The sequence below is a fragment of the Schistocerca cancellata genome, chromosome 2, assembly GCF_023864275.1.
Source record: "Schistocerca cancellata isolate TAMUIC-IGC-003103 chromosome 2, iqSchCanc2.1, whole genome shotgun sequence".
In the NCBI taxonomy this organism is placed as follows: domain Eukaryota; kingdom Metazoa; phylum Arthropoda; class Insecta; order Orthoptera; family Acrididae; genus Schistocerca; species Schistocerca cancellata.
In genome coordinates this window covers 248483229-248555317 of record NC_064627.1, presented here as the reverse complement: position 1 = coordinate 248555317, position 72089 = coordinate 248483229, and the positions used below count along the sequence as shown (strand labels likewise).

The 72089-nt window shown below is 41.8% G+C and overlaps 1 protein-coding gene across 1 annotated transcript; it reads right to left on the bottom strand.

The window, feature by feature from the left end:
- Positions 1-37767: 37767 nt before the first annotated feature.
- LOC126152828 (glutathione S-transferase 2-like) lies at positions 37768-61453 on the bottom strand. Its single transcript, XM_049916031.1, has 3 exons — positions 61310-61453; positions 40413-40559; positions 37768-37917 (listed from the first exon to the last, which is right to left on the bottom strand). The coding sequence occupies exons 1-3, from the start codon at positions 61451-61453 to the stop codon at positions 37768-37770; spliced, it is 441 nt and encodes a 146-aa protein (XP_049771988.1).
- Between the last annotated feature and the right edge of the window lie 10636 nt (positions 61454-72089).

Below are 72089 nucleotides of genomic sequence, written 5' to 3'. Positions count from 1 at the left end.
CATCTCTCAGTATATATGTCTGTCGAAATTTATTTCCAAGTATTGGACATGTGTGTTTCTTGCACGCAAGTGGTCAGGTTACAGGCACAAAGGAGAAAACCTCCTGGAGTGATTGCTTCTCAAAGTAAGAGGTCATTCGTGACTCACAGGCGGTGCTTGACGTCCTGTCATCCGCATCAAGAAAATGGAGACTACTGAGGAGGCACGTCACTCTCCTTGAAGCGCTAAGATTTACGCATGCGCTGTGTAGCGTTCGAGACATCTCAGTTTCACAGTTGAAAGCAGAGAGAACGAGGGAGATTACGAATGGTAGACATAAACCACGACGTGAGTGTAAGAAATTATCGTTGCTCAGCCTGTAATCGAAATTATGTTAGAAAATGTGGCAGACCGGAGATGTAAAAGAAAAACATTCGGCATTCGTTATAAATATAATAATGACACATGCAGATTTGAATACTTACTTTACGTGATTCCACATTTTCGACAAAATAAAATGGTACTCAATGAGCATTCTAGATGTGTTTCTAAAGAATGAATTTCCTTTTTCAATGCAAAATAACTGCATTAAAGAATAGAATAAGGTGTTGACACTATCGAGTGCAATATTTTCTTCGCACCAATACCAAGAGAGGGTACATGAGACGGCTAAAGACGGTATCATTAGTTACCAAAGTGGTATTTTCTTTCTCTAAGTGAAGGAAGGAATTGCATTCGTGACTGAAACTGCAACGTGGATCCACAAGGTAACAATAGTTCGTTTCATACGCAGCAGTGTACTTTCTCGTCGAAACGGAAAGATAGAAATGAATAAGTACACTATACACATTAGTTTTCGTGATAAATCGGCGAGTAAGCTGTGAGTATGGAGAAAAAATAGTTCGTTGACATCGCAGATTGTAGGTAAAGTAGCGGTTGAAAGAGTTACGCTGGCGGCTGGGAGTGGTGGCGTGCTCCTGTAATCCAGCGACCTGGAGGCCGGGTGTAGTGGATGGTCTGAGGATGGGAGTACTGTTTCGCAGCATCCTGTGTTGATCTGGCGTCCGCACTGAGATCGTCATCAATATGGTCGCTTAAGAGGAGTCTTGGGCGACCAGGTTAGCTAAGGAGGGGTGCACCGGGCCAGGCAGGAAACTGAGCAGCCAAAAGTCCCCGTGGCGGTTAGCAGAAGGATAGCGTCAGAGAGTGGGAACTGTGTAGCAGCCTGTCCGATACGCCCAGACCTACACCCAACTCTTTTTAGTCTTACTTTCGGTATTCGCCCATATTCCTACGATTTCTTCCTAGATCAAACAATTACGCACACATTATTTGCTAGAAAGTGACACCCTTTCGTCGAATTCCGCATTCAGCCATTACAAAATTCAGGCACAGATCTCAAGACTTGACTACATATTTTTCCATGAGTTGTATTTTCAATTGCAAACTGAGATGAGCTGCTTCACTAGTGACTTCAAAATATAAGAGAGGCTACATTTGACACACTTCTAAAACTATCATCTCTCAGTATATATGTCTGTCGAAATTTATTTCCAAGTATTGGACATGTGTGTTTCTTGCACGCAAGTGGTCAGGTTACAGGCACAAAGGAGAAAACCTCCTGGAGTGATTGCTTCTCAAAGTAAGAGGTCATTCGTGACTCACAGGCGGTGCTTGACGTCCTGTCATCCGCATCAAGAAAATGGAGACTACTGAGGAGGCACGTCACTCTCCTTGAAGCGCTAAGATTTACGCATGCGCTGTGTAGCGTTCGAGACATCTCAGTTTCACAGTTGAAAGCAGAGAGAACGAGGGAGATTACGAATGGTAGACATAAACCACGACGTGAGTGTAAGAAATTATCGTTGCTCAGCCTGTAATCGAAATTATGTTAGAAAATGTGGCAGACCGGAGATGTAAAAGAAAAACATTCGGCATTCGTTATAAATATAATAATGACACATGCAGATTTGAATACTTACTTTACGTGATTCCACATTTTCGACAAAATAAAATGGTACTCAATGAGCATTCTAGATGTGTTTCTAAAGAATGAATTTCCTTTTTCAATGCAAAATAACTGCATTAAAGAATAGAATAAGGTGTTGACACTATCGAGTGCAATATTTTCTTCGCACCAATACCAAGAGAGGGTACATGAGACGGCTAAAGACGGTATCATTAGTTACCAAAGTGGTATTTTCTTTCTCTAAGTGAAGGAAGGAATTGCATTCGTGACTGAAACTGCAACGTGGATCCACAAGGTAACAATAGTTCGTTTCATACGCAGCAGTGTACTTTCTCGTCGAAACGGAAAGATAGAAATGAATAAGTACACTATACACATTAGTTTTCGTGATAAATCGGCGAGTAAGCTGTGAGTATGGAGAAAAAATAGTTCGTTGACATCGCAGATTGTAGGTAAAGTAGCGGTTGAAAGAGTTACGCTGGCGGCTGGGAGTGGTGGCGTGCTCCTGTAATCCAGCGACCTGGAGGCCGGGTGTAGTGGATGGTCTGAGGATGGGAGTACTGTTTCGCAGCATCCTGTGTTGATCTGGCGTCCGCACTGAGATCGTCATCAATATGGTCGCTTAAGAGGAGTCTTGGGCGACCAGGTTAGCTAAGGAGGGGTGCACCGGGCCAGGCAGGAAACTGAGCAGCCAAAAGTCCCCGTGGCGGTTAGCAGAAGGATAGCGTCAGAGAGTGGGAACTGTGTAGCAGCCTGTCCGATACGCCCAGACCTACACCCAACTCTTTTTAGTCTTACTTTCGGTATTCGCCCATATTCCTACGATTTCTTCCTAGATCAAACAATTACGCACACATTATTTGCTAGAAAGTGTAACCCTTTCGTCGAATTCCGCATTCAGCCATTACAAAATTCAGGCACAGATCTCAAGACTTGACTACATATTTTTCCATGAGTTGTATTTTCAATTGCAAACTGAGATGAGCTGCTTCACTAGTGACTTCAAAATATAAGAGAGGCTACATTTGACACACTTCTAAAACTATCATCTCTCAGTATATATGTCTGTCGAAATTTATTTCCAAGTATTGGACATGTGTGTTTCTTGCACGCAAGTGGTCAGGTTACAGGCACAAAGGAGAAAACCTCCTGGAGTGATTGCTTCTCAAAGTAAGAGGTGATTCGTGACTCACAGGCGGTGCTTGACGTCCTGTCATCCGCATCAAGAACATGGAGACTACTGAGGAGGCACGTCACTCTCCTTGAAGCGCTAAGATTTACGCATGCGCTGTGTAGCGTTCGAGACATCTCAGTTTCACAGTTGAAAGCAGAGAGAACGAGGGAGATTACGAATGGTAGACATAAACCACGACGTGAGTGTAAGAAATTATCGTTGCTCAGCCTGTAATCGAAATTATGTTAGAAAATGTGGCAGACCGGAGATGTAAAAGAAAAACATTCGGCATTCGTTATAAATATAATAATGACACATGCAGATTTGAATACTTACTTTACGTGATTCCACATTTTCGACAAAATAAAATGGTACTCAATGAGCATTCTAGATGTGTTTCTAAAGAATGAATTTCCTTTTTCAATGCAAAATAACTGCATTAAAGAATAGAATAAGGTGTTGACACTATCGAGTGCAATATTTTCTTCGCACCAATACCAAGAGAGGGTACATGAGACGGCTAAAGACGGTATCATTAGTTACCAAAGTGGTATTTTCTTTCTCTAAGTGAAGGAAGGAATTGCATTCGTGACTGAAACTGCAACGTGGATCCACAAGGTAACAACAGTTCGTTTCATACGCAGCAGTGTACTTTCTCGTCGAAACGGAAAGATAGAAATGAATAAGTACACTATACACATTAGTTTTCGTGATAAATCGGCGAGTAAGCTGTGAGTATGGAGAAAAAATAGTTCGTTGACATCGCAGATTGTAGGTAAAGTAGCGGTTGAAAGAGTTACGCTGGCGGCTGGGAGTGGTGGCGTGCTCCTGTAATCCAGCGACCTGGAGGCCGGGTGTAGTGGATGGTCTGAGGATGGGAGTACTGTTTCGCAGCATCCTGTGTTGATCTGGCGTCCGCACTGAGATCGTCATCAATATGGTCGCTTAAGAGGAGTCTTGGGCGACCAGGTTAGCTAAGGAGGGGTGCACCGGGCCAGGCAGGAAACTGAGCAGCCAAAAGTCCCCGTGGCGGTTAGCAGAAGGATAGCGTCAGAGAGTGGGAACTGTGTAGCAGCCTGTCCGATACGCCCAGACCTACACCCAACTCTTTTTAGTCTTACTTTCGGTATTCGCCCATATTCCTACGATTTCTTCCTAGATCAAACAATTACGCACACATTATTTGCTAGAAAGTGTAACCCTTTCGTCGAATTCCGCATTCAGCCATTACAAAATTCAGGCACAGATCTCATGACTTGACTACATATTTTTCCATGAGTTGTATTTTCAATTGCAAACTGAGATGAGCTGCTTCACTAGTGACTTCAAAATATAAGAGAGGCTACATTTGACACACTTCTAAAACTATCATCTCTCAGTATATATGTCTGTCGAAATTTATTTCCAAGTATTGGACATGTGTGTTTCTTGCACGCAAGTGGTCAGGTTACAGGCACAAAGGAGAAAACCTCCTGGAGTGATTGCTTCTCAAAGTAAGAGGTCATTCGTGACTCACAGGCGGTGCTTGACGTCCTGTCATCCGCATCAAGAAAATGGAGACTACTGAGGAGGCACGTCACTCTCCTTGAAGCGCTAAGATTTACGCATGCGCTGTGTAGCGTTCGAGACATCTCAGTTTCACAGTTGAAAGCAGAGAGAACGAGGGAGATTACGAATGGTAGACATAAACCACGACGTGAGTGTAAGAAATTATCGTTGCTCAGCCTGTAATCGAAATTATGTTAGAAAATGTGGCAGACCGGAGATGTAAAAGAAAAACATTCGGCATTCGTTATAAATATAATAACGACACATGCAGATTTGAATACTTACTTTACGTGATTCCACATTTTCGACAAAATAAAATGGTACTCAATGAGCATTCTAGATGTGTTTCTAAAGAATGAATTTCCTTTTTCAATGCAAAATAACTGCATTAAAGAATAGAATAAGGTGTTGACACTATCGAGTGCAATATTTTCTTCGCACCAATACCAAGAGAGGGTACATGAGACGGCTAAAGACGGTATCATTAGTTACCAAAGTGGTATTTTCTTTCTCTAAGTGAAGGAAGGAATTGCATTCGTGACTGAAACTGCAACGTGGATCCACAAGGTAACAACAGTTCGTTTCATACGCAGCAGTGTACTTTCTCGTCGAAACGGAAAGATAGAAATGAATAAGTACACTATACACATTAGTTTTCGTGATAAATCGGCGAGTAAGCTGTGAGTATGGAGAAAAAATAGTTCGTTGACATCGCAGATTGTAGGTAAAGTAGCGGTTGAAAGAGTTACGCTGGCGGCTGGGAGTGGTGGCGTGCTCCTGTAATCCAGCGACCTGGAGGCCGGGTGTAGTGGATGGTCTGAGGATGGGAGTACTGTTTCGCAGCATCCTGTGTTGATCTGGCGTCCGCACTGAGATCGTCATCAATATGGTCGCTTAAGAGGAGTCTTGGGCGACCAGGTTAGCTAAGGAGGGGTGCACCGGGCCAGGCAGGAAACTGAGCAGCCAAAAGTCCCCGTGGCGGTTAGCAGAAGGATAGCGTCAGAGAGTGGGAACTGTGTAGCAGCCTGTCCGATACGCCCAGACCTACACCCAACTCTTTTTAGTCTTACTTTCGGTATTCGCCCATATTCCTACGATTTCTTCCTAGATCAAACAATTACGCACACATTATTTGCTAGAAAGTGTAACCCTTTCGTCGAATTCCGCATTCAGCCATTACAAAATTCAGGCACAGATCTCAAGACTTGACTACATATTTTTCCATGAGTTGTATTTTCAATTGCAAACTGAGATGAGCTGCTTCACTAGTGACTTCAAAATATAAGAGAGGCTACATTTGACACACTTCTAAAACTATCATCTCTCAGTATATATGTCTGTCGAAATTTATTTCCAAGTATTGGACATGTGTGTTTCTTGCACGCAACTGGTCAGGTTACAGGCACAAAGGAGAAAACCTCCTGGAGTGATTGCTTCTCAAAGTAAGAGGTCATTCGTGACTCACAGGCGGTGCTTGACGTCCTGTCATCCGCATCAAGAAAATGGAGACTACTGAGGAGGCACGTCACTCTCCTTGAAGCGCTAAGATTTACGCATGCGCTGTGTAGCGTTCGAGACATCTCAGTTTCACAGTTGAAAGCAGAGAGAACGAGGGAGATTACGAATGGTAGACATAAACCACGACGTGAGTGTAAGAAATTATCGTTGCTCAGCCTGTAATCGAAATTATGTTAGAAAATGTGGCAGACCGGAGATGTAAAAGAAAAACATTCGGCATTCGTTATAAATATAATAACGACACATGCAGATTTGGATACTTACTTTACGTGATTCCACATTTTCGACAAAATAAAATGGTACTCAATGAGCATTCTAGATGTGTTTCTAAAGAATGAATTTCCTTTTTCAATGCAAAATAACTGCATTAAAGAATAGAATAAGGTGTTGACACTATCGAGTGCAATATTTTCTTCGCACCAATACCAAGAGAGGGTACATGAGACGGCTAAAGACGGTATCATTAGTTACCAAAGTGGTATTTTCTTTCTCTAAGTGAAGGAAGGAATTGCATTCGTGACTGAAACTGCAACGTGGATCCACAAGGTAACAACAGTTCGTTTCATACGCAGCAGTGTACTTTCTCGTCGAAACGGAAAGATAGAAATGAATAAGTACACTATACACATTAGTTTTCGTGATAAATCGGCGAGTAAGCTGTGAGTATGGAGAAAAAATAGTTCGTTGACATCGCAGATTGTAGGTAAAGTAGCGGTTGAAAGAGTTACGCTGGCGGCTGGGAGTGGTGGCGTGCTCCTGTAATCCAGCGACCTGGAGGCCGGGTGTAGTGGATGGTCTGAGGATGGGAGTACTGTTTCGCAGCATCCTGTGTTGATCTGGCGTCCGCACTGAGATCGTCATCAATATGGTCGCTTAAGAGGAGTCTTGGGCGACCAGGTTAGCTAAGGAGGGGTGCACCGGGCCAGGCAGGAAACTGAGCAGCCAAAAGTCCCCGTGGCGGTTAGCAGAAGGATAGCGTCAGAGAGTGGGAACTGTGTAGCAGCCTGTCCGATACGCCCAGACCTACACCCAACTCTTTTTAGTCTTACTTTCGGTATTCGCCCATATTCCTACGATTTCTTCCTAGATCAAACAATTACGCACACATTATTTGCTATAAAGTGTAACCCTTTCGTCGAATTCCGCATTCAGCCATTACAAAATTCAGGCACAGATCTCAAGACTTGACTACATATTTTTCCATGAGTTGTATTTTCAATTGCAAACTGAGATGAGCTGCTTCACTAGTGACTTCAAAATATAAGAGAGGCTACATTTGACACACTTCTAAAACTATCATCTCTCAGTATATATGTCTGTCGAAATTTATTTCCAAGTATTGGACATGTGTGTTTCTTGCACGCAAGTGGTCACGTTACAGGCACAAAGGAGAAAACCTCCTGGAGTGATTGCTTCTCAAAGTAAGAGGTCATTCGTGACTCACAGGCGGTGCTTGACGTCCTGTCATCCGCATCAAGAAAATGGAGACTACTGAGGAGGCACGTCACTCTCCTTGAAGCGCTAAGATTTACGCATGCGCTGTGTAGCGTTCGAGACATCTCAGTTTCACAGTTGAAAGCAGAGAGAACGAGGGAGATTACGAATGGTAGACATAAACCACGACGTGAGTGTAAGAAATTATCGTTGCTCAGCCTGTAATCGAAATTATGTTAGAAAATGTGGCAGACCGGAGATGTAAAAGAAAAACATTCGGCATTCGTTATAAATATAATAATGACACATGCAGATTTGAATACTTACTTTACGTGATTCCACATTTTCGACAAAATAAAATGGTACTCAATGAGCATTCTAGATGTGTTTCTAAAGAATGAATTTCCTTTTTCAATGCAAAATAACTGCATTAAAGAATAGAATAAGGTGTTGACACTATCGAGTGCAATATTTTCTTCGCACCAATACCAAGAGAGGGTACATGAGACGGCTAAAGACGGTATCATTAGTTACCAAAGTGGTATTTTCTTTCTCTAAGTGAAGGAAGGAATTGCATTCGTGACTGAAACTGCAACGTGGATCCACAAGGTAACAACAGTTCGTTTCATACGCAGCAGTGTACTTTCTCGTCGAAACGGAAAGATAGAAATGAATAAGTACACTATACACATTAGTTTTCGTGATAAATCGGCGAGTAAGCTGTGAGTATGGAGAAAAAATAGTTCGTTGACATCGCAGATTGTAGGTAAAGTAGCGGTTGAAAGAGTTACGCTGGCGGCTGGGAGTGGTGGCGTGCTCCTGTAATCCAGCGACCTGGAGGCCGGGTGTAGTGGATGGTCTGAGGATGGGAGTACTGTTTCGCAGCATCCTGTGTTGATCTGGCGTCCGCACTGAGATCGTCATCAATATGGTCGCTTAAGAGGAGTCTTGGGCGACCAGGTTAGCTAAGGAGGGGTGCACCGGGCCAGGCAGGAAACTGAGCAGCCAAAAGTCCCCGTGGCGGTTAGCAGAAGGATAGCGTCAGAGAGTGGGAACTGTGTAGCAGCCTGTCCGATACGCCCAGACCTACACCCAACTCTTTTTAGTCTTACTTTCGGTATTCGCCCATATTCCTACGATTTCTTCCTAGATCAAACAATTACGCACACATTATTTGCTAGAAAGTGTAACCCTTTCGTCGAATTCCGCATTCAGCCATTACAAAATTCAGGCACAGATCTCAAGACTTGACTACATATTTTTCCATGAGTTGTATTTTCAATTGCAAACTGAGATGAGCTGCTTCACTAGTGACTTCAAAATATAAGAGAGGCTACATTTGACACACTTCTAAAACTATCATCTCTCAGTATATATGTCTGTCGAAATTTATTTCCAAGTATTGGACATGTGTGTTTCTTGCACGCAAGTGGTCAGGTTACAGGCACAAAGGAGAAAACCTCCTGGAGTGATTGCTTCTCAAAGTGAGAGGTCATTCGTGACTCACAGGCGGTGCTTGACGTCCTGTCATCCGCATCAAGAAAATGGAGACTACTGAGGAGGCACGTCACTCTCCTTGAAGCGCTAAGATTTACGCATGCGCTGTGTAGCGTTCGAGACATCTCAGTTTCACAGTTGAAAGCAGAGAGAACGAGGGAGATTACGAATGGTAGACATAAACCACGACGTGAGTGTAAGAAATTATCGTTGCTCAGCCTGTAATCGAAATTATGTTAGAAAATGTGGCAGACCGGAGATGTAAAAGAAAAACATTCGGCATTCGTTATAAATATAATAATGACACATGCAGATTTGAATACTTACTTTACGTGATTCCACATTTTCGACAAAATAAAATGGTACTCAATGAGCATTCTAGATGTGTTTCTAAAGAATGAATTTCCTTTTTCAATGCAAAATAACTGCATTAAAGAATAGAATAAGGTGTTGACACTATCGAGTGCAATATTTTCTTCGCACCAATACCAAGAGAGGGTACATGAGACGGCTAAAGACGGTATCATTAGTTACCAAAGTGGTATTTTCTTTCTCTAAGTGAAGGAAGGAATTGCATTCGTGACTGAAACTGCAACGTGGATCCACAAGGTAACAACAGTTCGTTTCATACGCAGCAGTGTACTTTCTCGTCGAAACGGAAAGATAGAAATGAATAAGTACACTATACACATTAGTTTTCGTGATAAATCGGCGAGTAAGCTGTGAGTATGGAGAAAAAATAGTTCGTTGACATCGCAGATTGTAGGTAAAGTAGCGGTTGAAAGAGTTACGCTGGCGGCTGGGAGTGGTGGCCTGCTCCTGTAATCCAGCGACCTGGAGGCCGGGTGTAGTGGATGGTCTGAGGATGGGAGTACTGTTTCGCAGCATCCTGTGTTGATCTGGCGTCCGCACTGAGATCGTCATCAATATGGTCGCTTAAGAGGAGTCTTGGGCGACCAGGTTAGCTAAGGAGGGGTGCACCGGGCCAGGCAGGAAACTGAGCAGCCAAAAGTCCCCGTGGCGGTTAGCAGAAGGATAGCGTCAGAGAGTGGGAACTGTGTAGCAGCCTGTCCGATACGCCCAGACCTACACCCAACTCTTTTTAGTCTTACTTTCGGTATTCGCCCATATTCCTACGATTTCTTCCTAGATCAAACAATTACGCACACATTATTTGCTAGAAAGTGTAACCCTTTCGTCGAATTCCGCATTCAGCCATTACAAAATTCAGGCACAGATCTCAAGACTTGACTACATATTTTTCCATGAGTTGTATTTTCAATTGCAAACTGAGATGAGCTGCTTCACTAGTGACTTCAAAATATAAGAGAGGCTACATTTGACACACTTCTAAAACTATCATCTCTCAGTATATATGTCTGTCGAAATTTATTTCCAAGTATTGGACATGTGTGTTTCTTGCACGCAAGTGGTCAGGTTACAGGCACAAAGGAGAAAACCTCCTGGAGTGATTGCTTCTCAAAGTAAGAGGTGATTCGTGACTCACAGGCGGTGCTTGACGTCCTGTCATCCGCATCAAGAACATGGAGACTACTGAGGAGGCACGTCACTCTCCTTGAAGCGCTAAGATTTACGCATGCGCTGTGTAGCGTTCGAGACATCTCAGTTTCACAGTTGAAAGCAGAGAGAACGAGGGAGATTACGAATGGTAGACATAAACCACGACGTGAGTGTAAGAAATTATCGTTGCTCAGCCTGTAATCGAAATTATGTTAGAAAATGTGGCAGACCGGAGATGTAAAAGAAAAACATTCGGCATTCGTTATAAATATAATAATGACACATGCAGATTTGAATACTTACTTTACGTGATTCCACATTTTCGACAAAATAAAATGGTACTCAATGAGCATTCTAGATGTGTTTCTAAAGAATGAATTTCCTTTTTCAATGCAAAATAACTGCATTAAAGAATAGAATAAGGTGTTGACACTATCGAGTGCAATATTTTCTTCGCACCAATACCAAGAGAGGGTACATGAGACGGCTAAAGACGGTATCATTAGTTACCAAAGTGGTATTTTCTTTCTCTAAGTGAAGGAAGGAATTGCATTCGTGACTGAAACTGCAACGTGGATCCACAAGGTAACAACAGTTCGTTTCATACGCAGCAGTGTACTTTCTCGTCGAAACGGAAAGATAGAAATGAATAAGTACACTATACACATTAGTTTTCGTGATAAATCGGCGAGTAAGCTGTGAGTATGGAGAAAAAATAGTTCGTTGACATCGCAGATTGTAGGTAAAGTAGCGGTTGAAAGAGTTACGCTGGCGGCTGGGAGTGGTGGCGTGCTCCTGTAATCCAGCGACCTGGAGGCCGGGTGTAGTGGATGGTCTGAGGATGGGAGTACTGTTTCGCAGCATCCTGTGTTGATCTGGCGTCCGCACTGAGATCGTCATCAATATGGTCGCTTAAGAGGAGTCTTGGGCGACCAGGTTAGCTAAGGAGGGGTGCACCGGGCCAGGCAGGAAACTGAGCAGCCAAAAGTCCCCGTGGCGGTTAGCAGAAGGATAGCGTCAGAGAGTGGGAACTGTGTAGCAGCCTGTCCGATACGCCCAGACCTACACCCAACTCTTTTTAGTCTTACTTTCGGTATTCGCCCATATTCCTACGATTTCTTCCTAGATCAAACAATTACGCACACATTATTTGCTAGAAAGTGTAACCCTTTCGTCGAATTCCGCATTCAGCCATTACAAAATTCAGGCACAGATCTCAAGACTTGACTACATATTTTTCCATGAGTTGTATTTTCAATTGCAAACTGAGATGAGCTGCTTCACTAGTGACTTCAAAATATAAGAGAGGCTACATTTGACACACTTCTAAAACTATCATCTCTCAGTATATATGTCTGTCGAAATTTATTTCCAAGTATTGGACATGTGTGTTTCTTGCACGCAAGTGGTCAGGTTACAGGCACAAAGGAGAAAACCTCCTGGAGTGATTGCTTCTCAAAGTGAGAGGTCATTCGTGACTCACAGGCGGTGCTTGACGTCCTGTCATCCGCATCAAGAAAATGGAGACTACTGAGGAGGCACGTCACTCTCCTTGAAGCGCTAAGATTTACGCATGCGCTGTGTAGCGTTCGAGACATCTCAGTTTCACAGTTGAAAGCAGAGAGAACGAGGGAGATTACGAATGGTAGACATAAACCACGACGTGAGTGTAAGAAATTATCGTTGCTCAGCCTGTAATCGAAATTATGTTAGAAAATGTGGCAGACCGGAGATGTAAAAGAAAAACATTCGGCATTCGTTATAAATATAATAACGACACATGCAGATTTGAATACTTACTTTACGTGATTCCACATTTTCGACAAAATAAAATGGTACTCAATGAGCATTCTAGATGTGTTTCTAAAGAATGAATTTCCTTTTTCAATGCAAAATAACTGCATTAAAGAATAGAATAAGGTGTTGACACTATCGAGTGCAATATTATCTTCGCACCAATACCAAGAGAGGGTACATGAGACGGCTAAAGACGGTATCATTAGTTACCAAAGTGGTATTTTCTTTCTCTAAGTGAAGGAAGGAATTGCATTCGTGACTGAAACTGCAACGTGGATCCACAAGGTAACAACAGTTCGTTTCATACGCAGCAGTGTACTTTCTCGTCGAAACGGAAAGATAGAAATGAATAAGTACACTATACACATTAGTTTTCGTGATAAATCGGCGAGTAAGCTGTGAGTATGGAGAAAAAATAGTTCGTTGACATCGCAGATTGTAGGTAAAGTAGCGGTTGAAAGAGTTACGCTGGCGGCTGGGAGTGGTGGCGTGCTCCTGTAATCCAGCGACCTGGAGGCCGGGTGTAGTGGATGGTCTGAGGATGGGAGTACTGTTTCGCAGCATCCTGTGTTGATCTGGCGTCCGCACTGAGATCGTCATCAATATGGTCGCTTAAGAGGAGTCTTGGGCGACCAGGTTAGCTAAGGAGGGGTGCACCGGGCCAGGCAGGAAACTGAGCAGCCAAAAGTCCCCGTGGCGGTTAGCAGAAGGATAGCGTCAGAGAGTGGGAACTGTGTAGCAGCCTGTCCGATACGCCCAGACCTACACCCAACTCTTTTTAGTCTTACTTTCGGTATTCGCCCATATTCCTACGATTTCTTCCTAGATCAAACAATTACGCACACATTATTTGCTAGAAAGTGTAACCCTTTCGTCGAATTCCGCATTCAGCCATTACAAAATTCAGGCACAGATCTCAAGACTTGACTACATATTTTTCCATGAGTTGTATTTTCAATTGCAAACTGAGATGAGCTGCTTCACTAGTGACTTCAAAATATAAGAGAGGCTACATTTGACACACTTCTAAAACTATCATCTCTCAGTATATATGTCTGTCGAAATTTATTTCCAAGTATTGGACATGTGTGTTTCTTGCACGCAAGTGGTCAGGTTACAGGCACAAAGGAGAAAACCTCCTGGAGTGATTGCTTCTCAAAGTGAGAGGTCATTCGTGACTCACAGGCGGTGCTTGACGTCCTGTCATCCGCATCAAGAAAATGGAGACTACTGAGGAGGCACGTCACTCTCCTTGAAGCGCTAAGATTTACGCATGCGCTGTGTAGCGTTCGAGACATCTCAGTTTCACAGTTGAAAGCAGAGAGAACGAGGGAGATTACGAATGGTAGACATAAACCACGACGTGAGTGTAAGAAATTATCGTTGCTCAGCCTGTAATCGAAATTATGTTAGAAAATGTGGCAGACCGGAGATGTAAAAGAAAAACATTCGGCATTCGTTATAAATATAATGATGACACATGCAGATTTGAATACTTACTTTACGTGATTCCACATTTTCGACAAAATAAAATGGTACTCAATGAGCATTCTAGATGTGTTTCTAAAGAATGAATTTCCTTTTTCAATGCAAAATAACTGCATTAAAGAATAGAATAACGTGTTGACACTATAGAGTGCAATATTTTCTTCGCACCAATACCAAGAGAGGGTACATGTGACGGCTAGAGACGGTACCATTAGTTACCAAAGTGGTTTTTTCTTTCTCTAAGTGAAGGAAGGAATTGCATTCGTGACTGAAACTGCAACGTGGATCCACAAGGTAACAACAGTTCGTTTCATACGCAGCAGTGTACTTTCTCGTCGAAACGGAAAGATAGAAATGAATAAGTACACTATACACATTAGTTTTCGTGATAAATCGGCGAGTAAGCTGTGAGTATGGAGAAAAAATAGTTCGTTGACATCGCAGATTGTAGGTAAAGTAGCGGTTGAAAGAGTTACGCTGGCGGCTGGGAGTGGTGGCGTGCTCCTGTAATCCAGCGACCTGGAGGCCGGGTGTAGTGGATGGTCTGAGGATGGGAGTACTGTTTCGCAGCATCCTGTGTTGATCTGGCGTCCGCACTGAGATCGTCATCAATATGGTCGCTTAAGAGGAGTCTTGGGCGACCAGGTTAGCTAAGGAGGGGTGCACCGGGCCAGGCAGGAAACTGAGCAGCCAAAAGTCCCCGTGGCGGTTAGCAGAAGGATAGCGTCAGAGAGTGGGAACTGTGTAGCAGCCTGTCCGATACGCCCAGACCTACACCCAACTCTTTTTAGTCTTACTTTCGGTATTCGCCCATATTCCTACGATTTCTTCCTAGATCAAACAATTACGCACACATTATTTGCTAGAAAGTGTAACCCTTTCGTCGAATTCCGCATTCAGCCATTACAAAATTCAGGCACAGATCTCAAGACTTGACTACATATTTTTCCATGAGTTGTATTTTCAATTGCAAACTGAGATGAGCTGCTTCACTAGTGACTTCAAAATATAAGAGAGGCTACATTTGACACACTTCTAAAACTATCATCTCTCAGTATATATGTCTGTCGAAATTTATTTCCAAGTATTGGACATGTGTGTTTCTTGCACGCAAGTGGTCAGGTTACAGGCACAAAGGAGAAAACCTCCTGGAGTGATTGCTTCTCAAAGTGAGAGGTCATTCGTGACTCACAGGCGGTGCTTGACGTCCTGTCATCCGCATCAAGAAAATGGAGACTACTGAGGAGGCACGTCACTCTCCTTGAAGCGCTAAGATTTACGCATGCGCTGTGTAGCGTTCGAGACATCTCAGTTTCACAGTTGAAAGCAGAGAGAACGAGGGAGATTACGAATGGTAGACATAAACCACGACGTGAGTGTAAGAAATTATCGTTGCTCAGCCTGTAATCGAAATTATGTTAGAAAATGTGGCAGACCGGAGATGTAAAAGAAAAACATTCGGCATTCGTTATAAATATAATGATGACACATGCAGATTTGAATACTTACTTTACGTGATTCCACATTTTCGACAAAATAAAATGGTACTCAATGAGCATTCTAGATGTGTTTCTAAAGAATGAATTTCCTTTTTCAATGCAAAATAACTGCATTAAAGAATAGAATAACGTGTTGACACTATAGAGTGCAATATTTTCTTCGCACCAATACCAAGAGAGGGTACATGTGACGGCTAGAGACGGTACCATTAGTTACCAAAGTGGTTTTTTCTTTCTCTAAGTGAAGGAAGGAATTGCATTCGTGACTGAAACTGCAACGTGGATCCACAAGGTAACAACAGTTCGTTTCATACGCAGCAGTGTACTTTCTCGTCGAAACGGAAAGATAGAAATGAATAAGTACACTATACACATTAGTTTTCGTGATAAATCGGCGAGTAAGCTGTGAGTATGGAGAAAAAATAGTTCGTTGACATCGCAGATTGTAGGTAAAGTAGCGGTTGAAAGAGTTACGCTGGCGGCTGGGAGTGGTGGCGTGCTCCTGTAATCCAGCGACCTGGAGGCCGGGTGTAGTGGATGGTCTGAGGATGGGAGTACTGTTTCGCAGCATCCTGTGTTGATCTGGCGTCCGCACTGAGATCGTCATCAATATGGTCGCTTAAGAGGAGTCTTGGGCGACCAGGTTAGCTAAGGAGGGGTGCACCGGGCCAGGCAGGAAACTGAGCAGCCAAAAGTCCCCGTGGCGGTTAGCAGAAGGATAGCGTCAGAGAGTGGGAACTGTGTAGCAGCCTGTCCGATACGCCCAGACCTACACCCAACTCTTTTTAGTCTTACTTTCGGTATTCGCCCATATTCCTACGATTTCTTCCTAGATCAAACAATTACGCACACATTATTTGCTAGAAAGTGTAACCCTTTCGTCGAATTCCGCATTCAGCCATTACAAAATTCAGGCACAGATCTCAAGACTTGACTACATATTTTTCCATGAGTTGTATTTTCAATTGCAAACTGAGATGAGCTGCTTCACTAGTGACTTCAAAATATAAGAGAGGCTACATTTGACACACTTCTAAAACTATCATCTCTCAGTATATATGTCTGTCGAAATTTATTTCCAAGTATTGGACATGTGTGTTTCTTGCACGCAAGTGGTCAGGTTACAGGCACAAAGGAGAAAACCTCCTGGAGTGATTGCTTCTCAAAGTAAGAGGTGATTCGTGACTCACAGGCGGTGCTTGACGTCCTGTCATCCGCATCAAGAACATGGAGACTACTGAGGAGGCACGTCACTCTCCTTGAAGCGCTAAGATTTACGCATGCGCTGTGTAGCGTTCGAGACATCTCAGTTTCACAGTTGAAAGCAGAGAGAACGAGGGAGATTACGAATGGTAGACATAAACCACGACGTGAGTGTAAGAAATTATCGTTGCTCAGCCTGTAATCGAAATTATGTTAGAAAATGTGGCAGACCGGAGATGTAAAAGAAAAACATTCGGCATTCGTTATAAATATAATAATGACACATGCAGATTTGAATACTTACTTTACGTGATTCCACATTTTCGACAAAATAAAATGGTACTCAATGAGCATTCTAGATGTGTTTCTAAAGAATGAATTTCCTTTTTCAATGCAAAATAACTGCATTAAAGAATAGAATAAGGTGTTGACACTATCGAGTGCAATATTTTCTTCGCACCAATACCAAGAGAGGGTACATGAGACGGCTAAAGACGGTATCATTAGTTACCAAAGTGGTATTTTCTTTCTCTAAGTGAAGGAAGGAATTGCATTCGTGACTGAAACTGCAACGTGGATCCACAAGGTAACAACAGTTCGTTTCATACGCAGCAGTGTACTTTCTCGTCGAAACGGAAAGATAGAAATGAATAAGTACACTATACACATTAGTTTTCGTGATAAATCGGCGAGTAAGCTGTGAGTATGGAGAAAAAATAGTTCGTTGACATCGCAGATTGTAGGTAAAGTAGCGGTTGAAAGAGTTACGCTGGCGGCTGGGAGTGGTGGCGTGCTCCTGTAATCCAGCGACCTGGAGGCCGGGTGTAGTGGATGGTCTGAGGATGGGAGTACTGTTTCGCAGCATCCTGTGTTGATCTGGCGTCCGCACTGAGATCGTCATCAATATGGTCGCTTAAGAGGAGTCTTGGGCGACCAGGTTAGCTAAGGAGGGGTGCACCGGGCCAGGCAGGAAACTGAGCAGCCAAAAGTCCCCGTGGCGGTTAGCAGAAGGATAGCGTCAGAGAGTGGGAACTGTGTAGCAGCCTGTCCGATACGCCCAGACCTACACCCAACTCTTTTTAGTCTTACTTTCGGTATTCGCCCATATTCCTACGATTTCTTCCTAGATCAAACAATTACGCACACATTATTTGCTAGAAAGTGTAACCCTTTCGTCGAATTCCGCATTCAGCCATTACAAAATTCAGGCACAGATCTCAAGACTTGACTACATATTTTTCCATGAGTTGTATTTTCAATTGCAAACTGAGATGAGCTGCTTCACTAGTGACTTCAAAATATAAGAGAGGCTACATTTGACACACTTCTAAAACTATCATCTCTCAGTATATATGTCTGTCGAAATTTATTTCCAAGTATTGGACATGTGTGTTTCTTGCACGCAAGTGGTCAGGTTACAGGCACAAAGGAGAAAACCTCCTGGAGTGATTGCTTCTCAAAGTAAGAGGTGATTCGTGACTCACAGGCGGTGCTTGACGTCCTGTCATCCGCATCAAGAACATGGAGACTACTGAGGAGGCACGTCACTCTCCTTGAAGCGCTAAGATTTACGCATGCGCTGTGTAGCGTTCGAGACATCTCAGTTTCACAGTTGAAAGCAGAGAGAACGAGGGAGATTACGAATGGTAGACATAAACCACGACGTGAGTGTAAGAAATTATCGTTGCTCAGCCTGTAATCGAAATTATGTTAGAAAATGTGGCAGACCGGAGATGTAAAAGAAAAACATTCGGCATTCGTTATAAATATAATAATGACACATGCAGATTTGAATACTTACTTTACGTGATTCCACATTTTCGACAAAATAAAATGGTACTCAATGAGCATTCTAGATGTGTTTCTAAAGAATGAATTTCCTTTTTCAATGCAAAATAACTGCATTAAAGAATAGAATAAGGTGTTGACACTATCGAGTGCAATATTTTCTTCGCACCAATACCAAGAGAGGGTACATGAGACGGCTAAAGACGGTATCATTAGTTACCAAAGTGGTATTTTCTTTCTCTAAGTGAAGGAAGGAATTGCATTCGTGACTGAAACTGCAACGTGGATCCACAAGGTAACAACAGTTCGTTTCATACGCAGCAGTGTACTTTCTCGTCGAAACGGAAAGATAGAAATGAATAAGTACACTATACACATTAGTTTTCGTGATAAATCGGCGAGTAAGCTGTGAGTATGGAGAAAAAATAGTTCGTTGACATCGCAGATTGTAGGTAAAGTAGCGGTTGAAAGAGTTACGCTGGCGGCTGGGAGTGGTGGCGTGCTCCTGTAATCCAGCGACCTGGAGGCCGGGTGTAGTGGATGGTCTGAGGATGGGAGTACTGTTTCGCAGCATCCTGTGTTGATCTGGCGTCCGCACTGAGATCGTCATCAATATGGTCGCTTAAGAGGAGTCTTGGGCGACCAGGTTAGCTAAGGAGGGGTGCACCGGGCCAGGCAGGAAACTGAGCAGCCAAAAGTCCCCGTGGCGGTTAGCAGAAGGATAGCGTCAGAGAGTGGGAACTGTGTAGCAGCCTGTCCGATACGCCCAGACCTACACCCAACTCTTTTTAGTCTTACTTTCGGTATTCGCCCATATTCCTACGATTTCTTCCTAGATCAAACAATTACGCACACATTATTTGCTAGAAAGTGTAACCCTTTCGTCGAATTCCGCATTCAGCCATTACAAAATTCAGGCACAGATCTCAAGACTTGACTACATATTTTTCCATGAGTTGTATTTTCAATTGCAAACTGAGATGAGCTGCTTCACTAGTGACTTCAAAATATAAGAGAGGCTACATTTGACACACTTCTAAAACTATCATCTCTCAGTATATATGTCTGTCGAAATTTATTTCCAAGTATTGGACATGTGTGTTTCTTGCACGCAAGTGGTCAGGTTACAGGCACAAAGGAGAAAACCTCCTGGAGTGATTGCTTCTCAAAGTAAGAGGTGATTCGTGACTCACAGGCGGTGCTTGACGTCCTGTCATCCGCATCAAGAACATGGAGACTACTGAGGAGGCACGTCACTCTCCTTGAAGCGCTAAGATTTACGCATGCGCTGTGTAGCGTTCGAGACATCTCAGTTTCACAGTTGAAAGCAGAGAGAACGAGGGAGATTACGAATGGTAGACATAAACCACGACGTGAGTGTAAGAAATTATCGTTGCTCAGCCTGTAATCGAAATTATGTTAGAAAATGTGGCAGACCGGAGATGTAAAAGAAAAACATTCGGCATTCGTTATAAATATAATAATGACACATGCAGATTTGAATACTTACTTTACGTGATTCCACATTTTCGACAAAATAAAATGGTACTCAATGAGCATTCTAGATGTGTTTCTAAAGAATGAATTTCCTTTTTCAATGCAAAATAACTGCATTAAAGAATAGAATAAGGTGTTGACACTATCGAGTGCAATATTTTCTTCGCACCAATACCAAGAGAGGGTACATGAGACGGCTAAAGACGGTATCATTAGTTACCAAAGTGGTATTTTCTTTCTCTAAGTGAAGGAAGGAATTGCATTCGTGACTGAAACTGCAACGTGGATCCACAAGGTAACAACAGTTCGTTTCATACGCAGCAGTGTACTTTCTCGTCGAAACGGAAAGATAGAAATGAATAAGTACACTATACACATTAGTTTTCGTGATAAATCGGCGAGTAAGCTGTGAGTATGGAGAAAAAATAGTTCGTTGACATCGCAGATTGTAGGTAAAGTAGCGGTTGAAAGAGTTACGCTGGCGGCTGGGAGTGGTGGCGTGCTCCTGTAATCCAGCGACCTGGAGGCCGGGTGTAGTGGATGGTCTGAGGATGGGAGTACTGTTTCGCAGCATCCTGTGTTGATCTGGCGTCCGCACTGAGATCGTCATCAATATGGTCGCTTAAGAGGAGTCTTGGGCGACCAGGTTAGCTAAGGAGGGGTGCACCGGGCCAGGCAGGAAACTGAGCAGCCAAAAGTCCCCGTGGCGGTTAGCAGAAGGATAGCGTCAGAGAGTGGGAACTGTGTAGCAGCCTGTCCGATACGCCCAGACCTACACCCAACTCTTTTTAGTCTTACTTTCGGTATTCGCCCATATTCCTACGATTTCTTCCTAGATCAAACAATTACGCACACATTATTTGCTAGAAAGTGTAACCCTTTCGTCGAATTCCGCATTCAGCCATTACAAAATTCAGGCACAGATCTCAAGACTTGACTACATATTTTTCCATGAGTTGTATTTTCAATTGCAAACTGAGATGAGCTGCTTCACTAGTGACTTCAAAATATAAGAGAGGCTACATTTGACACACTTCTAAAACTATCATCTCTCAGTATATATGTCTGTCGAAATTTATTTCCAAGTATTGGACATGTGTGTTTCTTGCACGCAAGTGGTCAGGTTACAGGCACAAAGGAGAAAACCTCCTGGAGTGATTGCTTCTCAAAGTAAGAGGTGATTCGTGACTCACAGGCGGTGCTTGACGTCCTGTCATCCGCATCAAGAACATGGAGACTACTGAGGAGGCACGTCACTCTCCTTGAAGCGCTAAGATTTACGCATGCGCTGTGTAGCGTTCGAGACATCTCAGTTTCACAGTTGAAAGCAGAGAGAACGAGGGAGATTACGAATGGTAGACATAAACCACGACGTGAGTGTAAGAAATTATCGTTGCTCAGCCTGTAATCGAAATTATGTTAGAAAATGTGGCAGACCGGAGATGTAAAAGAAAAACATTCGGCATTCGTTATAAATATAATAATGACACATGCAGATTTGAATACTTACTTTACGTGATTCCACATTTTCGACAAAATAAAATGGTACTCAATGAGCATTCTAGATGTGTTTCTAAAGAATGAATTTCCTTTTTCAATGCAAAATAACTGCATTAAAGAATAGAATAAGGTGTTGACACTATCGAGTGCAATATTTTCTTCGCACCAATACCAAGAGAGGGTACATGAGACGGCTAAAGACGGTATCATTAGTTACCAAAGTGGTATTTTCTTTCTCTAAGTGAAGGAAGGAATTGCATTCGTGACTGAAACTGCAACGTGGATCCACAAGGTAACAACAGTTCGTTTCATACGCAGCAGTGTACTTTCTCGTCGAAACGGAAAGATAGAAATGAATAAGTACACTATACACATTAGTTTTCGTGATAAATCGGCGAGTAAGCTGTGAGTATGGAGAAAAAATAGTTCGTTGACATCGCAGATTGTAGGTAAAGTAGCGGTTGAAAGAGTTACGCTGGCGGCTGGGAGTGGTGGCGTGCTCCTGTAATCCAGCGACCTGGAGGCCGGGTGTAGTGGATGGTCTGAGGATGGGAGTACTGTTTCGCAGCATCCTGTGTTGATCTGGCGTCCGCACTGAGATCGTCATCAATATGGTCGCTTAAGAGGAGTCTTGGGCGACCAGGTTAGCTAAGGAGGGGTGCACCGGGCCAGGCAGGAAACTGAGCAGCCAAAAGTCCCCGTGGCGGTTAGCAGAAGGATAGCGTCAGAGAGTGGGAACTGTGTAGCAGCCTGTCCGATACGCCCAGACCTACACCCAACTCTTTTTAGTCTTACTTTCGGTATTCGCCCATATTCCTACGATTTCTTCCTAGATCAAACAATTACGCACACATTATTTGCTAGAAAGTGTAACCCTTTCGTCGAATTCCGCATTCAGCCATTACAAAATTCAGGCACAGATCTCAAGACTTGACTACATATTTTTCCATGAGTTGTATTTTCAATTGCAAACTGAGATGAGCTGCTTCACTAGTGACTTCAAAATATAAGAGAGGCTACATTTGACACACTTCTAAAACTATCATCTCTCAGTATATATGTCTGTCGAAATTTATTTCCAAGTATTGGACATGTGTGTTTCTTGCACGCAAGTGGTCAGGTTAAAGGCACAAAGGAGAAAACCTCCTGGAGTGATTGCTTCTCAAAGTAAGAGGTCATTCGTGACTCACAGGCGGTGCTTGACGTCCTGTCATCCGCATCAAGAACATGGAGACTACTGAGGAGGCACGTCACTCTCCTTGAAGCGCTAAGATTTACGCATGCGCTGTGTAGCGTTCGAGACATCTCAGTTTCACAGTTGAAAGCAGAGAGAACGAGGGAGATTACGAATGGTAGACATAAACCACGACGTGAGTGTAAGAAATTATCGTTGCTCAGCCTGTAATCGAAATTATGTTAGAAAATATGGCAGACCGGAGATGTAAAAGAAAAACATTCGGCATTCGTTATAAATATAATAATGACACATGCAGATTTGAATACTTACTTTACGTGATTCCACATTTTCGACAAAATAAAATGGTACTCAATGAGCATTCTAGATGTGTTTCTAAAGAATGAATTTCCTTTTTCAATGCAAAATAACTGCATTAAAGAATAGAATAAGGTGTTGACACTATCGAGTGCAATATTTTCTTCGCACCAATACCAAGAGAGGGTACATGAGACGGCTAAAGACGGTATCATTAGTTACCAAAGTGGTATTTTCTTTCTCTAAGTGAAGGAAGGAATTGCATTCGTGACTGAAACTGCAACGTGGATCCACAAGGTAACAACAGTTCGTTTCATACGCAGCAGTGTACTTTCTCGTCGAAACGGAAAGATAGAAATGAATAAGTACACTATACACATTAGTTTTAGTGATAAATCGGCGAGTAAGCTGTGAGTATGGAGAAAAAATAGTTCATTGACATCGCAGATTGTAGGTAAAGTAGCGGTTGAAAGAGTTACGCTGGCGGCTGGGAGTGGTGGCGTGCTCCTGTAATCCAGCGACCTGGAGGCCGGGTGTAGTGGATGGTCTGAGGATGGGAGTACTGTTTCGCAGCATCCTGTGTTGATCTGGCGTCCGCACTGAGATCGTCATCAATATGGTCGCTTAAGAGGAGTCTTGGGCGACCAGGTTAGCTAAGGAGGGGTGCACCGGGCCAGGCAGGAAACTGAGCAGCCAAAAGTCCCCGTGGCGGTTAGCAGAAGGATAGCGTCAGAGAGTGGGAACTGTGTAGCAGCCTGTCCGATACGCCCAGACCTACACCCAACTCTTTTTAGTCTTACTTTCGGTATTCGCCCATATTCCTACGATTTCTTCCTAGATCAAACAATTACGCACACATTATTTGCTAGAAAGTGTAACCCTTTCGTCGAATTCCGCATTCAGCCATTACAAAATTCAGGCACAGATCTCAAGACTTGACTACATATTTTTCCATGAGTTGTATTTTCAATTGCAAACTGAGATGAGCTGCTTCACTAGTGACTTCAAAATATAAGAGAGGCTACATTTGACACACTTCTAAAACTATCATCTCTCAGTATATATGTCTGTCGAAATTTATTTCCAAGTATTGGACATGTGTGTTTCTTGCACGCAAGTGGTCAGGTTACAGGCACAAAGGAGAAAACCTCCTGGAGTGATTGCTTCTCAAAGTAAGAGGTCATTCGTGACTCACAGGCGGTGCTTGACGTCCTGTCATCCGCATCAAGAACATGGAGACTACTGAGGAGGCACGTCACTCTCCTTGAAGCGCTAAGATTTACGCATGCGCTGTGTAGCGTTCGAGACATCTCAGTTTCACAGTTGAAAGCAGAGAGAACGAGGGAGATTACGAATGGTAGACATAAACCACGACGTGAGTGTAAGAAATTATCGTTGCTCAGCCTGTAATCGAAATTATGTTAGAAAATGTGGCAGACCGGAGATGTAAAAGAAAAACATTCGGCATTCGTTATAAATATAATAATGACACATGCAGATTTGAATACTTACTTTACGTGATTCCACATTTTCGACAAAATAAAATGGTACTCAATGAGCATTCTAGATGTGTTTCTAAAGAATGAATTTCCTTTTTCAATGCAAAATAACTGCATTAAAGAATAGAATAAGGTGTTGACACTATCGAGTGCAATATTTTCTTCGCACCAATACCAAGAGAGGGTACATGAGACGGCTAAAGACGGTATCATTAGTTACCAAAGTGGTATTTTCTTTCTCTAAGTGAAGGAAGGAATTGCATTCGTGACTGAAACTGCAACGTGGATCCACAAGGTAACAACAGTTCGTTTCATACGCAGCAGTGTACTTTCTCGTCGAAACGGAAAGATAGAAATGAATAAGTACACTATACACATTAGTTTTCGTGATAAATCGGCGAGTAAGCTGTGAGTATGGAGAAAAAATAGTTCGTTGACATCGCAGATTGTAGGTAAAGTAGCGGTTGAAAGAGTTACGCTGGCGGCTGGGAGTGGTGGCGTGCTCCTGTAATCCAGCGACCTGGAGGCCGGGTGTAGTGGATGGTCTGAGGATGGGAGTACTGTTTCGCAGCATCCTGTGTTGATCTGGCGTCCGCACTGAGATCGTCATCAATATGGTCGCTTAAGAGGAGTCTTGGGCGACCAGGTTAGCTAAGGAGGGGTGCACCGGGCCAGGCAGGAAACTGAGCAGCCAAAAGTCCCCGTGGCGGTTAGCAGAAGGATAGCGTCAGAGAGTGGGAACTGTGTAGCAGCCTGTCCGATACGCCCAGACCTACACCCAACTCTTTTTAGTCTTACTTTCGGTATTCGCCCATATTCCTACGATTTCTTCCTAGATCAAACAATTACGCACACATTATTTGCTAGAAAGTGTAACCCTTTCGTCGAATTCCGCATTCAGCCATTACAAAATTCAGGCACAGGTCTCAAGACTTGACTACATATTTTTCCATGAGTTGTATTTTCAATTGCAAACTGAGATGAGCTGCTTCACTAGTGACTTCAAAATATAAGAGAGGCTACATTTGACACACTTCTAAAACTATCATCTCTCAGTATATATGTCTGTCGAAATTTATTTCCAAGTATTGGACATGTGTGTTTCTTGCACGCAAGTGGTCAGGTTACAGGCACAAAGGAGAAAACCTCCTGGAGTGATTGCTTCTCAAAGTAAGAGGTCATTCGTGACTCACAGGCGGTGCTTGACGTCCTGTCATCCGCATCAAGAACATGGAGACTACTGAGGAGGCACGTCACTCTCCTTGAAGCGCTAAGATTTACGCATGCGCTGTGTAGCGTTCGAGACATCTCAGTTTCACAGTTGAAAGCAGAGAGAACGAGGGAGATTACGAATGGTAGACATAAACCACGACGTGAGTGTAAGAAATTATCGTTGCTCAGCCTGTAATCGAAATTATGTTAGAAAATGTGGCAGACCGGAGATGTAAAAGAAAAACATTCGGCATTCGTTATAAATATAATAATGACACATGCAGATTTGAATACTTACTTTACGTGATTCCACATTTTCGACAAAATAAAATGGTACTCAATGAGCATTCTAGATGTGTTTCTAAAGAATGAATTTCCTTTTTCAATGCAAAATAACTGCATTAAAGAATAGAATAAGGTGTTGACACTATCGAGTGCAATATTTTCTTCGCACCAATACCAAGAGAGGGTACATGAGACGGCTAAAGACGGTATCATTAGTTACCAAAGTGGTATTTTCTTTCTCTAAGTGAAGGAAGGAATTGCATTCGTGACTGAAACTGCAACGTGGATCCACAAGGTAACAACAGTTCGTTTCATACGCAGCAGTGTACTTTCTCGTCGAAACGGAAAGATAGAAATGAATAAGTACACTATACACATTAGTTTTCGTGATAAATCGGCGAGTAAGCTGTGAGTATGGAGAAAAAATAGTTCGTTGACATCGCAGATTGTAGGTAAAGTAGCGGTTGAAAGAGTTACGCTGGCGGCTGGGAGTGGTGGCGTGCTCCTGTAATCCAGCGACCTGGAGGCCGGGTGTAGTGGATGGTCTGAGGATGGGAGTACTGTTTCGCAGCATCCTGTGTTGATCTGGCGTCCGCACTGAGATCGTCATCAATATGGTCGCTTAAGAGGAGTCTTGGGCGACCAGGTTAGCTAAGGAGGGGTGCACCGGGCCAGGCAGGAAACTGAGCAGCCAAAAGTCCCCGTGGCGGTTAGCAGAAGGATAGCGTCAGAGAGTGGGAACTGTGTAGCAGCCTGTCCGATACGCCCAGACCTACACCCAACTCTTTTTAGTCTTACTTTCGGTATTCGCCCATATTCCTACGATTTCTTCCTAGATCAAACAATTACGCACACATTATTTGCTAGAAAGTGTAACCCTTTCGTCGAATTCCGCATTCAGCCATTACAAAATTCAGGCACAGATCTCAAGACTTGACTACATATTTTTCCATGAGTTGTATTTTCAATTGCAAACTGAGATGAGCTGCTTCACTAGTGACTTCAAAATATAAGAGAGGCTACATTTGACACACTTCTAAAACTATCATCTCTCAGTATATATGTCTGTCGAAATTTATTTCCAAGTATTGGACATGTGTGTTTCTTGCACGCAAGTGGTCAGGTTACAGGCACAAAGGAGAAAACCTCCTGGAGTGATTGCTTCTCAAAGTGAGAGGTCATTCGTGACTCACAGGCGGTGCTTGACGTCCTGTCATCCGCATCAAGAAAATGGAGACTACTGAGGAGGCACGTCACTCTCCTTGAAGCGCTAAGATTTACGCATGCGCTGTGTAGCGTTCGAGACATCTCAGTTTCACAGTTGAAAGCAGAGAGAACGAGGGAGATTACGAATGGTAGACATAAACCACGACGTGAGTGTAAGAAATTATCGTTGCTCAGCCTGTAATCGAAATTATGTTAGAAAATGTGGCAGACCGGAGATGTAAAAGAAAAACATTCGGCATTCGTTATAAATATAATAATGACACATGCAGATTTGAATACTTACTTTACGTGATTCCACATTTTCGACAAAATAAAATGGTACTCAATGAGCATTCTAGATGTGTTTCTAAAGAATGAATTTCCTTTTTCAATGCAAAATAACTGCATTAAAGAATAGAATAAGGTGTTGACACTATCGAGTGCAATATTTTCTTCGCACCAATACCAAGAGAGGGTACATGAGACGGCTAAAGACGGTATCATTAGTTACCAAAGTGGTATTTTCTTTCTCTAAGTGAAGGAAGGGATTGCATTCGTGACTGAAACTGCAACGTGGATCCACAAGGTAACAACAGTTCGTTTCATACGCAGCAGTGTACTTTCTCGTCGAAACGGAAAGATAGAAATGAATAAGTACACTATACACATTAGTTTTCGTGATAAATCGGCGAGTAAGCTGTGAGTATGGAGAAAAAATAGTTCGTTGACATCGCAGATTGTAGGTAAAGTAGCGGTTGAAAGAGTTACGCTGGCGGCTGGGAGTGGTGGCGTGCTCCTGTAATCCAGCGACCTGGAGGCCGGGTGTAGTGGATGGTCTGAGGATGGGAGTACTGTTTCGCAGCATCCTGTGTTGATCTGGCGTCCGCACTGAGATCGTCATCAATATGGTCGCTTAAGAGGAGTCTTGGGCGACCAGGTTAGCTAAGGAGGGGTGCACCGGGCCAGGCAGGAAACTGAGCAGCCAAAAGTCCCCGTGGCGGTTAGCAGAAGGATAGCGTCAGAGAGTGGGAACTGTGTAGCAGCCTGTCCGATACGCCCAGACCTACACCCAACTCTTTTTAGTCTTACTTTCGGTATTCGCCCATATTCCTACGATTTCTTCCTAGATCAAACAATTACGCACACATTATTTGCTAGAAAGTGTAACCCTTTCGTCGAATTCCGCATTCAGCCATTACAAAATTCAGGCACAGGTCTCAAGACTTGACTACATATTTTTCCATGAGTTGTATTTTCAATTGCAAACTGAGATGAGCTGCTTCACTAGTGACTTCAAAATATAAGAGAGGCTACATTTGACACACTTCTAAAACTATCATCTCTCAGTATATATGTCTGTCGAAATTTATTTCCAAGTATTGGACATGTGTGTTTCTTGCACGCAAGTGGTCAGGTTACAGGCACAAAGGAGAAAACCTCCTGGAGTGATTGCTTCTCAAAGTAAGAGGTCATTCGTGACTCACAGGCGGTGCTTGACGTCCTGTCATCCGCATCAAGAACATGGAGACTACTGAGGAGGCACGTCACTCTCCTTGAAGCGCTAAGATTTACGCATGCGCTGTGTAGCGTTCGAGACATCTCAGTTTCACAGTTGAAAGCAGAGAGAACGAGGGAGATTACGAATGGTAGACATAAACCACGACGTGAGTGTAAGAAATTATCGTTGCTCAGCCTGTAATCGAAATTATGTTAGAAAATGTGGCAGACCGGAGATGTAAAAGAAAAACATTCGGCATTCGTTATAAATATAATAATGACACATGCAGATTTGAATACTTACTTTACGTGATTCCACATTTTCGACAAAATAAAATGGTACTCAATGAGCATTCTAGATGTGTTTCTAAAGAATGAATTTCCTTTTTCAATGCAAAATAACTGCATTAAAGAATAGAATAAGGTGTTGACACTATCGAGTGCAATATTTTCTTCGCACCAATACCAAGAGAGGGTACATGAGACGGCTAAAGACGGTATCATTAGTTACCAAAGTGGTATTTTCTTTCTCTAAGTGAAGGAAGGAATTGCATTCGTGACTGAAACTGCAACGTGGATCCACAAGGTAACAACAGTTCGTTTCATACGCAGCAGTGTACTTTCTCGTCGAAACGGAAAGATAGAAATGAATAAGTACACTATACACATTAGTTTTCGTGATAAATCGGCGAGTAAGCTGTGAGTATGGAGAAAAAATAGTTCGTTGACATCGCAGATTGTAGGTAAAGTAGCGGTTGAAAGAGTTACGCTGGCGGCTGGGAGTGGTGGCGTGCTCCTGTAATCCAGCGACCTGGAGGCCGGGTGTAGTGGATGGTCTGAGGATGGGAGTACTGTTTCGCAGCATCCTGTGTTGATCTGGCGTCCGCACTGAGATCGTCATCAATATGGTCGCTTAAGAGGAGTCTTGGGCGACCAGGTTAGCTAAGGAGGGGTGCACCGGGCCAGGCAGGAAACTGAGCAGCCAAAAGTCCCCGTGGCGGTTAGCAGAAGGATAGCGTCAGAGAGTGGGAACTGTGTAGCAGCCTGTCCGATACGCCCAGACCTACACCCAACTCTTTTTAGTCTTACTTTCGGTATTCGCCCATATTCCTACGATTTCTTCCTAGATCAAACAATTACGCACACATTATTTGCTAGAAAGTGTAACCCTTTCGTCGAATTCCGCATTCAGCCATTACAAAATTCAGGCACAGATCTCAAGACTTGACTACATATTTTTCCATGAGTTGTATTTTCAATTGCAAACTGAGATGAGCTGCTTCACTAGTGACTTCAAAATATAAGAGAGGCTACATTTGACACACTTCTAAAACTATCATCTCTCAGTATATATGTCTGTCGAAATTTATTTCCAAGTATTGGACATGTGTGTTTCTTGCACGCAAGTGGTCAGGTTACAGGCACAAAGGAGAAAACCTCCTGGAGTGATTGCTTCTCAAAGTAAGAGGTCATTCGTGACTCACAGGCGGTGCTTGACGTCCTGTCATCCGCATCAAGAACATGGAGACTACTGAGGAGGCACGTCACTCTCCTTGAAGCGCTAAGATTTACGCATGCGCTGTGTAGCGTTCGAGACATCTCAGTTTCACAGTTGAAAGCAGAGAGAACGAGGGAGATTACGAATGGTAGACATAAACCACGACGTGAGTGTATGAAATTATCGTTGCTCAGCCTGTAATCGAAATTATGTTAGAAAATGTGGCAGACCGGAGATGTAAAAGAAAAACATTCGGCATTCGTTATAAATATAATAATGACACATGCAGATTTGAATACTTACTTTACGTGATTCCACATTTTCGACAAAATAAAATGGTACTCAATGAGCATTCTAGATGTGTTTCTAAAGAATGAATTTCCTTTTTCAATGCAAAATAACTGCATTAAAGAATAGAATAAGGTGTTGACACTATCGAGTGCAATATTTTCTTCGCACCAATACCAAGAGAGGGTACATGAGACGGCTAAAGACGGTATCATTAGTTACCAAAGTGGTATTTTCTTTCTCTAAGTGAAGGAAGGGATTGCATTCGTGACTGAAACTGCAACGTGGATCCACAAGGTAACAACAGTTCGTTTCATACGCAGCAGTGTACTTTCTCGTCGAAACGGAAAGATAGAAATGAATAAGTACACTATACACATTAGTTTTCGTGATAAATCGGCGAGTAAGCTGTGAGTATGGAGAAAAAATAGTTCGTTGACATCGCAGATTGTAGGTAAAGTAGCGGTTGAAAGAGTTACGCTGGCGGCTGGGAGTGGTGGCGTGCTCCTGTAATCCAGCGACCTGGAGGCCGGGTGTAGTGGATGGTCTGAGGATGGGAGTACTGTTTCGCAGCATCCTGTGTTGATCTGGCGTCCGCACTGAGATCGTCATCAATATGGTCGCTTAAGAGGAGTCTTGGGCGACCAGGTTAGCTAAGAAGGGGTGCACCGGGCCAGGCAGGAAACTGAGCAGCCAAAAGTCCCCGTGGCGGTTAGCAGAAGGATAGCGTCAGAGAGTGGGAACTGTGTAGCAGCCTGTCCGATACGCCCAGACCTACACCCAACTCTTTTTAGTCTTACTTTCGGTATTCGCCCATATTCCTACGATTTCTTCCTAGATCAAACAATTACGCACACATTATTTGCTAGAAAGTGTAACCCTTTCGTCGAATTCCGCATTCAGCCATTACAAAATTCAGGCACAGATCTCAAGACTTGACTACATATTTTTCCATGAGTTGTATTTTCAATTGCAAACTGAGATGAGCTGCTTCACTAGTGACTTCAAAATATAAGAGAGGCTACATTTGACACACTTCTAAAACTATCATCTCTCAGTATATATGTCTGTCGAAATTTATTTCCAAGTATTGGACATGTGTGTTTCTTGCACGCAAGTGGTCAGGTTACAGGCACAAAGGAGAAAACCTCCTGGAGTGATTGCTTCTCAAAGTAAGAGGTCATTCGTGACTCACAGGCGGTGCTTGACGTCCTGTCATCCGCATCAAGAACATGGAGACTACTGAGGAGGCACGTCACTCTCCTTGAAGCGCTAAGATTTACGCATGCGCTGTGTAGCGTTCGAGACATCTCAGTTTCACAGTTGAAAGCAGAGAGAACGAGGGAGATTACGAATGGTAGACATAAACCACGACGTGAGTGTAAGAAATTATCGTTGCTCAGCCTGTAATCGAAATTATGTTAGAAAATGTGGCAGACCGGAGATGTAAAAGAAAAACATTCGGCATTCGTTATAAATATAATAATGACACATGCAGATTTGAATACTTACTTTACGTGATTCCACATTTTCGACAAAATAAAATGGTACTCAATGAGCATTCTAGATGTGTTTCTAAAGAATGAATTTCCTTTTTCAATGCAAAATAACTGCATTAAAGAATAGAATAAGGTGTTGACACTATCGAGTGCAATATTTTCTTCGCACCAATACCAAGAGAGGGTACATGAGACGGCTAAAGACGGTATCATTAGTTACCAAAGTGGTATTTTCTTTCTCTAAGTGAAGGAAGGAATTGCATTCGTGACTGAAACTGCAACGTGGATCCACAAGGTAACAACAGTTCGTTTCATACGCAGCAGTGTACTTTCTCGTCGAAACGGAAAGATAGAAATGAATAAGTACACTATACACATTAGTTTTCGTGATAAATCGGCGAGTAAGCTGTGAGTATGGAGAAAAAATAGTTCGTTGACATCGCAGATTGTAGGTAAAGTAGCGGTTGAAAGAGTTACGCTGGCGGCTGGGAGTGGTGGCGTGCTCCTGTAATCCAGCGACCTGGAGGCCGGGTGTAGTGGATGGTCTGAGGATGGGAGTACTGTTTCGCAGCATCCTGTGTTGATCTGGCGTCCGCACTGAGATCGTCATCAATATGGTCGCTTAAGAGGAGTCTTGGGCGACCAGGTTAGCTAAGGAGGGGTGCACCGGGCCAGGCAGGAAACTGAGCAGCCAAAAGTCCCCGTGGCGGTTAGCAGAAGGATAGCGTCAGAGAGTGGGAACTGTGTAGCAGCCTGTCCGATACGCCCAGACCTACACCCAACTCTTTTTAGTCTTACTTTCGGTATTCGCCCATATTCCTACGATTTCTTCCTAGATCAAACAATTACGCACACATTATTTGCTAGAAAGTGTAACCCTTTCGTCGAATTCCGCATTCAGCCATTACAAAATTCAGGCACAGATCTCAAGACTTGACTACATATTTTTCCATGAGTTGTATTTTCAATTGCAAACTGAGATGAGCTGCTTCACTAGTGACTTCAAAATATAAGAGAGGCTACATTTGACACACTTCTAAAACTATCATCTCTCAGTATATATGTCTGTCGAAATTTATTTCCAAGTATTGGACATGTGTGTTTCTTGCACGCAAGTGGTCAGGTTACAGGCACAAAGGAGAAAACCTCCTGGAGTGATTGCTTCTCAAAGTAAGAGGTCATTCGTGACTCACAGGCGGTGCTTGACGTCCTGTCATCCGCATCAAGAACATGGAGACTACTGAGGAGGCACGTCACTCTCCTTGAAGCGCTAAGATTTACGCATGCGCTGTGTAGCGTTCGAGACATCTCAGTTTCACAGTTGAATGCAGAGAGAACGAGGGAGATTACGAATGGTAGACATAAACCATGACGTGAGTGTAAGACATTATCGTTGCTCAGCCTGTAATCGAAATTATGTTTGTGAACGTGGTACACAGGAGATGTAAATGAAAGATTTTCGGCATTCATGATAAATATAATAATGATTTACGCAGGTTTTGTGTACATACTTTACATGACTCCACATTTTCGACAGACTACAATGGTACTCAATGAGCATTCTAGATGTGTTTCCAAAGGATGAATTTCCTTATTCACTGAAAAGTAACTGCATTAAAGGATAGAATTTGACATTATCGAGTGCAAATTTTTCATCGCACTACTACCAAGACAGGTTACATCTGACGGTTAGAGTTACAAAAGTGGTTTTTCTTTCTCTAAGTGATGGAAGGAATTGCATTCGTGATTCAAACTGCGATGTGGATCCACAAGATAACAGAAGCTCGTGTCATATGCAGCAGTGCACTCTGTCTCGTCGAAACGTAAAGTAAGAAATGATTAAGTACACTATATACATTAGTTTTCGTGATATTACGGCGAGTGATCTATGAGTATGGAGATAAAATAGTTCGTTTACATCGCAGATTGTACGTAAAGTAGCGGCAGAAAGGTTTACATTGGCGGCTGGGAGTGGTGGCGTGCTGCTGTAATCTAGCGACCTGGAGGCCGGGTGTAGCGGATAGTCTGATGATGGGAGTACTGTTTCACAGCATCCTGTGTTGATGTTGGGCATCTGATGGAGTACGAGGCGCTTATATGTACGACTACGAACATGTTTCCGCCGGCGTGTCAAGACCTATTTTTTGATCTGTTGGTGGGTGGGATGGCCCTCCCCGAGTTCATTCTTCCATACGTCTTGCACACCATCAACCAGATCGGTCGCATAGTGGATGACTACACATACTTTGCTAAAATATTGCAAAGCCCTGGGGGAGACGGGCTAGTGCACTGTGTTTCTGGTCAGTCGTGGCCAGACTCTAAGCATCAGCATTTGAAGTGATGCATATCCTACAGGTAACTCACTCATGGTGTTCGACCTGCATGGCTGCACCGAGCTACTCGTAATCTTTGTATGTATTTGTAGTAGTGTAGTGTTTGTTAAGTATATCTTATGTTCCTGTACGTGTGTCTTAGAAATCGAAAAACTCAGAATTTTTCCTGTGACATCATAAATTTTGTTTATGTTTACCGAGACTTTACCATGACGTGTTTATTTTTACGAATATGAGACTGTACACACTATGATATCACAACAACTATAGTAATGTAGGGAATGCGTAGCTATCGTTTATTGTGTTTACCTATTGCAGTGTGTTACCTGTTTATAATTTAAAGTCTATTTAACAGCTTATTTTTCGTTAAATAATGGTTTGCAATATATATTCATGTATCTTTACTTATAGACCATGGATAATATTGAACAATAATAATACTGAACAACCGATTAAAGTCTGGAAAATATGGGAAAATATGGAACAAGGTAAAAATGTGGAAAAATAGGCAAAAAAGTGAAAGTATGACAAAAATGGAAATCACGGACAAGATGTAAAATGTGGAAAACATGGAAAATGAGAGTGTTTACATTTCTGTCTAGATTTTGGTTAAATTTAATTTGTTATTCACAAATATCCATTCGTTGGTCGCTGCCCTTGACCTCAGTTACGAAACTCACATAATTATAATAACAAAAATTATTTATAAGACAAACCTGATGGTTCTCGACCTTTGGTGCCCAAACCTCGAATGGAGCATCCCACACAACTTCTCCAGCAATAAAAAAGGATAATAATGGGGAGGATAAGGTGGGGGGGGGGGGAGGGGACTCCAGCTCAAAGGTGACGGAGGAAATGTGCATGGGCAGAACATGAAATCTGATCATCGGGTGAAGACTGATTTGAAATGACGGTGTGGAAGGTGTGTGGGAAGGCCAGCTGGAGAGGGTTTGGGGGGTGGGGGAATGAAAAGGGGTGCATGGACAGAATGAGAAAGCTGATACTCAAGGTCAAGGTGATATCGTTTGGCCAGCTGCCTCAGGTGTATGGTTAAGGGTGGGGGTGACTTTAAATATGCCTCATGACGCTTCTCTTATGTTCAAGTGTAACCTGACATTGGAAGTCCTTATCAGGTTTATAGATAGGCCTGGGGGAAATGGGTGATGTTGTGCAACATGACACTGGAATTCATTTTAAAGTTAAATATCATCATGGTTGAATGGTCAAACGCCGATGTCGTCTCATACGCTCACTACTTAACTACTGCTTATCAGTTGCATCATTGTATACTGTCTCCAGAAGTGATTCACGATCCAGTGTTTACCTGGTCCAGAATTTTACTCAGTAACTAATTTCATCTAGAAGGATTTGTCTTTACCTACACTACTGCTACGTAATCCCTGCAGGTTTAGGTGTCATTAACGTTTTTCTTTGTCACTTAAGATTAAAAGGCCAATGTGTTATTTGACCCATGTGTTATTTGCCACTTACACGTTACATAAGTTTGATGTATTTTCTGTATATACATTTTAGACCGAGCGAGATCGCGCAGTAGTTAGCACACTGGACTCGCATTCAAGAAGACGACTGTTCAACCCCTCGTTTGGTCATCCTGGTTTAGGTTTTCCGTGGTTTTCCTAAACCGCTAAATGTAATGCCGGGATTGTTCTTTCTAAAGGACACGGACTCTTTCCGTCTTCATCCTTCCCTAATCCGAGCTTGTGCCCCGTCTCTAATGACCAAGTTATCTCCTCTTCCTCCTCCGGTCATACTAGGTACAAGTATTTTCATAGGCCATCATTGTATAAATTAACAGGACATTAAATATCCACATTTGAGATTGATTGTGAATGGACTGTGAAACGTGTATCAGGAAGTCCTTCAGTTATTGACTTTTCTAACCCGCTGGCTTATACAGCCGGCTCACCCGCAGTTTTCAAGTTCGTTATTACGTTGCCGGCTGTACGGTTAATAGACCGATAATAGCTGGACCACTGGAGAGCTGAGAAATCAATCTGTTTAGTTGTTTGTAACATACTCTATTTCTTTCTATATTTTGGAAGCTATAAGCAGTCGTTTTCTGGATTTTTTTTAGATATACCTCTGCCAATACCGTCAAGAAAACACCCTCCAGGAGTTGTACAGTTTGCAGAGCAAGGAAGAAGATAAGTGATACACGACATGACTGTGTCAAATGTGTAGTGGTGTTGAACATGTCTGTATTTTTTCAGGTTCACCAAACCAGCAAAATCGTCTAAAACCGTATTATCTTCACTACTCATCACCAAAATACATAGTAAGGATAGATTTATAAAAAGTTCCTATAAAAAATATATAAAGTTGAGAAAAGTGTATAAAACGAGAGGTGCTGATTTTCGTAAATTTAAATAGTAAATATAGGGTCGACTATAGAGAAATATATTAGACAGTAAAGAGGTTAATAGGAAAAGCTACCTGTTGAAAACAGACATTCAGACATAGGAATCGATCTACATTTATTTTAAAAGAAGGAAACATGTTTAACGTCTTCACAGTTTGTCACTTGAAGCTGAAGTACAGCAGAATATGCATTTTCAAAGATACTAAGTACAAGTATTTTCATAGGGCCACAATGTATAAATTAGCAGAGCAGAAAATATTATTTCGCTCAAGTACCCACATTGGAGATTGATTACGAATGGACTGTAAAACGTATATCATAAATTCTTTCCAGTTATTGACTTTTTCTACACAAAGACAAAGGAAACTCTTGGATGTACATGGTAAGAAATGATTTCACGTATTGTCAGTTAAAAAACCAAGCCACGTATGTAACATATATCCCTTTTATCTTCTTCAAAAGTGTTTTCTCTCTTTGTCTGCAAACATAATAGCTGATAACGGGTGACCGAAATTGTACAATCTGACCATTATTTCATACCTGTGTCAATCGTCCATCATAGCTGTTATGTGTTTGTTCTTGATGGTTATCATCTTTATTGTGTATAAGGGTCTCTGTATGTACATTTTAAGTAACGTTTACTCGATGATTGTCAAAGAGCGGACAGGTTTTACAGATGTTTATATGATACACACTAGAGAACCAGTTATTTTCGTCCTTATGTCTACCAGTTAACAATTGTGGATAACTTCGTACTTCAGCTAACAACGAACACATGCTCTGGAGAAGCTAATCAATCCGTGGTTCGGTGGTAGTCTCTGAAAAGTTACTGAAAACCTAACCTCGTGCATAAAAGTGCTTATAATTTTACACGTGTAGAATGCTTTCGCTGTCTTGTCTAGTGTCAACGAAATAGTTCTGATATCACTTTGTCTTTTTACTGCGTCAGTACCACCAACTTCAGGCGCCACTCTAAAACTCGCACTGACAACATCATACAAACAATTGGAACACCTGTAATTATTCTTTACTAAGGATGATATGAAGATATTTACAGTTTTATTATATTCTTTATATTTACAGTTGCATTGCTCAAACTTTTCAGCACGGTAGTACAACATTTCCAACGATGCAGGGTTTATTTGTTAAGAAAATCAAAGGGCTATCTAATACTTTCCATCTTCCAAGTATTTTTGTATCGCCTTCTCGCGGATCTGGTCGTACTTCTTGAACAAGGGACTAGTATTCTGTAGTAGATCCATCCACCTCTGGATATTTTTGTACTTCGAGAGGTCTACTCTACCTTTTTTTGGAAACTGAAATAGAAAAATAAACAAAAAATGTTGATATTAAAATGATTCGTTGCGCCCAAAAAACAATAGAATAGAAAGTACAGAGTGTGTTCGTGACATAGTGTAAAAATTTCACAACTGAAGAAAAATCGAAAGATTAACAAATAAAGAGCTTGGTCTGCAAATGCCAACAGGAAAAGGAATGATCCAGAAAATTACTGAAAGTCCGTAGCACCATTCTCTCCAGTACCAGAGTCTAGGAAAGAAACGTTTCGTGATGTTATAAGTACAGGTCCAATCGCGTTAGATAATAATTTCTTTTTGACAAATGATAGGTATTCCCTTCCTCTGTACTCTTAACGAAAAATTTGAATTTATTCACCAGCGCCCATGGCAGGCGGCTACATGGTACTGAAGGCCAAGGCGTCAACGGACGACTAGACATCGTATTTTTATAACTAACGTAGTGTACTCCTCAAACAACACAATGAAGAAAGGATATTCTAGTTCACTGAATAATTATCTCCTACAACCTCCGACCTGTTCACCCAACATTTTCTGGGCCACTACTAACAAATATGATACAGGGATTTACACGAGTTACTACATGACTCTATAGTATCCCATCACTAAAGAAGCAGGTTAATCAGTAAACAAATGCGAAACTGAGGTTGGTTCACAAATGGCAACAATGTCCGACTACATGTAACACGATGCCTTAACTGAAGTTGGCTCAAGGCGTAACACTCCGTCCACGGTAGCAATGCGCCTGCGTTCACAAAGTAATTTTCAGACAGCACTATACAATCGTCGATTGTGTCGTTTCCGGATTAAAGCTCCTTAGATGATTTTGATACTTCAGCGATTCTCCATAATGAGTTCCTTCTGCTTCCACTTAAAAGCCTTACATTTCCTTCACTAACTGCTGAACAAAAAGAAATTACTGATTTAATGCGTAAAGATAAGCATCTGCTGCAGCTATCAAATTTTGAAAATTTATGTCCGAGGAGATCAGAAAACTCTTTCCCTCATCGGCGACGAAAATTTGCAAACCTCCGTCTACTGGATCACACTTCAGGAAGATTTTTCATCTTCACTTACAAAAATTACAGCTTATGTTTCCATATATGTTTGTGCCACGTGGAGGACTAACAAATTTTCATGGAAAACACGCAATAAAGCTGTCACTCTCATACCATATTACCATGAACGCTAAGCCAGCATCTGAGATATTATAAGTTTACCAAATGTTATACAGTGCGTTTGGAGATTTGGTGATGTAACACGAGATTAAGGACCTAACCACTATAATAAGATGACAAAAATAGTCACGCAAAACTTAATACACATATACACAGTTCAATACTCGGTCTCTGAAGTATCTATTGCTGAAATGATATGGTTAGCCAGACTTCACAAAACATCCATTTGTATCCAAAATTACGGCTATAATGCATGCTGCAGAGATTATTAGGCTTGTGGTGATTATTTTTAATAATCTAAAACCGCACTCCAAGAGTTTACTGTTTCAACTAAAGGAACATATACCGTCTTCCCTAAATAATCGACAATGGCTTTCAAGACTACGTAGATGACAGAAATTTGATAAAGTAACATTGCAAGTGAAAGAGATGTTTCTTACTTTCGAACGTGTGGTCGTTTTGCAAGAAGACCAAATTGAAGTTTAAATACCTAAGATATTTAGGTAACAGACTGAATCAGTCTTCAATCCGTGCAGCACCTCAATCAATATTCATCGTATACGAGAAAAGTCTTCAGTTATAAAAAAGGAACGTGATGTTAAGTTTGATGTACCGTGCGGCTATCTGCAGCATTGTGTAAGGTTCATTGTAAGTTCTAAGTTTGTATCGTTTTTTTTTTAACCAATTCTACACTGAAACAAACAAGATTTACTGCTTCAACTAGTACCCAAACACCGTTCCTAGTTGACGTAATGTGGTTTGCGCTTAAAATATGTGGTTGTTTTTCTAGTCGGACAGATCGCTTGTTTCGTGTAAATCATTTCATATTTACTGGAGAAACCTGCATAACTGAGGTCTAAATTGGAAGTGACTGCACCTATAATTGAGAATACAGGACCTGAAAAGCCATTGTGGTTAAAATAAATCTTGTTAAATAGATACAGTTGATACAGTTATGGATATATGCTAGTACATAAAATTAAGGAAAATCTTTTATCTAAGCAGACGAGTCACAGAAGACAAATGTGAATACCTAGTTGATGTGATATTTGAGACCTTATCTTCAAAATCTGCATAATTTATTACACGAATTTGCGGTCAGGAACGTACTGCATGTCTGAGAAAGGGCGCAATTATAAAGAATTTGGGAATATGTAAAAAAAAAAAAATTAAATTTTCATAGAATATTCTGAACATGAGAACTATAGGATAGTTTAGAATGGAGTAGCTGTAAGGAGTAAAACAAACGGTACTGTCTCCCCACAATTGCATACTGATAGAGAACATGGCGTTCTAGTGGCGAGGGAAATTACTTACGTCAAGGAATGTGATTGTACAGTAGCAGCAGTAGTCAGCAATGGTTAAGTTGTCCCCGGCAAGAAACTTGTTGGTGGTCAGGAAGCGTTCCAGAGTCTCCAGGCCGTCTACTAAGTTGTCCCTCAATTCGTCGCTCGGCTCCTTTTTCTGAAGACAGAGATGTATTCTGCAAAAACTGACTTGGTATCTTCATTAAAAGTTAATGTAATCAGAGTCTCAGATGAGGCTCAGGCTATGCAATAAATGAGTGAAAGGGGAAACAACCTACATTGTGGTTATGGGATTTGATAACTGGACTGACAAAGGGACTTCGAAGAGAAGCCGTCTTCAAAAAAATGGTTCAAATGGCTCTGAGCACTACGGGACTTTACATCTGAGGTCATCAGTCGCCTAGAACGTAGTACTACTTAAACCTAACTAACCTAAGGACATCACACACATCCATGCCCGGGGCAGGAATCGAGCCTGCGACCGTAGCAGTCGCGCTGTTCCGGACTGAAGCGCCTAGAAGCGCCCGGCCACCGCGGCCGAAGCCGTCTTCGATTCCGTTCATACTTACAGCCTTTTATAATTTATCCTGAGAGCACACATATTACGACTGATATTAATGGCCTGAAGCTATAACCCTTTGTATGACGTTTGCCTCATGAGTGAACAGCACAGCGATCTAACTGCCGCTAATAAAAAAAAAAAAAAAGAGGCAGTAAGCAAACTTTCATAGTGCAACGTAACAATTAAAAGGCCGTGGACTTATATGAAAATAAATTGTAACCAAAATTGGCAGCTGTACTAATTCGACTTTTCAATGTAAATGCGCCCCTTGTAGTAGGAGAAACGCTTGTAGTGCAGATGTAACTGTACACTGTGCAGTCCTAAAGCACTGACTGTACACCGAAGAGCGCAGTGCCGCGAAACGGCATCAAGAAGGCGCTGACACGTGCCAGGGAAAAGACTAGACAGCGCAACATCTCCAGAAATACAGACCCCTGCCAATGCTGATTTAACCACCCGCCCATCGCTGGTCAGCCTCGAGTTCGGTCGCAGTCTTCGGGAGCATCAGTACTGAGTAATAGCGAAACGAAACTTAGCCGGCGTTCTGCAAGTAGTAATAGTGTGTAAAAGTAATTACATGTAACTGGCACAGGAAGAACATCAAGCCGCCTCATAACGAGTTATGTTTCTTTCCCTTTTAGAAAGAAAGTGTTCTACTAATCTGCAAATCTTATGTTTCAAAAGCCCTCTGTCTTCACCACGACCATCCGACCGCCGTGTCATCCTCAGTGGAGGATGTGGATAGGAGGGGTGTGGGGTCAGCACACCGCTCTCCCGGTCGTTACGATGGTATACTTGACCGAAGCCGCTACTATTCGGTCGAGTAGCTTCTCAATTGGCAACACGAGGCTGAGTGCACCCCGAAAAATGGCAAAGGCGCATGGCGGCCTGGATGGTCACCCATCCAAGTGCCGACCACGCCCGACAGCGCTTAACTTCGGTGATCACACGGGAACCGGTACAAATGTTGTGTACATATCATTTTAGATTGCTGGCACCGGTTGTCGCAACTTCCCTCCTTCCTTGTTTGTGTCGGTGCTGACTCCCACAGTAGCCGACTCAACACACGCCGTATTTTCTAACAACTACTGAAGAGGAAACAGTAAATTTTAAAGTAAAATATCGGTCATTGCTACGGCACGTATCTTAAAATTAACTGCGACTTGCACTCACCTCATATGGCCGAAAATTGTAAATAAAATCGTAAAAATGTGGGACTGCCGAAGACGGTATATATTAATACTAACTTTGCTGTAGGCAGTTCATTGTAAATAAGTTGTTCTCGTAACTGCTGCGTGTATGAACAAAGGAAAAGTAAGCACATGTGCAAACAAGAATGTATGTTCATAGGACAAATATGACTTAATGAGGAAAATAATTCGTGAAAGATTTTGACCTAACTCTCGCTATTATTCCAAACACACGCAAGAAAATTTATGAACAGTATGTAATAATAAATGTCTTATAAAAGAGCACGTGATTGTACAATTCCACATAATCCTAAAAAGCAGAAAATTAACACAATATGCTTTACAGTCCCTGTAATACTATTCAGAGAGTGGGAAAGTAATATGAAATAAGAATAGCACTTTGGGAAGGCTCAATATAAAATATAAATTTATCCTCGTGTACAGATGCAAACACTCGAACCGAAGAAAGACCTAACTCCGCTCACATGGATACACAAATCGTGAAAATGTGTCACGTAGATGCTCTCGAAAAATCAAGCGATGATGAAATATTCAATTCCAAAGAAGGCCAGGAAAGGTCTCATCAATAAAACTGAGTGCTGGGGCTTCGAAATGCCATCCTCAGTAACACACTAGACAAAATGTCTGAACTTATAAAATCGTCAGCCGGCAGAACGATGTTATCAGCTACACGCGGACACCACAGAAAGTCTCTCATCATAGCTCTAATCTACTTGAAACTCTGCGCCAAACATCCTGGTGCAGTTTCTAGCCATGCATTTTCTCCACTCAATCAAAGATACAACTTTGCTAGTGAGTGATCCACCAGTTGCACATTGGTACATAACATAAAAGATGGTATTAATAGACCTCTTTCAGCTTGAACGTCAGTGCGCAAACATAAATTTCCTACAGAGGTACAGGACAATTCGTAAAAATACTCGGCAAAATAGAAATTTGAAAAGGTTACGAGTCTTTTATGTATAAAATACTTTAATTGACATTACAGTAACGCTCGTGGTTGAGCATGAAACATTTTAGTCTCGAAATCACTAAGTCACTAGTTTGATTCCAGATTTTTGTATACTGGTACTATATCGGAATACATACTGCAAATCAAATTTATATGTTACATATCAAATATTGATGTAAACATCATTTGTAGTCAAAATAAAACATGCATTTATAATTTATAGCCCCATGAAAAGTACATTGATAAGTAATTTAGCATTTTAGTAATACTGCAATTACTTTTTTAACATTGTTTGTATTTTTGTAAAGTCTAGGAAAAAACTTTAAGTTCTGTGTAATATTTCCTACTTTGCACTTTATTTCAATATGGGTACTCCTTTCTTCATATAATAAGAATACTTTAAAATCATGATTCACATCAGTATTGTTCATTAACATTGCAATTTATTAATAAATATTGAATTCAAATAAAAGTCTTAAAAAACACTGCACCTAGTAGAATTCGAACCAGCGACTTTGTGATTCTGAGACAAGAATGCTGTGTTCAAAGCTGCTTCTTAATGAACAACAGCAACAAACAGTATGAGTTTCTGTACATTGACCTTGAATACAATATCAGAAACACAATGATTTTGTGCTGAAACTGTATAACGTATATTCAGATGCAAATAACTTCATTGTCTTATCTAAATATTCGATGTATCTTTTCTTGTAGGTTTACCGTTTCTCTCAACTTATGCTGTTGCGATGTTATTAGCACCAGCTACGAGCGATTTAATTACGTTATTTGCGATGTTTTGCAGATAACAGAACTCGGAAAACGTCAAAGTCGATTGTTTCTAGTGTTTTTGAAAATTGGATCGTGCTTCTTTAGGAAACTGATTTCCGCAGACTGAGATTCAAGTGCCGTAAATAAGAAGAATATCTAACTGAACCAATCTGAGCTGGTGCGTTTCTGGCGCCAGTTCCCATCGATTGTCTTTTCATCGTTGAGTCGACTTCCATGATTAGTTGTCTTCTTCACATCTTTGGCGGCGGGGGATTTTAACTGCAGTGCGCGCGCTTTGCTGTTGGCTGGTGTGCGGGTATCCGCAGTGTGAGGTGGAGTGACGTGGGACTGTGTTTGTATGCAGCACGGCGAGATGCCGAGTCGGCATGACGAAGGAGAGTGCCCAGACGCTATTGCGAGTTTAGCCGTTACAATGCAATCTTCTGCCTGTGGTGAGGGGGATTTCCTCAAGGTTGGAAGGCCAAGTTCCGTCGACTTGGTTACAAGTTACACAGGCCGAATGAATTGGAGTCGTCGAGTTGCTTCGGTGGGTTGTGTTCATATTAACTAAATATTTAAGTGTACTGTAAACTATAGGAATTGTTCCAGTTGCTTATCACTGAATTTCGTGTCTTCACTTGATACCTTGACGGCAGTTACGGAAGTGTAACGACGGCACCAAACAGACACGTAGCTAGAAGTAGTGCGTAAGTCTGTGTCTGGCGTTCCAAGCTGCGCTGAAGTATTTTTCCAATTCCACCCGTTATGTCATTATTTTAATCTGGCCTTTAAATGTGCGCCGAGGTTATTCTACCATTATTTTAGTGAGGATTTTAAGGGATTGGATAACCAAATTTTAAGAGCCATGACTGCCCAAGTAAGTCACGGAGGTTTATTCTGTTGGTTTCATTTGTGGCGTATATAATTGAAAGATTTTGATAACTAGTTATGCATTTAGTATTGCGTATCTCATGCCTCATAATATTGTCTGCCACTGATGTGTTTTATGATGAAGATAACTGGCAGTGATTGACGTGAGCAAACTGGGATAGGACTTCCACGGTGACAGAGTGATATTTAAAGCCCTGCCAACCCCTCCCCCCCACCTCACCATGCCACGGGCTGGAGAGTTATGGTTTCTGAAGCTCAATCACAGTGCAAAGCTGAGTACCTTTTCATTTCATTTCCTGTCCCGTGTATTTATTGTATTGGTTAAAATCTTTTGGTGTGCTCTCGTCCATCACTAATTCTCATGTAGAGTGAAAGATCTTGGGAAGATCTTCTCGTTATAGTCAGGTAATGAAATCAAATGGTTCAAATGTCTCTGAGCACTATGGGACTTAACAGCTATGGTCATCAGCCCCCTAGAACTTAAAACTACTTAAACCTAACTAACCTAAGGACATCATACAACACCCAGTCATCACGATGCAGAGAAAATCCCTGACCCCGCCGGAAATCGAACCCGGGAACCCGGAAGCGAGAACGCTACCGCACGACCACGAGCTGCGGACTGGTAATGAAATCATACGAACCTGGTATATGCGAGAAGTTGGCCGAGTAAACTTTAAAAATTTTGGGGCTTGTTGAACTCAGAACTTTGATGTGAGTTATGTTAGTCATACTTTTTGAATCAAGATTTTATGAACATTGCATTAGTCAATGAAAAGTTGCACAAGTAAACCTTAAAAATATTGGTGTTTGTTGAACTCAGAACTTCTATCTAAGCTAGTAAAATCAGTCATATTTAACGAAAGATACTTGTATGAATATTGTTTTTAATTTACGAAAAATTGGCCGAAGAACCCTTAAAACATTACTGTCTGTCTGAATTCCGAACTTGGATGTGATAAAAAGATGGATAAAAGAGTTCTCATGTAAGTGATGAAGTAGATGTGATTTATGTGTCAGTTATATTGAATTAATTATGGGTCCGTGGACATGGTTTAAACTAATGTAAGTGGTAGAAAGCAAAAAAAGAATAAGAAGCTGTTTAACCAGTAGAAAAAAAATATGTATAACTCATCAGCTTGATAGTGATTAGCGCTTCTAATGTGTAGCAATGTTCTAGTATTATCATTGGCATGAAGATAAATGCGAGGACGAGAGGGGATGAATCCTGGTGCCGACGTGTAGCTAATCTCTCACGAGGTTCACGTGTTCATCAAGAGATAGAAGGAAGGAACGATAAAGGTTAGAGTTTAATACACTATGTGACCAAAAGTATCCGGACACCTCCAAAAACATACATTTTTCATATTAGGTGCATTGTGCTGACACCTACTGCCAGGTACTCTACATCAACTACCTCAGTAGTTATTAGACATCGTGACAGAGCAGAATGGGGTACTCCGTGGAACTCACGTACTTCGAACGTGGTCACGTGATTGGGTGTCGCTTGTGTCACACGTCTATACGTGAGATTCTATACTCCTAGAAACATCCCTAGGCCCACTGTTTCCGATGTGATAGTGAAGTAGAAACGCCAATGAGCACTCACAGCGCAAAAGCGTACAGACCGACCTCGTCTGACTGTCAGAGACCGCCTACAGTTGAAGAGGGTTCGTAGTGTGTAATAGGCAGACATCTATCCACACCATCACCCAGGAATTCCAAACTGCATCGGAATCCACTGCAAGTAATATGACAGTTAGGCGGGAGGTGAGAAAATTTGGATTTCATGGTCGAGCGGCTGCTCATAAGCCACACATGACGCCGCTAAGTGCCAAACGAAGGCTCGCTTGGTGTAAGGAGCGTAAACATTGTACGATAGAATAGTGAAAGAACGTAGTGTGGAGTGACACATCACGGTACACAATATGGTGGTCGGATGTCAGTATGTGGGTATGGCGAATGCCCGGTGGACGTCATCTGTCAGCGTGTGTAGTGCCACACTAAAATTCGGAAGCGGTGGTGTTATGGTGTTTTCGTGTTTTTCATGGAGGGGGCTTGCATCCCTTGTTGTTTTGCGTGGCACTATCACACCACAGGCCTACGTTGATGTTTTATGCACCTTCTTGATTCACACTGTTGAAGATCAATTCGGAGATGGCGATTGCATCTTTCAACACGATCGAGCACCTGTTCATAGTGCATGGCATGTGCCGGAGTGGTTACACACAATTACATCCCTGTAGTCGAATGGCCTGCACAGAGTTCTGACCTGTATCCTACAACAGCACACCTTTGGGATGTTTTGGAACGCCGACTTCGTGCCAGGCCATCAATAGCTCTCCTCAGTGCAGCACTCTGTCAAGAATGGGCTGCCAATCCCCAAGAAACCTTCCTGCACCTGACTGAAAGTATACCTGCGACAGTGGAAGTTGTCATCAATGCTAAGGGTGGGCCAACACCATACTGAATTCCAGCATTACCAATGGAGGGCGCCACGAACTTGTAAGTCATTTTCAGCCAGGTGCCCGAATACTCGTGATGACATAGTGTATCTCTTCGACTGTGCAGTGATTCTGAACTGATCATTAGCTTATTTTGCAGACCTATGAGAAAAACAATCGGCACACGATCTCTCGATGGAGTGATTTTGACATTGACACGGATTGTTGTAGGAGGAAGAAACTAAACCTATAGATTATGTTTGGGGTAGCGAGCGTTTCCTCAGTCGAAACTGACATCCACTTACAAAAATATGTTTATGCGTCCAGCTATCACCCTACTAATAAAATGGCCAGATATACCAACACACGAATATGGTTATCGATTTGGCTATATGATGCTTTCGATTGTTCATCACAGACCACATGTAGCGTAAACTGTACATTCGTATAACTCTAAGCGTTCAAGATAGCCTATGTTACTCATTTTCAGTTACGGACAGAGCAAGGAGGGTGAGAGAGCTGGCGCCTACACTCACCTCTCGCTGCAGTTGTCGGGCGTTCAAAACTCGGTGTGATTGCTCTTGCATTTTCTTTTTCCTAAAAATTTGAGTGAGTTGCCAGGTTATATGTCTAAATGCTTGTGAGGTTAGGGAAACAGTGGCAGAAGCGGCAGCATTCGCTAGGATTGACATCTGGGATGTAGATACAATGGAGCACGTGGCGGTTTCAGCATCTGCAACTCAAGGGACCTAAATGCAGCCGTAGTTCCCTATGCCAAACTGGCTTTACTGGAAAACTATTAGGCTTGCCAGAAACAATTTTTTTACCGATTAAGCTACTTTCTTTTCTATTCTCTTCACATTCACGTCAACTGCTCTAGTTTCTTCTTAATGATCTCCATCATATCTTTTTTTAAATGACTTATTCTATTTGCTACTCAGCAATATTTTACTAACCAACATCAATAAAATTGCATCGAAGCAATGTATTTTATTTCTAGTCCTCTTACTAATATACATTTTTAACTGCACGTTGCTAGTTGAAAAGTCACCTTAAACTAGTCTTGCAAACATTTCAGTAAGAAAATGCACGGTGGTAATTGTTGAACTATATGAAATAAAATCGTCAAACTTGTGAACGGTTTGCGTTAGGAAGTTCAAACCGCACGGTTGGCCGCGGTGTGTGATTCTGGAATAGTATGCACTGTTTGGTTTGTTTTAACGACAAAGCCCTCTTTCATTTGGTTGGGTTCATTAGTAAGCAAAATTGCCGCATTTGGTGGACTGAGAATCCGCATCTCGCGATCGAGAACGGGGGAGTGTGCGGCGTGCAGTTTCCAGTCACGGATTAATCGGTGCGATTTTCTTTGATGGCAGGGTGACTACCGAACGATACGTGAAATGTTTGGAAAGTGACTTAATTCACATGATCCAAAATGACTCTGATTTCGACAAGATGTGGTTCCTGCAAGACAGAGCTCGTCCGCATCGAAGTAGGAGAGCACTTTGGGGACAACTTTCTTGCTCTGGAGTACCCAGAGGGGACTAGCATGGGCCTCTATAGGCCGTCATATTCTCCGGATCTGAACACATACGACCCGTTTTTGTGGGGCTATATTAAAGATAAGATGTCTAGTAATAACCCCAAAACCATTGCTGAGCTGAAAACAGCCATTCAAAAAGTCATAGACAGCATCGATGTTACGACACTTCAGCGGATCATGCAGAATTTAGCTATTCGTCTGCGCCACATCATCACCAGCAATGATGGAAGGCATATCGAACATGTCATAACATAAACCCGAATATCTGTAGGGACATTTACATGTTGAATAAACTGTGTGTACGCCGTAGTTTGTAACCAATTTACGTTTTTTTTCATATAGTTCAATAATTTTCACCCTGAATCTACAACACCTTACACTACCAAACCATCACATCTCAAACTACAATATCTGCTTGGTCTATGTTTTCTCTATTTGGTAAAGGGAATGACTTACTTGAAAAATGAGACATAAATGCTTACCACAAACGTTATAAGTTTACTATAAAACGCGACGTCGAAAAATAGCCTCTCGTGAACTATCGAGCGTTTCAGGATGTCCTTCGGATATAGGTTTTCATTCTTCGCATATTTGTCCGCTAAATAGGTCACTATTGCATGACTGAAACATGAAATACACAAAATCAGACACGATTGCTTGATAAAATAAGTCTTAAATATTATAAATGTTTCTAAGGTCCTGTTTTGTGTAACTGCAAATATTTTAGAATTTCGAGGATTTTTTCTTTTTTTCAAATGATCCCTTGCCGTCTTTATGTACGTTTATAACAAGCAAATGATGCGAGGAGTAATTCCCTCTGCATATTTCAGTACTTTGGAGCGCATTTCATTTTGCTCTTATTTCCCACCAGTGGTTAAACCTTACAGATACTTGAAAACCAAAAGTACTTTTTTTTAATGAACATTCACTCAAAAACTTATTTTGGCATCTCTAGTATTAGTTTTACCTATGATCATTTATGGCTGTGCTATAGAACCTGACAACGATTTTAATAAGGTTCACTACTCCTTCCCTTGTCTTCACTGCCTGCTGTGCGAAATCGTACTCCTATTACTTACTTACTAAATTATATACTGTAAGAGTAAATTTCTCTACGGAAACGTTAAAATATATTTCTCACTCAACAGACTGAAAATAAATGCACCAACTGAAGGAAAATGTAAATTATTGAAAATAAAATCAATAATCAAAAGTGTGTAAATGTTGGATACTTTCAGTAACAATGCAGAATGAATTATGAGAGGTAAAGCAGTGCAAAGTATTGTACGAAAGACCGAACAGAAAAGTAACACATTATACAAGATTTTAACCTTACTCTCTATAAGGCAAGTGTGCGGTGCAGGCTTTCGTCCTATCGATTCTCCTCCAGAGATCGTACCCTTTCGGCGCTCGGGATGTAGTCGTAAGGCTGCGTGCACGAGAGAGGAGCGGCCGAACGAACGTGCGGATACCTTGGCGGCTAAAACTGTCGAGATGAAGACGTCCATTCGGGTCGGCGCTGGCTGAATTGACCGCGTTTTGGATGGACTGTGTAGCGAAAAAGTTTGGTGGACGTTAGCCGATGCATAATGCTGAAGTTCCTGACTCGTGACCTACCTTTCCGATGCTGCTGGTCAAGGACTTCAACTGACTTAACAAGATGATATCATTGTATTCACGTCATTGGTGAAACATTGTCTCCCCTTCGTGTTGCAAGTGTGATAAACCTAATACAGGTTGCTGGTTGATTTTCAGTCACGGAACCCTGTGTACAATTTCTCTTGTGGTTCCCTCTACGAAACTTCTGATTGTAGTAATTTGTGTTAGCGTCAGATGGCGTCGATAATCAGGTTTATCATTTAAATCTTGGGGCTCACTGTGTATTATTTCTTAATCTTAGTGTTTAGTCTGTTTGAGAAAGCATGGTGTATCATTGAACAGATCGATGCACCAACGTACGGTCTTTGCACCAGATCTTTCTGTGGAGTCATGAATGTTTGGGTCCATCAAGGACGTGTAAGTATTGTAAGGCTAATTTATCCTTTTATGCCTTTCTTGGACGTGATCTTATGTTACTGTGATTTGAATTGCTTGTTTTAAATACCTCGGGTTTGAGTGTGATTCGATTACTGCTTGCAGGCAGTGACAATTTGTTTAACGTGTTTTGGTGCTAATTTGATGTTTTTATTGTTCTAAGTGCACTGGCTTGGGTGCATTAGGGTAGGATTATTTATTTAAGGAGTTTAAGTTGTAGCGTATTCGTTATTGTAGTGTGAGGCGCAATTTAATGGATAACAATTTCTTACGATTTGTTGTAGTTCTGAGCCAGTGTTGTGAGTTTGACCTACGCCTTCGGGCCCTTGTGTGTCTTTCTTATTTAGTGGACTTTAACGTTCCGTTTATGCTCCAGGTACTCTCAGTACCAGTTACCTGTTTTGAAGTTAATACAGTTTAAGGGAGTGTATGTGAGACTGTGTCGGTCTGAGACTTGAATAGCTCGAAGTATTGGGCCGGCCGACAAGTGTGTCATTTAATGCCTGTTGGTCGATTTTGTCACTGTTCAGTTTGTCTTCAGTCTAGTCTTCGAGACACTTAACATCGAAAGCATTTTATTGTAATCGCATTACTATAATCTCAAAAATTTGTATTAACGTCAATTGCCTTCTGCCGTTTAATCTATAATGATTGATCCTATCATTCTACTGTTATTCATGGTTCAATAATCCCATGAAGGTTGCATTAGTGTCAATCGGCTACTGTGGTCTCATATGTAACTGGTAATCAGGGAAGCAGTGGTTGGGAAGGGAGTGAGACAGGGTTGTACCCTCTCCCCGCTGTTGCTCAACCTGTATATTGAGCAAGCAGTAAAGGAAACAAAAGAAATATTCTGAATAAGTATTAAAATCCATGGAGAAGAAACAAAAACTTTGAGGTTCGCCGATGACATTGTAATTCTCTCAGAGACAGCAAAGGACTTGGAAGAGCAGTTGAATGGAATGGATAGTGTCTTGGAAGGAGGATATAAGATGAACATCAACAAAAGCAAAACAAGGATAATGGAATGTAGTCGAATTAAGTCGGGTGATGCTGAGGGTATTAGATTAGGAAATGAGACGCTTAAAGTAGTAAAGGAGTTTTGCTACTTGGGAAGCAAAATAACTGATGATGGTCGAACTAGAGAGGATATAAAATGTAGACTGGCAATGGAAAGGAAAGCGTTTCTGAAAAAGAGAAATTTGTTAACATCGAGTGTTGATTTAAGTGTCAGGAAGTCGTTTCTGAGAGTATTTGTATGGAGTGTAGCCATGTATAGAAGTGAAACATGGACGATAAATAGTTTGGACAAGAAGAGAATAGAAGCTTTCGAAATGTGGTGCTATAGAAGAATGCTGAAGATTAGATGGGTATATCACATAACTAATGAGGAAGTATTGAATAGGGTTGGTGAGAAGAGAAGGTTGTGGCACAAGTTGACCAGAAGAAGGGATCGGTTGGTAGGACATGTTCTGAGGCATCAAGGGATCACCAATTTAGTATTGTAGGGCAGCGTGGAGGGTAATAATCGTAGAGGGAGACCAAGAGATGAATACACTAAACAGGTACAGAAGGATGTAGGTTGCAGTAGGTACTGGGAGATGAAGAAGCTTGCACAGGATAGAGTAGCATGGAGAGCTGCACCAAATCAGTCTCAGGACTGAAGACACAACAACAATCACTGTAACGATACATTTTCACAGAATTGTTATTTAATCCTAGTTTCTTCCCTTTACTGACTGTATCTGTATCACAATTAATGTCTAAAGGGCAAACTTATTTAGATATCTGGTAACCACTCATTTGGCAAAATCTTTGAATTAATTGTTTTCATGAATAAAATTTTGTCTCAATAAAAGGTGAATGAAGTTCTGCCCCCCCAATCCTTCAACTTAGTCCTTTAGGGAGTTTTATTAGGCACCGATATGTCTCTTTATCAGCAAGATTTGTTTTATAACCAGATAAATGGTTTTTAAAAATTTTTACCACGTGTACAGTGGCAATGCTACTCAACACAAACAAAATAACCATGGATAAAAGATCTTTCAAGCTTCATATACTTACTACAGTTTTCAAGAAAATATTAGAAGGCTGTAGCTATCAAAATTTATACTAGCTTCATGCATCAAACGTACTAGCACATTCTGAAATAGGTCCATGTAACTAATGCACTCATCACAAATAGAAAATGCCGGTTACGATACGTAATTTCAATAATGCTGATAGGAGCACTTAACTAATGTCAAATACTAGCACAAGTCACATCATACTCCACATATGAATATTACAAATCAATTCAACAAAAAGTACAATTAAACGAGTTATGCTTTATAACCAATCCTATATGGCGTCAATAAGATGTAAGTGAACATACCTCTCAGACAAAAAGAACCCGCCATCGTTGATGGTTGGAATCTGGTGCATTGGGTTCATCTGCAAATGAAACCAAAATGAGAATGAGCATTTAGGTAGAAAGTACCGAGGGCTAGAATTAATAGTAATTATTAGAGAGAAACAATAATTATGAGAGAGAAACACAATTAGTAACGCACTACACATTGTAAGTTTTCTCAGTATCTTACACAGTTTCTTCATGTGTCACTGGAAATGATTGTCAAGTGAATCAGACCACAGCATACGCTGTGAATTATTCTGCTTTGTGTGCCTATTTCACACGCCTGTGTTATGTTTCAGCTAGAATTAAGAATAATGAAGTGTGAATGAAACCGAGCAACTCTTCTGCTCCCGATGATAACTGCTTGTCAAAGTATGGACGGATACTTCAGCTTTTACGGCAGAATAACAGAAGTCGTTCCGGTATTAAGGACCAAGTGCCAGTCAACAGCACTACGTGTGAGTCATGTCCTTCAACTCGTCACAACATCATACCATATTCAGGTACACTGTCTGTTAGTAAATGTATGGATCGACATTTCTTATAAAATTAAGAAACGTAATAGATGTCTAATTACTATTTCGCGCAAAGGCTCAAATACGAGGCTAATTTCGGAAAATTCGTGTACTGTTGTGAAACAGACTTTCAGGCTGTTTATATTGTTGTAATTGCTGGTCTTCAGTCCCAAAACTGGCTCGATGCAGCTCTCCATGCTACCCTATCCCGTTCAAGTCCCGTCAACCCCGAATAACTGTTGCAATCCTCTTGAACCTCCTTGACGTATTCATGTCTTGATCTTACTCTACGATCTACCCCCAACCCCCCCTCCTATACACCCACCCACATACACACACACACACACACAAACAAACATACTTCTCTCTACTAACATATCCATACGATTTCTTTATGCCTCAAGATGTCTGCTATCAATCTACCGCTTCTTTTAGGTAAGATATGCCATAATTTTTTTCCATAATTCGATTCAGAACTTCCTTATTAGTAAAACCATCTAACGAGCTAATGGTTAACTTTCTTCCGTACCACGAAACTACAAAAGTTTCTATGCCCTTCTTGTTTGAACTGTTTATATTCCAAAAGTTGCGCAAAATCTGGAGGAAGTAATGTAGGAGTCGAACTAAAACAACTTCGGAAGACGAACTGAGGGTCTTAGAAATAATCCTGAGTAGTAGAAGTTTTGCAATGTCAGGAATAACAATAAGCAATGCACGCGCCGTAACATGTATTGTTGTTAGCATTCTCTGCATATTAAGAGAAAAAATGAGAAACATAATACACATAATCTGGAGCCATTAACAAAAAAAATTAGTTTGCTCACTATAAAGGGTGATTCAAAAACAATACCACAACTTTAGGAATTTAAAACTCTGCAACAACAAAAGGCAGAGCTAAGCACTATCTGTCGGCGAATTAAGGGAGCTATAAAGTTTCATTTAGTTGTACATTTGTTCGCTTGAGGCGCTGTTGACTAGGCGTCAGCGTCAGTTGATGCTAAGATGGCGACCGCTCAACAGAAAGCTTTTTGTGTTATTGAGTACGGCAGAAGTGAATCGACGACAGTTGTTCAGCGTGCATTTCGAACGAAGTATGGTGTTAAACCTCCTGATAGGTGGTGTATTAAACGTTGGTATAAACAGTTTACAGAGAGTGGGTGTTTGTGCAAAGGGAAAAGTTCTGGACGGCCAAGAACGAGTGATGAAAATGTAGCAAGCATCCAGCAAGCATTTGTTCGCAGCCCAGGAAAATCGACTCGCAGAGCTAGCAGAGAGCTGCAAATTCCACAATCAACTGTATGGAGAGTCCTATGAAAAAGGTTAGTTATGAAACCTTATCTTCTGAAATTGGTTCAAGCACTGTCTGCAGCTGATAAGATTAAAAGAATCGATTTCTTTGATTTTATCCTTGCTCAAATGGAAACAGATGAATCTTTCGTTTCAAAGATTGTGTTTAGTGATGAAGCAACTTTCCACACTAACGGGAAAGTCAACCGTCACAATGTCTGTATTTGGGGCACTGAGATCCGCGGGAAACAACTCAGTATGAACGTGAGTCGCCTAAGGTGAACGTTTTCTGTGCCATTTCAGCCAATAAAGTTTTTGGTCCCTTTTTCTTCGAAGGTGCTACTGTAACTGGACTACAGTATCTGGAGATGTTAGAGAATTGGCTGTTCTTTCAGCTCGAACAAGAAGCACAACAATTCATATTTCAGCAGGATGGGGCGCCACCACATTGGCACTTATCTGTTCGTAACTACCTGAACGTCAACTACCCGAGGCGATAGATCGGCCGCCAGGCAGCCCGTGACAGAGCACTTCATCAGTGGCCTCCAAGAAGCCCTGATCTTACCTTATGGGGTATGTTAAGGATATGGTGTTTCGGCCACCTCTCCCAGCCACCATTAATGATTTGAAACGAGAAATAACAGCAGCTATCCAAACTGTTACGCCTGATATGCTACAGAGAGTGTGGAACGAGTTGGAGTATCGGGTTGATATTGCTCGAGTATCTGGAGGGGGCCATATTGAACATCTCTGAACTTGTTTTTGAGTGAAAAAAACCTTTTTAAATACTTTTTGTAATGATGTATAACAGAAGGTTATATTATGTTTCTTTCATTAAATACACATTTTTAAAGTTGTGGTATTCTTTTTGAATCACCCTGTATTAGCTGATAATTATACATATTCGGTTTTGCACAACGCTGATCAGCCAGTACATTATGACCACTGACCTACTATCGATATTGACCCACCCAGGCGATCGCAGCGTCACCTGGAGAGGAATGACTGCTAGTCAGACACAAGCACGGGGCACGTAGTATCAGTGTGTGTGCTCTCCGTGTATAGACTGGGGAAGGCGTGCAATCTATCTGACAGAGGGCAGATTGTGATGTCCCGGAGGTTCGGCATGAGCATTTTGGGAGCTGCATGACTTGTCGGTTGGTCGAAGAGTGTGCTGTGATGTGTGTCTTTAACATGTGGTGAAACGAAGGTGAAACCACGTCCGGAGACCATGGGGTTGGGCGGCCATCTCACATTATAAATGTTACACGTCGTAGGCTGCGCAGACTGGTAACACAGGACAGGCGGCATACTGTCGCGGAACGAACATCAGACTTTAATAGTGGGTGTAGTACCGGTGTCTCTGAACACACAGTGCACCGAATACTCCTAATGATCAACCTCCGCAGCCGACGACCCATGCATGTGCCAATGTTAACAATATGACATCGGCCTGTGACCATCGGCGCTGGGCGTTGCCGCAGTGGCAGAGAGTTGCATGGTCTGATGGTTTCCGATATCTTCTTCAACATGCCGGTGGGAGGGCGGGAATCCCCCCATCTTCCAGGGGAGCACCTGTACTGCGGGGTGGAAACAAGCGGCGGCGGCTACAGTATGCTCTCGGGAGCATACCCGTGGGCTTTCATGACTGCACTGGAGCTCGTGAAAGGCACCGTGACAGCCAGGGAGTATGGTTCACTGGTTGCAGACACTCGTTCATGACGAAGGTCATGTTCCCCGACAGCAGTGGCATTTTTCAACAAGATAATGCGCCATGTCACAAGCGCAGTCTGTCAGTATAGTCTCCCTGCTTCTCTGTGACATAATTCCAACGTCTCGTAAACCCTATTATTCCATCTAAGTCAGACTTCATCTGTCCAATGGCTAGGGGTAACGGTGATAGAGAGTTCTTAGAGAGCAACATAGCGACGTCCTCGAGTAGGTTTTTTTCAACTGCAGGAGCAATTCGTATTCACGATATCCAGTGTTTCATGGCGCTATACGATCCGATAACTTCGTTTATTTGGGTAAAAAGCGCAGCAGTGTGACGGTGTGATTCGAGAAGCACAATGTTGAGTTCTGATGACATTTTGTATTTAAAAATATTTGTGTGTATAAATTGTTCCTGCTGATGTAAATCTGACAATTTAAGAAATGGTCACGCTTAGGAACAATGTAAGAAATAGATGTTACGTAAAAGCCAGTATGCTTTAGTTTGAAACGAAACTGGCTCTCGGGTGTGGAAAAGGCGACAAGGGCCAATTGGTGCGCTGCCAAGAGCAAGCGCAGAAGGAAGCCACACAGTCTGTAGGAAGCAGTGATTGAGGCAACACCTATGTGGAGCAGGAGAAGCTTTGCCTGCAAATTTGCACAAAAATGCCTCGGATGAAGACTGCAAACTGCTTACCGCGTAGCTGCGAGTTGTTTGGCTACTGTATGTAAAACTGAACGACGCCAAGAAGAGAAACTAAGCCCATACAGCAAGATGCTTGCAGGCTGTACTGTGCTAGTGAAGCTGTCATAATTGTTCGCCACACCCAAGCCTACAGCCACTAGATAAGACTGTTTTGTATTTTTACTTTTGTACAGCGTGAACCATTAATTTAAACTGTGTTTTAATAATCATTCTGGAACTATAAAAAACTGGTTCACCCTGTTTTTTTCATCCTAATCATACACCTATGTAGGATTCTTTCCTGGTATTTGATTAATTCGAGTGTCCTATTTTACAGACCTATGAAGTGCCAAGTCCATATAAAGAGGCACCATTTAAAGTGTCTTTGTGTGTGTGTGTGTGTTTTATTAACTACCGCAGAGTGTTACAGTAAAAGTTTTCTTACATAAAATTCAAGCAGAGTGTTACCAAGTTACTAGAATCTGTCAAATGACTATACATATTTCAAAGAATAGTATCTGTTGAAAGTAAATTCCAATGAGAAAGAGGTGTTCTTGAAGTGCAAGGTATAAAAAGTGTGCATTTTGGTATCTACGTATTTTAGTATTTAAGTTTCTTGATTATGGAAAGTGTTTTTCTAAATTTCAACCCTGGCCAAATATCTTTAGCTTCCTTGTAGCTATCTACTGGACATTTTCTCTTTTAAAAACTTAATGTATAAGGGTGTAGTCCAACATTGTTTAAGTGGAGTAATACTTATTTGAAGAATCAACTTAAACAGTAACAAGAAAGTGAGAAAAATTCATACTTCTGCTTTTCCAGTATTTCACTATTTCATTCCCTGGTTGGCTGGAGACCACTATTACAAGTTTTAAACCACTAAATCAACTGAGTTGTCCTAGCTTAAATATCATATAATTCATTCTGCGTTTCTATCTAACCACTGGGTAAGATCTTAGGAAACGAAGTTAATAGTCTGACTTACTTATCCATTAGACACAACACACTGCCAAATCCTGTAAAAATGGTAATCCTTCTGTATTTCCATATTTCACTGTTTCATTGCCTGGATAGGCTGGCGACCATTAGTACATGTTTTAAACCACTAAATGAACTTGGAACTGAGTTGTTCTAGCTAGAGTGTAATATTTTTCATACTGTGATTCTTTTTAACCACTGGGCTAAGATCTTAGTAGAAGAAGTGAGTAGCCTGATTATGCATTAGATACAACATATAGTAAAATCCTGTGAAAAGGGTAACTATATTGATTAGCTTTTCCTGTTAACAGGACTACCCTCACATAGTGTACTTTATTTGGAAATTAAACTAAATTTTAGTAAGAGGGTTATTCGTGGCTTTTCCTGTAACAGGACTATTTGTTCGTGGCAACATAGAATAGGGTTTTCTGTTATTTAGGTAAAAACACACTAAATTACAGTGGTAGTGGTAGGGTTATAGCCGCTGTTATCTGTGCCAAAAGTGGACATGCCCGCTGTCAGGTAGGTGGTGATAATGTTCTGTCTGATCAGTGTACGTTCCTTGGAAAACAAAGCTCAAACGTAAAAATTTTTGTCTCAATTTTTTCCACATGCTATTAGGGGTCGGAACGGTTGAGAAGTAATCTGAAAATGGTTCAACGACCCTTATGTCATACACTTAAATGTGAATTACAGAGTAATGATGTAGATGTAAACAGAGAGTACAGTTCAACCAATCACGATTAAGGTTACAGGCGCCTCCTTTGCGTGAAAATTTATGGCATTACAACACTCCACGGACAATAGTGTGATTTTGTGACCTCTCAGATCGATTGATTTCTATTCCTATTGATGAAAATCTTAGATGTCTTGAAATGAGATGTTCGGACCTCAGATCAAGCTCAGTGTTTGTGGGCTGAGGTTGAGCGGTCGTAGGTGCCAACAATATTTCGATTGTGTTAAAGACACTTCGCAGTGTTTGAGTTGTATAACAACTATTTCACTGCCGTGTCCCGTTGCTGTGACATTGAACGACAGCCATTACTGACGCTCGTTAGTGCAGCGTGATTCGATTAAACTGCCACTCTTTCCACTTTGTTATTAGAATCTATTAAAGAACAGAGCTCGCGAGTGCGTAAAAGGGACTGTAATACCATTCTCTTTACTGAAAGTGGAAGAAAGGAAGATAAAATTAGGGTTATGCTGACTAGATATAGATGTAATAGCATGTATCAAAATCTTCAATAGATTTATCTCTGTATGCACATTTCTGAAATCGTTACACCTGTGGTCCAATAGAAAATGAAAAGTACAAACATAGTCTACTAGTCGTCCACCGTCGTTCTTATCAAACCTTTTTTTCTACATGATAACTGCAGTAAGATATGGTGCGCACAGAATTTACAACAGCCTCCAGTCGCAAAATGACCGCTGCTCTGCTCCCGCAGCGGCCGAGCTGCAGCAGTATATTGAACAATCGATGACGTCACGACTGGAAAGCAGCTCTATTTCTTCATCTACATATATACTCCGCAAGCCAATATACGAAGCATCGTGGAGGGTACTTTTTACCATTGCTAGTCATTGTGTCTCTTGTTCCACCTGTAAACTGAGCGTGGGGTAACCAAACATTCCAGCAGTACCCAAGAATGGGTTGCACAAGTCGCATCCTGGCAAGAACAGTGACACAACTCAAAAACACACTACTTGAGAAAAACAGACTTCAAGAATGCGATAAAACGTATACTGTAATAGCATTAGCGCCCTTTAAATTTCAAGAAAATAATTTTGACAAATTCCGTTATAGTCTACACAACAGTAATATGGACACGTAGTTCTTTTCTCGTCAAATATGATGTGTTGACAGGTAATTGTTAATTAATTCTTTGAGTTGTCCTACTTTTGTTGGTTCCCTAAAATTTATTTTGTTATTGTTATGACCCTTCATGTAACACTTTTGCCACTTTTTTACTGCAAATGAAATATTTTTTTTATTTATTTTTACATACTATAATATTAGTCCACTCTCGAACCGCTATGGAAAACCTGACGCTCTCTACTCATTAGATTTTAATTTCAACTCCAGTTCAGTCTCCAATCCACACTTCATCAATAGCGACAATTCCATATAAGAATGCTTGACCTTTGCAGTCGACTCGTTGTTAGAGCGAGGCTGCAATGTCCAGGCGTTACTGCTTCTCATCGGCAGTCAATCTGTCTGAGCTCTATCTAGCAGGAATTTGTTTCTTCAAATCGTTTGTCAGACAACGAAACACTGATGTTGAGACAATGCCCCTGGCTTCAGAGAGCTCCTCACAAGTCGCACTGCGACCTTTTTCAAGAGCATTTGCCACAAGTCTCACACTTCGTTCATCTGTCGACGTTTCTGGCCTTCTGGGTCTTGGATTAAGGTCTATGTTCATACTATCACTACGAAAATGATTAACCTAACGTGAAGCTGTACTACGGCCCACTTTAAACTCACCACAAACTTCACTTAACGCAATGTGAATTTCTGTCGCGGTTTTACCCCACAAGGTTTCGATTCTGATGTACGACCTCTGGTCTTCAACAGTCCCTGCAGTGATCCATTTCTACATCTCGCCAAATTTATGTTACACAGTGAAATAACAATAACACTTGCTTCTTCCTCAAGTACATCTGATGTAATTTTCATCGTTGTTGCATCAAACAGTCTACAGTAATACCAACGTGTACACTATTTACGAAGGTCTCTCGTATTCGGACTACGGTTATATTCAGGAATTCTGCAGCAAACCGACATTAAGAATGTTGGTGTTTAATTTTATAGGTTTCAGACTTTCCGCTGGCTGAGAACAGCTAATGTTGGTCAGTGGCTTTGTCTGACAACACCCGCTGCGGTGGGTGGTTGTGACTATAAGGTACCTTTGCTCTCTACCGAATGAATTACCTTGATGTATTCGGGTTTCTTGCACTCCCCTCTCAAGGGGTAGGTCCTCTTGAGGTCCACGTCCAGTCCCACCGCCTCGGCTACCATCCTGGCCGCTCGTGCTGGTGGGCTGAGGTCGTTCCCATAGACCGTTATGGTCGGCATGGTGTCTCGCTGGAATATCCTGCAAAACGAAACGAAATCATACAAGCTTTTGTCGTTCTGGTAACAGAAATTCCCTGGGTACCCATTTTAATGATGGAAAGGTAAAAGAAGTTACACTGGCTGTTGATATACTTTCGGGGATGTGAGGTCGTGGTCCAAGAACTTTTCTGCTCCTTACGTTTCGTCCAGGACTGCGCTGGACTTCCTCAGAGGCGCTGCTCCGCTAAGTCTTGCCGACTGACAGGTCGGGTGTCTGAGAGCGACTTATATATTGTGAGAAAGGGGGGCGTGGTTCAGGTGACACGTGATGAGCAGTGATGATCCATAGCAAAGAAAAGGTAGACTATCGATTACCACCTTGTCAAAGATAAAAATTGTTAGCAATTTTGTAGAGCCACTGTCCATATATCGCTAAGTTTCATAGCCTCCTCTTTCCTATTAAAATTATCGTGATGTTTATAAATTTCGATAGCTTCTCTATATAGCCGTGGATAGTAGTTTAACGTTGTAGATAAAACTTCGGTATCCGAAAACTTCACTTCGTGGTTGCCTGGTTGAAGAGCATGTTCCGCTACAGCTGACTTTTCTATATTTCCATGTCGACAGAGACTTTTATGCTCTTTCAGTCGCGTGTTTACGCTTCTTTTGGTAGTACCAATGTAAACTTTACCACAGGTACATGCAATTTTATACACACCACATGTCGACAGGGGGGGGGGGGGGGGGGCGTTTATCCTTCACAGATTGTAGTACTTGATTTATTTTCTTTGTTGGTTTAAAGATCGGTTTCATGTCATGTTTTCGTAAAATCTTACCGATCCGATCTGTTACTTTTCTCTGTCGTTGTGGTTCATTCTTATCTGTTGGGTTTCTGTTCCTTGGACGCAAAATTCTATTTATCTCTTTTCTTGAGTAGCCATTTTTTTCAAAAGCCTGCTTCAGATGTTTCTCTTCAGCATCCAAATGTTCAGGTGTACATATCCGTTCCGCTCGATCGACAAGACTTTTTATGACACCTCTTTTCTTGTTGAGGATGATGATTAGAATTTTTATGTAAATATCTGTCCGTATGTGTTGCCTTCCGAAAAACTTTATATTCCAAGCTTCTATCGGACCGTCTCATAATGAAGCCATCCAAGAAAGATATTCTGTTATCCTTTTCTATTTCCATGGTAAACAGTATTTTTGGGTGAATTTTATTTAGATAATCAAAGAAATCGTCCAAGGCCTTTCTGCCATGGGACCAAACCACAAATGTGTCATCTACATATCGATACCAACGAGATGGTTTGTTATTAGCTTTGTCTAGGGCTGATTGTTCAAATTTCTCCATATAAAGATTGGCAATCGCAGGGCCTAATGGATTGCCCAATGCTACTCCATCAAGTTGTTCATAAAATTCATTATCCCACTGGATTTATCTTTGACAGGGTGGTAATCGATAGTCAACATTATCTTTGCTATGGATTATCACTGCTCATCACGTGTCACCTGAACCACGCCCCCCTTTCTCACAATATATAAGTCGCTCTCAGACACCCGACCAGTCAGTCGGCAAGACTCAGCGGAGCAGCGCCTCTGAGGAAGTCCAGCGCAGTCCTGGACGAAACGTAAAGAGCAGAAAAGTTCTTGGACCACGACCTCACATCCCGGAAAGTATATCAACAGCCATGTCACCCGGCCGTGAAAGCCTTCATTCTACAGAAGTTGCGCTGTTTACATACGGTATTGATTATTCACAAACACTAACAACGGGAGTAAGGTATGAGAACGAAGTCTTTCGCGACGGCGAGTTGTATAAGACATTTTCAGACTTCTTGAGCGCAGTTCCGGTTAAAACCTCAAGCTTTCGGCGTTTGTCTCCATTGTTATCGTCAGGAGCAAGTGACTGTGAAAACTGCCGCTGTGGCGGTGTTACACTCTTGAGCCATGACGTTATTACCACCTGCTTAATAGCTTGTAACGAAATATATCACTGATTCTGCGTATCACGGATCCTACAGTTTTTTGGTAGGTTTTTTGAGTTATGTGGCACTAGATGCCTACTCACACGTAATGTATTTCGCGTAGAAAACGGGCCGGTGGTATGTGTACTCAGTGATAGCGTCCGATAGCGACACAGATTGGTTCCGCAGGATTTACACCGGGCGAAATTGGCTGCCGAAGCATCAACGTGAGTTCACTATAGTGCTCCTCAGACCACTGTAGCACGATTCTGACTACGAGGCACGGACAATTATACTGCTGAATGATGTCATCGCCGTCGGAGAAGACTTCAAGTATGAAGGGATGTAGTTGGTAGCCAGTTCTCGCGTGTCTGCGATTACTACCACAGGACCCACGCAAGCGCAGGAGAATGTCTTCCATAGCATAATACTGCTCCCATCAGCTTACGACCATGGCGCACTGCATGTTTCCAGCCACCGCTCATGTCTATGACGGCGTTTGTGGAGACGACCAGCGGCCTACTGCAGCGAAAACGTGATTCACGTTCCCATTGATCGACGGTCCAGTCCCGATGGTCCCGTGCCCATTGCAATGTAACTGATGACATCGTTGCGTCAACATTTGAACACTTAGAGGTGATCTGCTGCGAAGCTCCATGTTCGAGAATGTACGATGAACGGTGTGCTCCGAAACTCTTATGCGTGCACCAGCATTGTGCTCTTTCGGCAGAGATGCCTCAGATAACAATCTACCCTACTACACAGGGCGGAAAAGCCTCAGAACCCCACGTTCTGTGAATAGTCGTGGGTGTACAACCATTTAGCGCCTAGTGACAGTTCCATTGTCCTTCTACCTCTTTTTTCTGCTCTCGACAGTAGCACGTGAACACTGAAACATTTTCGTTGTTTTTGAGATACCGATTCAGAGTCTTAGCGCAATAATAATATGTCCTTAGTCAAAGTCCTTATCTCAGTGGATTTCCCCACTTGCAATCCATATTTTTGCTAGGGTGGTCTCCACCCGTCTCTGCTGTCCTCACACATTTTTCATAGTGCGTCACGTGTCCGAAACGCCACCAGGCTGCATCCAGCCTCAGGGTAGGCACTGGTCACAGTGTTTTGAATTATCATGTACACATCTCATAGACGGCTTCTGATTGGTCGGTAATTACGTAATGCTGTCGCTGCCGTCTTAGAGTTATCATTGCAACGAATATCTCTGTTTCTTCTCTGCTTCGAGAGCTTGCTTCCATTCACCGCTAAAATTATATCCGCTGTCACGTTTGAAGATCTTCTCACATATTCTTATTTCTGTATTCACTTTAATCACATAATCCCAGTGTGTAGGAGCCAGGGACAAAACTTTTGTTTCGTCAATCAGTATTTTGTGTTTATTTGTGAGTCATAAAATTGCCATGGGAATGCATGCAATCTAAAAAAATAAAGCCGCCACAGGACACCAGGTGAAGGTCACGCGATAGGCCAATGTTAAATTAAGTTTAACCCCTGCGTTGCAGAGAGTGCAGATCAATTTACAACCTGATATGATGAACCACAAGAAAACGCCTACGTACGAAGCCACCACTTATCGAACGCTGATAAGCGCGCCTGTGTGACCTTTGCGGCTGCTGCGGTCTGAGCAGGTACGCTGCGGGCCGTATTCGTTGTAAACACCGTGAACGGGAAGCATAACTCGCTAATGGTAACATAAGTAGAAAGATAATCCAAAGAGCGAAATACATAAAAAATGAGTTTTTGTTTAATAGCAGAAAAGTTCAGACACAAAAAATGACAGGTTATGAACCAGTGAAATTAAAAGGCAAAACATTCCTAAAATTTTAAGACGTTTGGAAAGTTTAAAAAACAAAAATACGTTTTCACGATATCTGACTGATGTTATTGCAATAGAAGAGATACAAAAAGCAGATTAAGAGGCCGTGGCAGGGCTACGAAATAGGAGCAGAAAAGACAGTAAGCTACCTTCGAATCTGACTATTGAAAACATTGTACAAAGTTATTCACGAGATTTTTGTGCTTGAGCCTAACTTACTCGTTAGGAGCAGTCTCAGAATGGCTAAATCTATTTGAAGCTCTAGAACTCTTTCAAAACGTTTGCAGTTGAGCTCTTATTATAGACGTCAAGTATCGAATGATCGTCCTCAATACGAACAATTTAAACTGCAACGATGGCATAGATAATCTTTGTGGAAGGCGAACCAAAGACAGTGCATTTTCAGAAAACTTCAAAATACAATAGACCCACAAAAGATACTGCTTACACTACGCTTGAGCGTACTCTGTTCGAGTCTGTTGTGCGTTACGGGATCCTTGCCAGATATGATTGACAGAGGACATTGGAAAAGTTCAAAAAAGGGCAGCTCGTTTTGTACTATCGGAAAATAGGGGAAATGATACGCGAGTTGGGGTGGCAGTCATGAAAACAAAGACGTTTTTTGATGTGGCGAGATACTTTGATGAACTTTCAATTTCCAATTTCCTCCTCCGAATTCGAAAATATTTTGTTGATGCCCACCTTATTGCTTGTTCAATGTATAGATTGAACTGTACCTACATTCGGGGTAGGCTACAACCGTATCTCACTTCCCAGTCTACTACTTCCAGCCTTGACGTCAATGGACTCTTATTAGTACAAGCTTTTCCAAGTATCTTTGACAGCCTTCATTTTATTCCTGTGTTGCTTCAGTATAGCTCACTAGGAGAGATTTCGAAACAGTACGAAAGTCGTTCAATGAACTCTTCTGCCAGGCACTTAAGCGTCAATTTCAGAGTAGTCATGTACATGCAGTTACAGCTACCGCAACCTATGCCCACTTGAACCTGATTACTGTAGCGAAGCCCCAGTCTCACCCTGCAAATATACATCGTAATATAATTCCCTGCGCAAACTGATTTTAATTCGTCTACTTTCCATTGCCCTGGTGTCACTTCAGTTGATATTTAGCTTCCAGTATCTTTTCTGTACACACAGGTTGAGTCTTGCATATACCGATCAATGTATCTTCCGAATCATTTGCAGTCTCTGGGAGAGTTACAATGTGACAAGCGAACCACTTAGTTTTTATTTCATCTCCATGGACTTCAGTTTCCTTCGAAAATTCTATTAAGTTTTATTTACTGTTTGTTCAAGGTATAGACTGAACTGTGCATAGATTCGGGATAGGCTACAACTCAATCTCACTTCCTACTCTGTTACTTCCAGCCTTTCGCGCCAGTCAACACTTATAACTACAGACCTTCTCATATACCTTTGACATTCTCTGTTTTATTCCTGCCCTACTTCAGAATTCCCAACAGTGTCTGCCAGTCAACACTGCCATTAAACTACAGTCTTCAAATGAACGCCGTATAGTCCTCTCATGTGTTCATACAAAGAATTGCATGAGAGGTGGTGGGTGCTTTAAGATCAACAGAACGCTGGTGGATGAACCTCTTTGCTGGGATGACGACGAGACTTCATTTATTGGGCGACCTATTAATGACGTTGCCAGATGAAGGCAATCAGACGTAGATATGGCCGCGTAACTATTAATTCTTGCATTATTCTTAGAGGGTGATTTTTAGCCATGCCTTCGTGCACAGAAGAGTCAACGAAGCACTTCCGAGGACTCATTAACTCTAAAGAAGAAGGGCCTTAAGTAAAGTACGCGGAAGACATCACGGAAGTGATGTTTGTTCAAAGTAAGCAGCCTTGTGAGTGCCGAAATACTACCACCACAGAAAGGAACGATTGCAGAAGCACACATATACGCAGACCATACTCACGATCAACAGTAACCCGTTTTCTTCAAGGATACGTGGCTTTACTAACGAAGTGACGGAGTTCAAATTAATATCCAACGAGAAGATCGGCATTCTCAAAATCAATCAAATATTATTCACAGACATGACGCTGGACGAGTCTGTCTTTATGAAGGTCAAAAATGGTCAAATGGCTCTAAGCACTATGGGACTGAACATCTGAGGTCGTCAGTCCCCTAAACTTAGAACTACTTAACCCTAAGTAACCTAAGGACATTTTTTGTGCAAACGTACACTTTTTTAAATGGAACCGTGCCTATTGGGAGAAACAAAGTAAAACTAATTTAAATTAGGATGTTAGTCGTGTTTTTTGCAGGATTATAGTGCAAGTCGTTTGCCAGGTATAGTAATTTGAAAATTTCCCAAGCCAACACTTGTACAATACCTGTGGTAGTTCACACTAAAGAACAATACGAGTGCATGCACTTGTTATGTGGATTCTCACAAGTAACGAGACAATTGCCTATCGTAGGTTGTGTTCAAAATGACCACCCGCAGCGGCTATGCACACATCCAGTCTGGTTTGGAAGGACTGGCTGTTGATATACTTTCCGGGATGTGAGGTCGTGGTCCAAAAACTTTTCTGCTCCTTACGTTTCGTCCAGGACTGCGCTGGACTTCCTCAGAGGCGCTGCTCCGCTGAGTCTTTCCGACTGACTGGTCGGGTGTCTGAGAGCGACTTATATATTGTGAGAAAGGGGGGCGTGGTTCAGGTGACACGTGATGAGCAGTGATGATCCATAGCAAAGATAAGGTTGACTTGTCAAAGATAAAAATTGTTAGCAATTTTGTAGACCCACTGCCCATATATCGCTAAGTTTCATAGTCTCCTCTTTCCTATTAAAATTATCGTTATGTTTATAACTTTCGATAGCTTCTCTATAAAGCCGTTATGTTTATAACTTTCGATAGCTTCTCTATAAAGCCTGGTTGAAGAGCATGTTCCGCTACAGCTGACTTTTCTATTTTTCCAAGTCGACAAAGACTCTTATGCTCTTTCAGTCGCGTGTTTAGTAGTACCAATGTAAACTTTACTACAGGTACATGGAATTTTATACACACCACATGTCGACAGGGGATGGCGTTTATCCTTCACAGATCGTAGTACTTGACTTATTTTCTTTGTTGGTTTAAAGATCTGTTTTATGTCATGTTTTCATAAAATCTTACCGATCCGATCTGTTACTTAATAAAAGAGAGAACTACTGTATTTTTCTGTCGTTGTGGTACATTCTTATCTTTTGGGTTTCTGTTCCTTGGACGCGAAATTCTATTTATCTCTTTTCTTGAGTAGCCGTTTTTTTCAAAAGGCTGCTTCAGATGTTTCACTTCAGCATCCATTAACAGATCGGATCGGTAAGATTTTACGAAAACATGACATAAAACCGATCTTTAAACCAACAAAGAAAATAAGTCAAGTACTACAATATGTGAAGGATAAACGCCCTCCCCTGTCGACATGTGGTGTGTATAAAATTCCATGTACCTGTGGTAAAGTTTACATTGGTACTACCAAAAGAAGCGTAAACACGCGACTGAAAGAGCATAAAAGTCTTTGTCGACTTGGAAAAATAGAAAAGTCAGCTGTAGCGGAACATGCTCTTCAACCAGGCAACCACCAAGTGAAGTTTTCGGATACCGAAGTTTTATCTACAACGTTAAATTACTATCCACGGCTATATAGAGAAGCTATCGAAATTTATAAACATAACGATAATTTTAATAGGAAAGAGGAGGCTATGAAACTTAGCGATATATGGGCAGTGGCTCTACAAAATTACTAACAATTTTTATCTTTGACAAGGTGGTAATCGATAGTCAACCTTATCTTTGCTATGGATTATCACAGCTCATCACATGTCACCTGAACCACGCCCCCCTTTCTCACAATATATAAGTCGCTCTCAGACACCCGATCAGTCAGTCGGAAAGACTCAGCGGAGCAGCGCCTCTGAGGAAGTCCAGCGCAGTCCTGGACCTAACGTAAGGAGCAGAAAAGTTCTTGGACCACGACCTCACATCCCGGAAAGTATATCAACAGCCATGTCAACCGGTCGTGAAAGCCTTCATTCTACAATATGGAAGGACTGCTGTACAAGTGCTAGCATTTCAGCTGTGATGTCCGACCAGACAGTAGTAATATGGCGTTGCATAGCGTTTGAGCTGATGGCTTACTACCCCACACCATTTGTTTACAGTCCACGGACACTGAAGTTACACCTGACAAAGCCAATACGGGATTGTCAACAGACTAATAGTGCAAGTTTCAGCGGCCTTACCTGGGCATGATTGGTAAATGTGGCTTCAATACCAAATAAGATACACGATACATCTGGAGCATCCTCCATTAATGACCATGTACAGACGTTAATACGATTCATATATTCGTTTCCATATAGCTCTTGGGGAGAGAGATGTGATAGTGATGGACTCTACGTCGATGGAGAATGCGTAGGACACTTGCTTGACTAATGCCACTTCGTCGAGCGATTACGCGTAGGCTAACATCCGGATCAGCTACAACACTTCTAGAACAATAACTTCCGCCTCTTCTGCCGTCACGTCACTTTTTTTCCTTTTTTTACGTTGTGTAGGTGTTACACTATCACTTTCACGTAACTGTTTGGAGCGTTTGATAAATAATTGTCGGGATAGTTGATGTCTGTTGTGATATCTTGCCGCATACACTGTACATGAACGAACTGCGTTCTTCCTACACTCACCATACACCGTGAGCATTCGGCTTTCTCCGCATTGGTAAATTCCATCGTCAACTCACGACCTACTACTTGGACAGTCACGCATTAACTAACTAGCAAGTTACAATGTACACAAGGAACACACAATCACACGGTAAGCAAACGTAACAACATCGTCCCTAGCAGCGACGCATGTTGGATGGCACAAACAAGTGTCGGTGTGGAAGCTTTTCAAAATTAAAACTCTCGAAATGACTCGCACTATAATCCTGAAAAAAAAACATTAGGTTTGTTAAGGTCAGTAGGCAATGTTTCAATCAAAAAATTGTACGTTTGCACAAAAAATACACTTTCTAGGTATTATTACAATCTGTTGATTGGCTGACAAGACGAGCCCCTTACTACGAACCTATTCTTTGAAAATCGCGCATCATTACTTCTTTTCATTTCCTCAATATCTGCGGTGCTACTTTTAGGCGATTCACCCTGTATGCTTTCAAACGAATATCGTTAACAGGCCGCATTTTTAGTACACCATGAAATGCAGACAGTTTCTCTCAGCACATAACTGAAAAATAATTTAACTAAAATGTTTTAAATTAGGTTTGTTTCGAGGATGTGCTAGTCTTTCATGGCGCGAACGGTGGAGATATTGAGTGAGTGAGTGAGAGAGAGAGAGAGAGAGAGAGAGAGAGAGAGAGACCCTCTGTGACTGACAGACTAAAGTACTGGCAACTGTTGGGATTAAGGAGGATTCGATAGAGAGAATATGAACTGTCGACGAGAGTGACACCGTCGATCGACTGATAAAACCTAAACAGCGCCAGCGAGTATTTTTTAAATGAGTGGCATCGATGTAGAAATAAAATAGAAACGTTACTTGATATCGTGATGTATTAATTAATTATTGTTATTAATTTTCTTGCTTTTTTGAAGGAGAAAGGAAATGTGTTGTTGCCTTCTGGAATGATAATGAAAATGATCTGTTAGATTGTGGACACTGAATAGAGTACAGTTGTCAGATTTCAAGGGGGAAACGGCATTGAGCATTTAACTAGAATGTTAAAATAAAATGTAGGCAAACAGATCTTTGCTTTCACTAATCACATTGCAGACTGTTTACTCTTTTGTAACAATTGACTTACAGCTTTTAATTTTAAAAAAATTACGTTGTGGCCGAGCGGTTCTAGGCGCTTCAGTCTCGAACTGCGCGACCGCTACGGTCGCACGTTTGAATCCTGCCCAGGGCATGGATGTGTGTGATGTCCTTAGGTTATTTAGGTTTAAGTAGCTCTAAGTTCTAGGGGGCTGATGAGCTCAGATGTTAATTCCCATAGTGCTCAGAGCCATTTGCACTTTTTTTTTAATCAGTATGTGAGATTTTTGCTGGTGACGTACGAAAGCTATTGTGAATCGACGCCTATTGCCCACACGTTGGGCGGGTATATCTTTATTTTCAGAAAGAACAGCAGTTCGACATCTATCCACCGAGTAAACTGAAAAACCGTTACAAAGGCGTAATTCACACTGTCGCATTTGGTGTAAAATTTTTCCCGCATGATTACAATATCGAAATACTGTGTTAGGTGGATGATTTTGCTTAGACATATCCTTTCATTCTTTCGTTTCTAAGTAGTAACTCTAGCCTCCCAGCTGGTAACGCGGGAAGTGCAACAAAATATTGTCAAAGGATGGCGTTATATTTTTTTTATCCGGTATCTACGGACTGCAGCTTATCGCACTACAAAGCCGTCACTGCTGCTGTATACCTTCTATCTCGTGAAATCCTGGTCTTAGCTTTCTCTCTTACTACAACAGAAAATCCTCTTTTTTTTTACTTCGACTACTGGTTTTGGCTCAGTATCCTGGAGATAGAATTTAATTATACTGTACTTAAAATATTCGTTCGTCTCATGATCTGTGTACTAGTAATATGGAAGCGGATATACACTCCTGGAAATGGAAAAAAGAACACATTGACACCGGTGTGTCAGACCCACCATACTTGCTCCGGACACTGCGAGAGGGCTGTACAAGCAATGATCACACGCACGGCACCAGGAACCGCGGTGTTGGCCGTCGAATGGCGCTAGCTGCGCAGCATTTGTGCACCGCCGCCGTCAGTGTCAGCCAGTTTGCCGTGGCATACGGAGCTCCATCGCAGTCTTTAAC

Excerpts from the sequence above, each read along its gene's own strand:
- LOC126152828 (XM_049916031.1), bottom strand. The coding sequence starts at position 61,453 with ATGCCGACCATAACGGTCTATGGGAACGACCTCAGCCCACCAGCACGA. Across the intron at positions 40,560-61,309 it reads AGAAACCCGAATACATCAAG|AAAAAGGAGCCGAGCGACGA; the intron begins GTAATTCATTCG and ends CTCTGTCTTCAG. Across the intron at positions 37,918-40,412 it reads GTACAATCACATTCCTTGAC|TTTCCAAAAAAAGGTAGAGT; the intron begins GTAAGTAATTTC and ends TTTCTATTTCAG.